The sequence below is a fragment of the Scyliorhinus torazame genome, chromosome 12 (assembly GCF_047496885.1).
Source record: "Scyliorhinus torazame isolate Kashiwa2021f chromosome 12, sScyTor2.1, whole genome shotgun sequence".
In the NCBI taxonomy this organism is placed as follows: domain Eukaryota; kingdom Metazoa; phylum Chordata; class Chondrichthyes; order Carcharhiniformes; family Scyliorhinidae; genus Scyliorhinus; species Scyliorhinus torazame.
The window spans coordinates 119509945-119582033 of NC_092718.1; positions in this window are offsets into that span (position 1 = coordinate 119509945).

A 72089-nucleotide genomic window follows, 5' to 3' on the forward strand; every position below is an offset into this window, starting at 1 on the left:
AGCATCATCGGTTCATTGTTAAATTGGTTTCCTCTGTTGGCTCTGTGTATTTCACAATATTCCAATGACCCAGAACTTGCTTTTCAATTTCACGATAATTGAAGGGTTTCTCATAATGACGCTGTGTTCAATCAGTTGGTTGCCGTGTATGTCAAGGATGCTCAAGAATGTTGAAAGCTTTGCTTTTATGTCTTTATCTGTCTTGAATGCATTTATAAATTGCATACGTGTTACGTTTGCTCCTCTGTGTACCTACAATGAGGCAGCTCTTGTCAGGCATGGCGCTATTACGAAATCTCGGGATTCATATGGTCACTAAGCTTTATGCATGATTCCCCATGTATCTATAATGAAGAACGCATGCCTGTAGCTCTGATGTTCCAACTTACTACTCATGTTTCCCCTTTGACCCAGGAGGGCATTCGGTCTCACAAAGCTTGTCTTTCGGTTCGTGCAAATTAAATGCTTTAATTTTTTTAAACACTCACATGCATGGCGTCAGTGCCTACTGTCTGTCGACTCGTGTCTTTGTCTGCCATCATCAGTACTGTTCTGTATATATAATGAAACAACCTCTATATTGCGTCCATACCAGCTCTGACCTTTACAAATTGTGGCTGAAAGTTTTGCCCGCTTTCCATTTTGCTATGAATATCAACCAGAGACCAACAAAAGGCTATCTAACTTCAAGACGGAATATACGAAAACATAGGACAAATCTTCAAGCCAGGTGGTGCAATTTGTTTTAGAATTGAAGACGATTGTTTTTTTTTTCAGTTAGCAAGTAATGAACACTGGCTGCAATTATTCAGTCTCTCCCAATTTCCAGCAGATATATAAAAAATCGCTTATTTTTTTCCTACCATTGTTGGCCTTTGTAAGGTCTGTTGATCATAAGAGGAGAGGTGTGAACAGCATTCCCAATTTGCAATTTGTTAAGATAAATACACACAGTCCAACAAGAGAACACAACTATATTACAAATTCAACTTCAACCACGGCTCGGAAAGAACCTGACACATTTTCAACAACATGGGGCAAAAGTAAGATCAGATCACTCGATCTCTTTGTATTTGCAACCATTTATTCTGTACGGATGGAGGGGGAACTGTAAAAGACGACAGTGGAAAAAAAAATCCAGATTATTTTGCATTATCTCTACCGTGGATATGCACATTGGAATATCGTCTGGAATTTTCTTGTCGGCAAGACGTACACCCTAGTCCGCGTGTTTTCCTGCAACTCTGGGTGCATTCAGTGGGAAATCCCATTGACTTGCGGCGGAATGGCAGGGGGCGGGATTATCTGTTTCTGAGTCTAAGTGTTGACGCCATTTCAGAATTTGACAGAAAATATGAGGCCACTTATAGACTAATTCCGCTACGATTCAGGGGCTAACACTGGTGCCACGTGGGACGCTATCGATTCCAGGAGAAAAGATGCGGGTTTGGCCCCATGAATATTCCTGGACTCGGCTGTTTAGAACAATCGCTGTCCGCCAACCTTCAGCTTTTCATTTATATTTCAAAATAATATTCGTTAACGTCCTTCACTCTCTCTGAATTTCACACACAAACAAGGAAATGGCCAGTTTATTTCAGTGTTGGTGTTGTGTTCCCGAGGTTGTCCATAGATGTGTGCAGTGTTGTTTTATTTTAGAGGGATTGCTCATTGCACCTTGTCAAAGAAAAACGTCTCACTTCCTTACTTTTTTTTGTTCCGGCTATAATGCAGCATCTTCGCTTGTTGGTGATCAAAGTGTCATGCTGAGATGTGCTTTGACAAGTTAGGGTCAGTTTATTTTTATCTGTGCATTTCTGAGTAGAGTAACAGACAAGAAGCACGTTTCAAGGTTATCACAGCCCAAACCGGAAATGGACCGACAAGTTTCACATTAAGCGCAGGAGACGGAGCACACCTGGCGAACCACATGCATTCGCCTATCTTTCCCCAAAATTGTGTTTCGCTTTTATAGACATAACTGAGCCTGATGCCCAAATCTGAGCAAATGTTGACGCCTACATAAAATCTATTTGCTGGCCTACACCGGGTAATCAATGATCAAAGGATATATATTAGTTCCCCCACACCGTCTGTTTTCAAAGCCAGCGATTTAGTCCGGTGCTAAACATGTGCCTGCATTACGGTATCTCTTGACAGGCTATATCGAAATCTAGGGATTCATATGGTCTCGATGCGTTATGCATGTTGCCCCATGTATCTATAATGAAGAACGAATGCCCGTGGCTCTGATTTTCGAAATCACGGCTCATTCTTTCCCTTTGGCCCAGGAGGACATTCTGTCTCTCAAAGCTTGCCATTCGGTTAGTGCAAATTAAATGCTTTCAAGTATTTAAACCCTCATCATCGTGGCCTCTTTCCATGTTGTCCGCTTTCCATGTTGCTACGAATATCAACCAGCGACCAATAAAAGGGAATCTAACTTCAAGAGGGAACACCCGAAAACATTCGACAAATCTTCAAGCTAATTGGCGCAATTTGGTGTAGAATTTAAGACAATTTTTGGTTTTTCATTGAACAAAGAATGCTCGCTACAATTGTTCAGTCTTTCCCAATTTCCAGCAGCTATGTAAAAGGTCGTTTATTGCTTTCCTACCATCGTTCGCCTTTGTAAGATCTGTTGATCAGAAGAGGAGAGGTGTGAACAATACCCCCAATTTGCATTTTGTTAAGATCAATAAAGTTCAACAAGGCAACAAATCTATATTCAAAATTGAACTTCAACAAAGGCCCGGAAAGAACGACACACATTTTCAAAAACATGGTGCAAAAGTAAGATCAATCCAACTATTTGTATCTGCATCCATTTATTCTGAAATGATAGGGGGGGGGAGGGGGGCCTTTAAATGGCGACGATGGAAAAAGATCCAGACTTTTTGGCATTATCTCTACGCTGGATATACACAGTTGAATATTGTCCGGAATACTCATGTTAGCAAGACGTGCACCCCAGTCGGTGTGTTTTCCTGCAACGCTGGGCCCCTTCTATGGCGAATCCCATTCGGAAGCCGTGGAAAGACAGAGGGTGGGATTCTCCGTTTCTGAGAGTATGTGTTGACGCCAATGTAGAATTCGTGGGCTTTCATGACAGAAAAGATGGTGCGAAACCTATACCAATTGCGCTACTCTTCAGCGGCTAGAACCAGTGCAACGTGGGACGTTACCGCTTCCATGAAAAACGACGCGGGATTCGACTCATGAAAAATCCTGGACTCGGCTGTTTCAAATAATTGGTCAACCTTCAGCTTTTCATTTATATTTAATAAAGAATATTCGTTAACATGCTTCAGTCTCTCTGAATGTCACGGACAGACAAGGAAACAACCAATTTATTTCAGTGTTGACATTGTGAACTGGACGTTGTCCGTAGAAGTGTGCAGCGTTTTTTTTTTCAGAGGGAATGTTGATTGGCGCCTGGTCCAAGAACATCTTCTCACTTCCTTACGTCATTTTGTTCCGGCTATTTGCAGATTGGCGTCACTTCCCGATAAATTTCGATTTATAATAATCTTTATTGTCACAAGTAGGCTTACAATTACACTGCAATGAAGTTACTGTGAAAGGGCCCTAGTCGCCACATTCCAACGCCTATTCGGGTACACGGAGGGTGAATTTAGTATGTACAAATTACCTTAATGCACGTCTTCATGGACGTGTGCGAGGAAACCGGAGCAGACGGACGAAACCCACGCAGACACAGCAATAACTTGCAGACTCCACACAGACAGTATCCCAAACCATGAACCATGGGACTCTGGAGTTCTGAGGCAACAATGCAAAGCACTGTGCTACCGTGCCGCACGGATTTGCTTTGCTAGTTGTAATCTGCCTACATCCACATTTATCATATGCAATGTACACCTGTACGCAGCCATGCGCGGATGATTTCTGAACAGGTTGCACACTTTTATCTGATCATTCGTTACTATTCTAAAGTGCAATCTAAATAATCCCCTTCTAAAGAAAATGTACCCCTAGGGGAACGCGATACGTCCGTGAATAACCTGGTTGAAAAACAATTCCAGCGGTTTCGCCATATCTTGTCTTAAAACAAAGTCAAATCGGTCATGGGAATTTTGGCTGCGAACACATTAACTCGCTGCATGGCCGCAAATCTTGCTACCATGCCTGAACTGCCAGATCAACATCAGTGGCGCAATTTCGAAAAGCTTGAGGCCCAAGCCCTGCAGAATGGAACTTGGCTCAATAAAGCAAAAATTCGGTTTCAATTTATCCTAAAACCTTGATGTCATGTCCTTAATTTATTGCCGAAAATCCAGGGACACTCAATATACAGTTCCCCCTGAATCAACAAGACATTTACATTATTTAATCAATTTTCATTTTTCCTTTCACTAGATCGCCAAATTACATTGGCTTTTCCAACAGCGCGACTCCCTTTAATTTAATTCGGCGGTAGGACGATCGCACAGTGGTTAGCACAGCTGCTTCACAGCTGCAGTGTTCCAGGTTCGATTCCCGGCTTGGGTCACTGTCTGTGCGGAATCTCAACGTTCTCCCTGCGTCTGCATGCGTTACGGCCGGGTGCTCCTGTTTCCTCCCACAGTCTAACTATGCTCAGGTTAGGTGGAGTGGCCATTGTAAATTGCCCATATTGTCCAAAATGTTTGGGTGCGTTTCCTTGGTTACGGGGATAGGATACAGCTGTGGGCTTCGCAAGGGTGCTCTTTCCAAGGGCCGTGTCCTTTACGCAGGAAAGTGCACAATTCAACCTAACCAACACCACCGATCAGCCTGTTCTCCGTTCTCAGCAAAGTGGTGGAAGGGGTCACCAACAGTGTGATCAAACGACACTTACTCAGCAATAACCTGATTACGGACGCTCAGTTTGTGTTCCGCCAGGATTACCCAGCTCCTAATCTTATTGGAGCCATGCTTCAAACAAGGACAAGCCAACTGAATGCGAGATGTGAGGGGCAAGTGACGACACTTGATATCAAGGCAGCATTTGACCGAGTATGGCATGAAGGAGCGTTAGCTAAATTGGAGTCAATGGAAATCAGTGGGGAAACTCTCCACTGCTTGAAGCCATACCTGACATAAAGGTTGTGCTGGTTGGTGGTCAATCATCTCCGCTCCAGACCATCGCTGCAGCAGATTGTCAGGGTAGTGTTCCAAATCCAACCTGCGTAAACTGCTTCGTCAATGATCTACCTTCCATCATAAGGTCAGAAGTGAAGATGTGTGATCATCATTTTACAATGTTAAGAACCATTCGCGACTCGTCAGATCATGAAGCAGTCCATGATCAAATGCAGCAAGACCTGAGCAATATCCAGCCTTTGGCTGGGCAAGTTGCACAGTGATTAGCACTGTTGTTTCACAGTGCAATGTTCCCAGGTTTGCTTTCCGGCTTAGGTCACTGTCTGTGCGGCGTCTGCACGTTCTCCCTATGTCTGCGTGGGTTTCCTTCCGGAACTCCGGTTTCCTCCCACAAGTCTCGATAGACGTGCTTGTTAGGTGAATTGGACATTTTCAATTCTCACTCAGTGTACCCCAACGGGCGCAGTAGTGTGGCGACTAGGGGGTTTTCACATGTACCTTCATCAAGTGTTAATGTAAGCCGATTTGGCACAAGAAGCAAGATTAATATTAAGTGGCAAACTGCATTCGCACCATACAAGTGCAAGGCAATGCCCATATCGTGCACTGGAGGATATAGCCACCACCCCTTTCTAGTCAATGGCTTTCCCATCGCTGAATCCCCCACAAGCAACATCCTTGGGGTTACCATTGATCAGTAATACTATGGCTGCCAGGGCCAGTCAGAGATTAGGAATCCGACGGCGTGCAACACACCTGCTGACCCCCAAAGCCTGTCCACAATCTACAAGGCACACGTCAGGAGTGTATTGGAGTAATATCTACTTACCTGCATGACTGCAGCTCCAGGAAAACTCAAGAAGCACGTGACCATACAGGAAAAAAAACTGCCTGTCTGATTGCTCCATCTTTCACAAACTTTTAAACCCTCCAGCACCTGCGAACTGCGGGAGAAAAGTATGTTATCTACAAGTTGCATTGCAGATATTCACCAAGGTTCTTTTCGAAGCTCTTTCGAAACCCAGGACCACTAACACCTGGAAGGACGAGAGCAGCAGATACCGGGAACATCACCACCTGGAGGCCCCCCTCCAAGGCACTCACCTCCCTGATTTGGAATTATGTCGCCGCTACTTCACTGCCGCTGGGCAGCTTCCTGGAACTCCCTCCCTCCCTCACAGCACAGTGGGTGCACCTGCACCGCAAGGGCGACAGCGGTTAATAAAGGAATAGCACCGCAGCCTTCTTACGGGCAACTACGAATGGGAAATAAATGATGGCCGACGCTGCGACGCCCGCAACAGGTAAATTAATTTAAACAGACGAGGAATCCTGCGGTGAGTGAGTCACCTCTTGAATTGCGAAAGCACGTCCACCTTTTTCAAGACAAAATTCAACAGACTGATTGAATACAACTCATTGACATGAATGACTGCAGTTCCAACACCACATCACTCGGCACCATCCAAGACAAAGCAGCCCGGTTGACTGGCACCCTTTAAGCGCTCCGCATCATCCATCACAAAGCAGCCCCGTTGACCAGCATGCTTTCCATAAGAATTCACTTCCTGCACCATCGACGCACAGTAGCAGGAGTTTGCACTATGTACAAGATTCATTTCTGCAACTCACGTAATCCCACGAGTATGTACAGTCCAAACCCACGACCTCTACCTCCAGAAGCACAAGGACAGCAGATATATGGGAACACCGCCACCAGGACGTTCTTCTTCAAGTCTCTTACAATGCTGACTTGGAAATATACTTACTTCCTTCAGTGTGATTAGATCTAAATCCTGGAACTCTCTCCCCAATAGCTGTGTAAGTGTAAAGTTTATGTATATGCCTCAGTCGCGCATGATTCTATCGTCATAACTGTTCGTAATATGACGGAAATGACTATAAATCATGAAATATTTAAAATCGATCAAATTCGTCGCGCTTGATTGATCCAACTGTCGCAGCATGTGGTTTGAAAACGTATTTCTGCATTCTGGGTCGTTCGTCAAAGTGTCTGTGTGCACAGGTAATATCGAGCCTCAACTGTGCTGACTACACCATGAAATGCATGGCGATGTTCCAACGCTTTCAGATAGTACCGATAATACAATGCACCATTCATTACAGTTAGCTAACCGCTGTGGCAAAATCCAAATATACGCCCACCTATCAACATTATATGCACTTTTCAGGCAACTGGATTATGCGAGATACAATATGGCAACTTCACGCCACTGCATGGAGTGATACCAACACTGTAGCGTAATTTTTCTTCTCTGACGGGGATAACATATTTATGATTCATCAGGAAGACAAAGAGCGTAGTATAAAAGCTTTTGCCAGCTCACGTATGTCTCAACGCAGTGAAAAGAGGCGTGGCTTTCATATTTTGATTATTTCATGCATTTCACTCTTTGAAAAGGACATTGACATAATCGCAGATCTATTATTTGTCTTGGTCAATCTGGATGCGTCTTCCTTGGATCGGATACAATTTAACATTTTCTTTGTAAGCCATGGATTGACCATTTACCCATTTTGCTTTTGTGCCAGAGAGGAATGAACAGTTGCTGCAGTTCCCCCGTGGATTCCTTGAATGTTAGTCATTGCCTATCCACTGCCATCCCTTTAAGTCACTCTCCCCAATCTATCAATCCCAACTCACGCACCATATATTTATAGTTCCCTTTATTAAGTTCCACCATCCTTGCCTGTGAATCAACTACTTCACTCTCCATCTTGATAAAAAAAAATATCATAATAACCTTTTATTGTCACAGTTATGTAGTTACTGTGAAAAGCCTCTGGTCGCCACACATACCGGCGCCTGCTCGTGTAAGCTGGTACGGGAATTAAACCGGTGCTGTTGGCCTTATGCTGCATCACAAACCAGCTGGCAACCCACTGAGCTAAACCAGCCACAATGTTATCTTGTTGTGGTCGATGATTCTCGACTTGCCAGGATGATTGCAGCTCCAACAACACTGAAGAGGAAGAGAGCATCCAGAGCAAAGCAGGCCACTTTATTTCTTCTCCTTCCACAAACATCCAAACTACATCACGGGCGAAAAGTAGCAGCCTTGGGTAACATCTGCAAGGTGCACTGTGGTAAATCACCAAGGTTCCTGAGACAGCACCTTCCAAACACACTACCATTTGGAAGGACAATCGCAGCAGATATCAGGGAACCCCACCACCTGGATATTTCTTTGCAAGTCACTCACCGACCTGAAATGGAAGTATATCGCCGTTCCTTTGATGCAGCTGGGACAAATCCTGGAACTCTCTGCAAAACAGCACAGTGGGTATTTTTCCCCGTCAAGGACTGCAGCGGTTCAAGAAGGCAACTCAACACGACCTTCTGTAGAGCAACGAGGGATCGGCAATGAATCCTGGCCTTACCAACGACGCAGACATCCCAGAAATGAATAAAATAATGTGGCCTTCTCTGCCTCATGTTTCCTGCCTTTCTTTCGTTCTCAAACTTTAGAAGACATTAAAGGACGCCATGTATGTTGTGTCAACGGAATAGCATGCCGTACGATATTTATAGCTTATTTGCAGTGATTTCTGCATGCCTATATTTGGAATTGTATAGCTATATTAGCATTGTGTCAATTTTAACATCACCATTTGACAGCTACACCATCTGTGCAAAGTTTTGACCTGACATTTAACAGTTTCTCAAATTTCAGTGGACAATTATTTTGAATTTTTTTTCATCAACATAGCATTATTAACATCAGAGAAGATGATGACAAACGTTTCAACACCATGGTGCCTGCCTTGAAACGTTGGAATACGTTGCAGATGCGCACGGGTTTTTGAGAAATCATAAAGTAATGTTACAATACAAGATCTGAAAGCACGGCCCTCAACATTCTTTAAATAAAATTACAAATCCCTGGCCACAAAATCACAAAATAATGAAAACGATTGTCTTGCTGGATTGGAAAGCGGGATGAAGCGATAGGGATTAGAGTATGCTCATGGGAGAAATCACATGAAATAAGCCACGTTTAGATGGCAGTCAAGGAAATAAAGAGAACATTGTAAATAATTAATGAAAGCATTGAACAGCACTGCGTTGTTTCTACCGTTAAATTAGCAATTGAATTCATGAACTAATGCTCTTGTACTGCCAGCTTATCGCAAATTTACCACTGAATTATTGGTCGTGTTCCTTTTTAGAAGTCTACTCCAATGTTGGAGACCGGTTTACAAGATTACTGTTGCCAGCTTTGCAAACTGAGCTGATTTTTCTTTTCAACTTCGTGATGTTCTATTCGTCCATGCACCAGCTAATCATTGGCGTTTTCCCACCTCATTAAAATCACTTGGAACGCACCGTTATAGTTTTCATATTGGTAATTTGGCAACGCAGCATGGCCCTCAGTTTGTATTGTGCGCAGTTTATCAGTTACATCACCTCGGAGGAACGCTGTGGATTACAGTTTTTTAGGTACATTGCAGGTCGCCATTTCGTGAAGCAATCCAGCATACGTTACTTCCGGTTTGTTCGGCTACTGAATGAAACTTAACCACGATGACTCGGAACTTCTGTCCGCTTTATTTATATATAATATTGGAGTCACCAATTATTTGTTTTTCCAACTAAGGGGCAATATAATGCGGCCAAACTATCTACCCACCATTTCTTTGGGTTGTGGGTGAAACCCACGCAACCACCGGGAAAATGTGCAAACTCCACACAGACAGTGGCCCGGTTCAGGGATCGAATCTGCGTCTTCTGCGCCCTTGGCGGCAGTGATGATAACTTTGCCAGCGTACTGCACCTGGACCTTTTATCCTCGATTACTTTTTTTTTCTTTTTTTATCCTCGATGACATGAAGACAAAGCTCCAGCATTTGAAAAGGAAAAAGGACGAGTACACCTCCAACTTGTTCCTACGTTAAATAGAAGAGGTTAACCACGGAAAGTTTAGGGCCCTTTTAAAACCAAGACGAAAATATCTATATGTAGCTGCATGATATGTCTCGTGTGTTCATGAGTAGTTCTAATCGGTTATCACTCAGGCTATGGCTGGCATGGGTACGGAATTGAGCAAATGGTTGTGTGATAACCTTGAACAGACCGATATCGCAAATGAGGACGTATTAGAGACTTTGACGGGCTTAACAAATAGATAAATTCCCAGGCCCAGATGAATTGCATTCCGGGCTGCTATGGGACGCGAGACAGGAAATTACAGGGACTCTGAAGCATGTTTTTAATTAATTTCTGGCCGGGGTGAAGTGTCATCGGTCTGGAGAATGTTTGTTCCCCAGTTCAAGTAATGTGGTAGAGATAAACCAGGGAATTACAGATATGTTGCTCTCACATCAGTGATAGTGAAACTATTGTTGAAATTCTGAAGGTGAGAATTAATTTCCAGTTGGAAAGTCTTGGGTTGATAAACGAGAGTCACCCTGGCTTTGCCAGGGGGAAGACAGTACTAACAAATTTGACAGAATATTTTGATAAAGTGACCGAATGAGTGAATGACGAACGTTAAGATAATGTCATTTATTTGGAATTCAGCAAAGCAATGGACATGGTCCCACATGTTTGATTGCTTGAGCAGGTTGACAGATAGAGAATTCAATGAAGCCTATTGAGATGGACCCGAAACTGGTTTAGATACAAACCGTAGGTGTGGAAGACTGTTTGAGTAACTGGATGCCGGTGTCTAGCAGTGTACCACAGGGATCAATGCTGAGTGTCCAAATGCTTGTTAGCTATACATAGATTTGATAGACGAGAATGTGGATGGAATGATTAGTACCTTTTTGGAAGACACCGAGATTGGTAGGATGGTTAAACGTGAAGAATTGAGTCGTAGGTTACAGAGTGCTTGGCTTGGCGATGGCTTGGCCAGATGGGCAGAGCAGTGGCAGACCATATTTAACAATGTTTATTGCGAGGTGATGCACTTTGGAACAACACGCACGACAAGGGAGAATGTAATGTATGCAGGGCACTGGGAGGCTCAGAGGAAGAGATGGATCTTGGGTGTTTTGCGTACACATCACTGCAAGCGGCAGAGTAGGTGAATGGGGTTGTTAAGTATGCATGAGGGCCACTTGTCAGTATCAGTGGTGACATCGAATATCACAGCAAGCAGGTTATGATGGAATTGTACAGAATATTAATATGCGTTGTGGCATGAGATCGAGCATCTAATTCTAAAAGGAGAGCCTAGATAGGATTGGGCTACTTTTTTCTTAGAGCAGAGACGTTTGACCAAGAACATGATTGAGGAAATTAAGATTATGAGGTGTTGACAGGGTAAATAGGATGTAACTGATCTCCTCCGTTGAGGGGTCAATCACGAGGGCATAGATTGATTATCTGTTAGTGGCAGGAGGTTCCAAGGGAATTTGGGAACAGCCATTCACTCAGAAATTGGTGAGAATCTGGAGTGCACGGCCTGGGACTGTAATGCAGTGTGGCAACCTCGCAACCATTAAAAAACTCTTGCATAAGCATTTGAAAGAAAACGACACATTCAAGGATAATGGAAAAATTAAACTAAACGGAATTAGTGGAGGGCAATTATTTCCTGTGCAGAATCGGTGGGCCGAGGGCGATAGGCGACTCTATGACTATATGGGTCTTTTTTATGTTGACTGGATTGAAACAATTAAATATTACCACTGTTCCCTCCTCTTTCCAGAGTCCTTTGGATGTGTATTTTTATTGTTCGTCGCCAATACTAGGGGAAGTCGAAAACGAGCCGGACAATATATGGAATACAGAACAAATCAAATGTTTAAAAAATTCCATCACAAGAATGGAAATTCCCTCCCCATGACGAAGTCAATTAGTCGTCAACGACCAGATCCTCCAGTCCTGTAAGTTCCAGAGTTGCTTTGGAAAAAGGAGACGTAGTGGCGTAGATGCGTAGGAGCTGTTTAGCACAGGGCTAAATCGCTGGCTTTGAAAACAGACCAAGGCAGGCCAGCAGCACGGTTCAATTCCCGTGACGGCCTCCCCGTACAGGCGCCGGAATGTGGCGACTGAGGGCTTTTCACAGTAACTTAATTTGAAGCCTCATTGTGACAATAAGCGATTTTCATTTCATTTCATTGTTGCTCGACTAGTAATCCACAGTCCCAGGGTAACGCTTTGGGGACTCGCCACAGCAGATGGTGAAACTTGAATTCAATGAAATATGGAATTAGAAGCCTAATGATGACCATCAAAATACTGTGGTGAAAACTAATCTGGTTCATTAATACCCTTTGGGGAAGGAAATCTGTCGTCCTTATCTGGCCTACATGTGACTCCATCTCGAGTGCCCTCGGGGTTGGGCAATGAATCCTATTTCAGATAGAGATGCACACACACATGTAAGAAGTAAAAAAAAATCTCATAACTGTTTCGAAACATACATTTTACTGTGCAGAAGAAGGCCAATCGGCCAATCGAGCTACAGCGGCCTTTTGAAATAACACCCGACTTAAGCCCACGCGTCCACCCCATCCCCATAACCCTGTAACCCCACCTAACCGTTTGACACTAAATGGCAGTTCCACAGAGACATTCCACCTAAACGGCACATGTTTGGGCTGTGTGAGGAAACCGGAGAACCTGTACGAAACCCACACAGACGCGGGAGAAAGGTTAAACCCCACACAGACAGTCACCAGGGGCCGGAATTCATCCCGGGACCCTGGGGCTGTGAGGCAGCTGTGTTAACCGCCATGCTATACAATTCCGACTTAGATCCCGGACAGTCGTTAGGCGCCACACTTTGACACTCAAAATATCTCTCCAAGTGTCAAACACCATTTCTGCTTTGACATGTCGTAAGGTGACATGTCGTAAGGTCTGTGGAACATTACAGAAACACAGACAATGGTATGACTAAATGCAAATAAAATTGGACAAATGAATATGCTCAGCGATTGTCCTAAACATTGATGATAAGTCGTGACAACTCAAGCAAATGCATTCAAATAAAAAGAAGCTGACTTTTGCACAAAATGCGTTCGTGAGGACCGTTTTATCAGGTTGCGTCACCACATCACGAGCGAGTTGGAAATTCCAAACCAAAGCGACCGAATAATCGAATTTCAGATCTGCAGTTACCCACACGAAAACAAAGTAACAATTCGCAAATTTCACACTGAAATGCAAAAAGCATTGTTTTTTTCGCAGCAACCGTGCCAGCTATGACGTTTGTCATTTCTGTGGGATTAAGAACATAAGAACATAAGAACTAGGAGCAGGAGTAGGCAATCTTACCCCTCGAGCCTGCTCCACCATTCAATGAGATCATGGCTGATCTTTTGTGGACTCAGCTCCACTTTCCGTCCCGAACACCATAACCCTTAATCTCTTTATTCTTCAAAAAACTATCCATCTTTATCTTAAAAACATTTAATGAAGGAGCCTCTACTGCTTCACTGGGCAAGGAATTCCATAGATTCACAACCATTTGGGTGAAGAAGTTCCTCCTAAACTCAGTCCTAAATCTACTTCCCCTTATTTTGAGGCTATGCCCGCTAGTTCTGCTTTCACCCGCCAGTGGAAACAATCTGCCCGCATCTATCCTATCTATTCCCTTCATAATCTTATATGTTTCTATAAGATCCCCCCCTCATCCTTCTAAATTCCAACGAGTACAGTCCCAGTCTACTCAACCTCTCCTCGTAATCCAACCCCTTCAGCTCTGGGATTAACCGAGTGAATCTCCTCTGCACACCCTCCAGTGCCAGTACGGCCTTTCACAAGTAAGGAGACCAAAACTGAACACAATACTCCAGGTGTTGCCTCACTAACACCTTATACAATTGCAGCAGAGCCTCCCTAGTCTTAAACTCCATCCCTCTAGCAATGAAGGACAAAATTCCATTTGCCTTCTTAATCATCTGTTGCACCTGAGAACCAACTTTTTGCGACACATGCACTAGCACACCCAGGTCTCTCTGCACAGCAGCATGTTTTAACATTTCATCATTTAAATAATAATCCCTTTTGCTGTTATTCCTTCCAAAATGGATAACCTCACATTTGTCAACATTGTATTCCATCTGCCAGACCCTAGCCCATTCACTTAGCCTATCCAAATCCCTCTGCAGACTTCCAGTCTCCTCTGCACTTTTAGCTTTACCACTTATCTTCGTGTCGTCTGCAAATTTGGACACATTGCTCTTGGTCCCCAACTCCAAATCATCTATGTAAATTGTGAACAGTTGTGGGCCCAACACTGATCCCTGAGGGACACCACTAGCTACTGATTGCCAACCAGAGAAACACCCATTAATCCCCACTCTTTGCTTTCTATTAATTAACCAATCCTCTATCCATGCTACGACTTTCCCCTTAATGCCATGCATCTTTATCTGATGCAACAACCTTTTGTGTGGCACCTTGTCAAAGGCTTTCTGGAAATCCAGATATACCACATCCATTGGCTCCCCGTTATCTACCGCACCGTTAATGTCCTCAAAAAATTCCACTAAATTAGTTAGGCACGACCTGCCCTTTATGAACCCATGCTGCGTCTGTCTAATGGGACAATTTCCATCCAGATGCCTCGCTATTTCTTCCTTGATGATAGATTCCAGCAGCTTCCCTACTACCGAAGTTAAGCTCACTGGCCTATAATTACCCGCTTTCTACCGACCTCCTTTTTTAAACAGTGGTGTCACGTTTGCTAATTTCCAATCGGCCGGGACCACCCCAGAGTCTAGTGAATTTTGGTAAATTATCACTAGTGCATTTGCAATTTCCCTAGCCATCTCTTTTAGCACTCTGGGATGCATTCCATCACGTCCAGGAGACTTGTCTACCTTTAGCCCCATTAGCATGCCCATCACTACCTCCTTGGTGATAACAATCCTCTCAAGGTCCTCACCTGTCATTGCCTCATTCCCATCAGTCACTGGCATGTTATTTGTGTCTTCCACTGTGAAGACCGACCCAAAAAACCTGTTCAGTTCCTCAGCCATTTCCTCATCTCCCTTTACTAAATCTCTCTTCTCATCCTCTAAAGTACCAATATTTACCTTAGCCAGTCTTTTTTATTTTATGTATTTGTAGAAACTTTTACTATCTGTTTTTATATTCTGAGCAAGTTTACTCTCATAATCTATCTTACTCTTCGTTATAGCTTTTTTAGTAGCTTTCTGTAGCCCCCTAAAGATTTCCCAGTCCTCTAGTCCCCCACTGATCTTTGCTACTTGGTATGTTTTTTCCTTCAATTTGATACTCTCCCTTATTTCCTTCATATCCACGGTCGATTTTCCCTCTTTTTACCGCCCTTCCTTTTTGTTGATATAAACCTTTGCTGAGCACTGTGAAAAATCACTTGGCAGGTTCTCCACTGTTTCTCAACTGTTTCACTATAAAGCATTAGCTCCCAATCTACCTTAGCTAGTTCTTCTCTCATCCCATTGTGATCTCCTTTGTTTAAGCACAAAACACTAGTGCTTTATTTTACCTTCTCACCCTCCATCTATATTTCAAATTCCACCATATTGTGATCGCTCCTTCCGAGAGGATCCCTAACTATGAGATCCTGAATCAATCCTGTCTCATTACACAGGATCAGATCTAGGACTGCTTGTTCCCTCGTAGGTTCCATTACATTCTGTTCTGGGAAAGATCGCGGCTACATTCTATAAACTTCTCCTCAAGGCTGCCTTGACCAACCTTGTTAAACCAATCAACATGTAGATTAAAATCCGCCATGATAACTGCTGTACCATTTCTACATGCATCTGTTATTTCTTTGTTTATTGCCTGCCCCACCATAATGTTACTATTTGGTGGCCTACAGATTACTCCTATCAGTGACTTTTTCGCCTTACTATTCCTGATTTCCATCCAAATGGATTCAACCCTATCCTCCATAGCACCGATGTCATGCCTTACTGTTGCCCGGATGTCATCCTTAAATAACAGAGCTACACCACATCCCTTACCATCCACTATGTCCTTCCGAAAGGTTTGATACCCTGGGATATTTAACTCCCAGTCGTGGCCGTCCTTTAACCATGTTTCAGTAATGGCCACTAAATCATAGTCATTCACGATGATTTGTGCCATCAACTCATTTACCTTATTCCGAATACTACGAGCATTCAGGTAAAGTACACTTATGTTGGCTTTTTTACCTCTGTTCTGAATCTTAACACCTCGATCAGTAACCTCTCCTAAGTTATATTTCCTCTTAACCTTTCTCCTAATTTTCCTTGTCGTCGAACCCATATCTCCGTCTAACAACCTGCCGCGTCGCTTACCATGAATGTTTTCACTTCCCGTATTATTTATTTTAGTATTCCTGGTCCTATTCACTGAGCTCCCCTCAGTCACTGTACCTTGTACTGACGTCCTTTTTGATTTTTGACTATGGCTTCTCTGCCTTACACTTTCCCCCTTACTGCCTTTTATTCCTGTCCCTGTTTTACTACCTTCCAGCTTCCTGCATCGGTTCCCATCCCCCTGCCACATTAGTTTAAACTCTCCCCAACAGCTCTAGCAAACTCCCCCCCCCCCCCCCCTAGGACATCGGTTCCAGTTCTGCCCAGGTGCAGACCGTCCGGTTTGTACTGGTCCCACTTCCCCCAGAACCGGTCCCAATGTCCCAGGAATCTGAATCCCCCCCTGTTGCACCATCTCTCGAGCCACGTATTCATCCTCTCTATCCTGACATTCCTACTCTGACTAGCTCGTGGCACTGGTCGCAATCCTGAGATTACTACCTTTGAGGTCCTACTTTTTAGTTTAACTCCTAGCTCCCTAAATGCAGCTTGTCGGACCTCGTCCCGTTTTCCCGTTTTTTACCTATATCGTTGGTGCCTATGTGCACCACGCCAGCTGGCTGTTCCCCCCCCCCCCCCAGAATGTCCTACAGCCGCTCCGAAACATCCTTGACCCTTGCACCAGGGAGGCAACATACCATCCTGGAGTCTCGATTGTGGCCGCAGAACCGCCTGTCTATTCCCCTTACAATTGAGTCCCCTATCACTATAGCCCTGCCATTCTTCTTCCTGCCCAGCTGCGCAACAGAGCCAGCCACGGTGCCATGAATCTGGCTGCTGCTGTCTTCCCCTGGTGAGCCATCTCCCTCAACAGTATCCAAAGCCGTATATCTGTTTTGCAGGGAGGTGACCGCAGAGGACACCTGCACTGCCTTCCTACTCTTCCTCTGCCTTTTGGTCACCCATTTACTATCTCCCTCAGTACCTTTCTCCTATGGTGTGACCAATTCGCTAAACGTGCTATCCACGACGTCCTCAGCATCGCGGACGCTCCAAAGTGCGTCCATCCGCAGCTCCAGAGCCGTCAACCGGTCTAACAGGAGCTGCAACTGGACACACTTCTTGGACGTGAAGGAGCCAGGGACAGTGGACGTGTCCCTGAGCTCCTACATCGCACACGAGGAGCATGACACGGGTCTGAGATCTCCTGCCATGTCTTAAACCTTCAGTTAACTTCAACAATTTCAATTCCCCCCCCCCAAAAAAAAAAATTTAAATGAATAAATAAACAACGAAGAGAAAAATAAATAAATATACCAATGAAAATAAACAGAAAAACAGAAACACTACTTACCAGTCACAAAAAGCACTTCCTCCCCACCCAGCTTCGAAGTCCCACCTCGATTCAAATTCCCAAATTCACTCTTTGCTGTCTCACTCCTGGCTGTCTTCTCTGTGGCTCACTGGGAGAACTCACTGGGAGTGAGTTTATAAGTGGCTCTTTTTAAACTGTCCTGAATTGACTCCCCTCCCCCACCTGCTTTTAGATCAAAGTAGATTAAAGTGACTGACACTTAACTGCCAACCAGTTATGTGAGTGGGTGGGGCAGCCCTTGTTAACCTTCACTGCACAATACTAGCTTAATTTAAATTAATTTAAACTCCGGAAATTTAAAAGGAGCTGCCTTCCTGATTCAATTCAATTCCCACCTCGATTCAAATTCCCACTCACTCTTTGCTGTCTCACTCCTGGCTGTCTTCTCTCTGGCTCAATGGGAGAACTCACTGGGAGTGAGTTTACAAGTGGCTCATTTTAAACTGTCCTGAATTGACTCCCCTCCCCCCCCCCCACCTGCTTTGAGATCAAAGTAGATTAAAGTGACTGGCACATAACTGCCAAACAGTTCTGTGAGTGGGTGGGGCAGCCCTTGTTGAACTACACTGCACAATACTAGCTTAATTTAAATTAATGTAAACGCCTGAAATTTAAAAGGAACTGCCTTACTGATTCAATTCAATTCCCACCACGATTCAAGTTCCCAAACTCACTCTTTGCTGTCTCACTCCTGGCTGTCTTCGCTCTGGCTCTATGGCTCTCTGGCTCACTGGTAGAACTCACCAGAAGTCCAGATAGGTCTTCGGCCAATATCTCGAGCTCCTCAGAAACCGCGTTAGGGAACTGGAGCTGGAGCTGGATGTACTTCGATTCATATGGGAGGTAGAGGTGGTCATAGATCGAAGCTTCAGGGATGTAGTTACTCCGAAGAATAAAGATAGATGGGTGACGGTGAGAGGGGCTGGGAGGAAGCAGTCAGTACAGGGATCCCCTGTGGTCGTTCCCCTTATTAACAAGTATACCGCTTTGGATACTGTTGGGGGGGGGAGGGGATGTCCAGGGGTAAACCATGTTGTACAGGTCTCTGGCACAGAGTCTGTCCCTGTTGCTCAGAAGGGAAGGGTGGGAGAGGAGTCGAGCATTAGTCATTGGAGACTCCATAGTTTGGGGGATAGATAGGAGATTCTGTGGGATCGAGAGAGACTCGCGGTTGGTGTCTTGCCGCCAGGTGCCAGGGTGCGTGATGTCTCGGATCGTATTTTAGGGAACCTTAAGGGGGAGGGGGAGCAGCCGAAAGTCGTGGTCCATATAGGTACCAACGACATAGGTAGGAAAAGGGATAGGGTGTAAGGCAGGCATTCAGGGAGTTAGGGTGGAAACTTAGATCTAGGACAAACGGAGTTATTATCTCAGGGTTGTTTCCCGTTCCACGTGGTAGCGAGACGAGGAATAGGGACAGAGAGGAGTTGAACACGTGGCTACAGGGATGATGCAGGAGTGAGGGTTTCAGAATTCTGGATAATTTGTACTCATTTTGAGGTCGGTGGGACCTCTACAAACGGGATGGTCTACACCTGGACCAGAGGGGTAACAATATCCGGGGGGGGGGTAAATTTGCTAATGCTCTTCGGGAGGGTTTAAACTAATTCATCTGGGGTTGGGAACCTGAATTGTAGCTCCAGTATACAGGAGGTTGAGAATAGTGAGGACATGAGTAAGGTTTTAAAGTTGCAGGAGTGCACCAGTAGGCAGGAAGGTGATTTAAAGTGTGTCTTCTTCAATACCAAGAGCATCGGGAATAAGGTGGGCGAACGTGAGGCATGGGTTGGTAACTGGGACTTCGATGTTGTGGCCATTTCGGAACATAGAACATAGAACATTACAGCGCAGTACAGTCCCTTTGCAATCCTTTCCTCTACATCTCTGGAACTTTTCGGAGGCCTAGAGAAAACCCCTAACGGGGTGACCACTCCTGTCCTGTTTCTAACCTCAGCCCATACTACCTCTGTAGACGAGTCCTCATCAAACGTCCTTTCTGCCACCGTAATACTGTCCTTGACTAACAATGCAACCCTCCACCCTCTTTTTCCACCTTCACGGAGCTTACTGAAATATCTAATCCCCGGCACCTGCAACAACCGTTTCTGTCCCTGCTCTATCCATGACTCCGAAAGTTCTTTGAGCAGGTGACCAAACAGGTGGATAAGGGCAAAGCAGTTGATGTGGTGTATATGGATTTCAGCAAAACGTTAGATAAGGTTCCCCACGGTAGGCTACTGCAAAAAATACGGAAGCATGGAATTCAGGGACATTTAGCAGTTTGGATCAGAAATTGGCTAGCTGGAAGAAGACAAAAGGTGGTGGTTGATGGGAAATGTTCAGACTGAAGTCCAGTTACGAGTGGTGTACCACAAGGATCTGTTTTGGGGCCACTGCTGTTTGTCATTTTTATAAATGACCTGGAGGAGGGCGTAGAAGGATGGGTCAGTAAATTTGCAGATGACACTAAAGTCGGAGGAGTTGTGGACAGTGCGGAAGGATGTTACAAATTTCAGAGTGACACAGATAAGCTGCAGCGCTGGGATGAGAGGTGGCAAATGGAATTTAATGCAGAAAAGTGTGAGGTGATTCATTTTGGAAGGAAAACTAGGAAGACAGAGTACTGGGCTAATGGTAAGATTCTTGGCAGTGTGGAAGAGCAGAGAGCTCTCAGTATCCATGTACATAGATCCCTGAGAGTTGCCACCCAGGTTGAGAGGGTTGTTCAGAAGGCGTACGGGGTGTTAGCTTTTATTGGTAGAGGGATTGAGTTTCGGAGCCATGAGGTCATGTTGCAGCTGTCCAAAACTCTGGTGCGGCCGTATTTGGTGTATTGCGTGCAATTCTGGTCGCCGCATTATAGGAAGGATGTGGAACCATTGGAAAGGGTGCTGATGAGATTTACCAGAATGTTGCCTGGTATGGAGGGAAGATCTCATGATGAAAGGCTGAGGGACTTGAGTGTGTTTTCGTTAGAGAGAGAAGAAGGTTCAGAGGTGACTTAATTGAGGCATACAAGATGATCAGAGGATTGGATAGGGTGGACAGTGAGAGCCTTTTTCATCGGATGGTGATGTCTAGCAGGAGGGTATATAGCTTTAAATTGAGGGGAGATAGAAATAAGACAGATGTCAGAGGTAGGTTCTTTACTCAGATGTAGTAACGGCGTGAAATGCCTTGCCTGCAGCAGTAGTGGACTCGCAAACACTAAGGACATTCAAATGGTCATTGGACAGACATATGGACGATAAGGGAATAGTGTATATGGGCTTTAGGGTTTTCACAGGTCGGCGCAACATCGAGGGCCGAAGGGCCTGTACTGCGCTGTAATGTTCCGTGTTCTATGTTCTGATATTCCGTTCCTTATTCCGAACTGAACTATCTGATAACGAGAAAAAACCAATAACATACACATGTGAATCCAAAACATCGTCCATCTCTTGTCTGGTTCTTTAGAGGTACATCTCGAGTATTTCATGTCATACAGAAGACAGTGAAAAACAAACGAATGTTTCATGATATGTGAACTTCAAATAGTGGTATTTAATAACTGCAATACTTTGGGGAGAAGATATGTCCCTTTTTCGAAAATGTTTTAATTGAATTTTCATATTTTACATCCTACAATTCATAGTTTACAAATTACAAAACCGCATCAGAAAACACACAATGTTAAAATAAACCAAATGATTTCACTGCAACTGTGGCCGTGACCCATTTTAGTCGGCATAAACAGTTTACAATCCACAATATGCAGCCCTTGATTAAAGCGAAACGCTGGAGTGCTATTGATATTGTCATATTTCTGACCTTTCGCCAATCATCAAAGACAAAATGTGTTCTGGAAATTCTTTTGACAGTTTAACACGCCTCTATGTAATTATAAGCTGGGTTGTCAATCATAGATCCACGTCAATTTGCCCAAGCTGGTATAAAACTGTTTGGCATTTTGATTAACATGACAGGAAATGATCTGTTCAATGACCTAGATATGAAAATAAACTGGAGCTGATTTGAAAGGGGATTTCTTATATTTGCGAATGGTAAGTCAGCATACCAGCAATATTAGCTGTATTATATTATATTTGAAACCTTAAACAAGGGAGCTGAATCTGAGTCACCGGGTACCTCAGAGACTGTTGAGTGGGTCAGAAATGCTGGCATTTTCTGAACAATATCGTGAAATTGGAAACAAGCATAACAATCTGAAAACCAGGTTGTGTTGAAACGAGAGTCAATATACGGAACGAAGCAAGGGCCAGAAGAAAGGCGTTTTTAGGCCAATACTGGCTTCGGTATGTTCGGCAGTTATGCAGTTCTCCCAGATTTCATTCTATTTTACCCGCAGACTGCTGCCTGCCCTTTCAAATATGCGTCAGATTATACGCTCCGCCTCCTTTAAAAATGAAGATCCAACTATAGTTCTTTTGCCTTGATCACAATACATTAAAAACCCTCGTTTTACAAAATCTGGTCGTCCGGCAGAGAAACCGGTAGTATCGAGGAAGCATGGGCTTCAGAATGATTTTCGCAGGCTAGGAGAGTGGGCGGTGAAGTAGCAGATGAAGTACAATGTGGAAAAGTGTGAGGTTATGGTCTTTGGAAGGCGGAATGGAGGCATACCTTGTTTTCGAAATGGGGAAATGCTAACCAAATCAGAAGGACAAAGAGAGTTGGGAGTTCTTTTTCACGATTTACTTGAGGTTAATGTACAGGTTCAATTGGCAATTAGGAAGGTAAATGCCATGAAAGCATTCATGTTAAGAGAGCACGAATACAAAATCAGGGATGTACTTCTGAGGGTGTTCAAAGCACTGGTCAGACCCCATTTTATAGTGTTGTGAATAGTTTGGGTTCCCGCATCTAAGGAAGGATCTGACGGCTTTGGAAAGGGTTCAGTAGAGGTTCACAAGAATGAACTCTGGAACGAAGAGCTTGTCGTATGAAGAGCGGCTGAGGACTCTGGGTCAATCCGCATTGAAGTTTCGAAAGATAAGGGGGATCTTATTGTAACTTGGAGCATACTGCGAGGACTGGTCAGAGTGGGCGTGGAGAGTATGTTTGCACTTGTAGCAAAATCTAGAACCAGAGTGCACAATCTCAGACTAAAGGGACAATCCTCCCAAACAGAAATTATGAGGAACTTATTTTGCCACAAGGTGTGAATCTATGGAACTCTTTGCCACAGAAGGCTGTGGAGGCCAAATCAGTGAGTGTTTTTAAGGCAGAGATAGATCGGTTATTGATTAATAAGGGGATCAGGGACTATGGGGAGTTTGCAGGAAAATGGGGATCAAATAAATATCAGCCATGATTCATGATTGACTGGTGGAGCAGACTCGATGGGCCGTGGTGCCTATTTCTGCCCCTTTGTCTTCTGGTTTTATGGTCTTATGGTCTTATGGACTGAAGGTTTTATAGTCCTCGATATCATTAAGGCTTTTCTCATAGATTAGTAAACTGTTCAAAATGAAAGCACTTCATCTGCATACCAACAACGCGAATTTGATTAACTCAAAATACCGATTTGGTTTCTTGCATGTAAATGGGGTTATCATATAATCATAGATTTAAAAAAAAATAAACTTAGAGTACTCAATTCATTTTTTCAATTAAGGGGCAATTGAGAGTGGCTTATCCACCTACCCTGCACATCTTTGGGTTGTGGGGTCGAAACCCACGCAAACACGGGGAGAATGTGCAAACTTCACACGGACAGTGACCCAGATCCGTGATCGAACCTGGGACCTCGGCGATAAACATAGAATTTACAGTGCAGAAGCAGTTCATTCGTCCCGTCGAGTCTGCAGCGTCACTTGGAAATAGTAATTCACTCTAACCCAGCACCCACATTCAACATTTTTTGGACACTCAGGGCAATTTTCGCATGACCACTCCACCTAACCTGCACATCTTTGGACTTTGAAAGGAACCCGGAACTCCCGGAGTAAACCCACACAGACACAGGGAGAATGCGCAGAGTCCGCACTGACAGGGACCCAAGCCAGGAATCGAACATGGGACCCTGAACCTGTGCGGAAACTGTGCTAACTACTGTGCAGCCCATTGTATTTCTGTTTTCAGTTTTGATGGCGTCCCATCGTGAATGAGACCTCTAATGTTGTTCGAATCGTATTTGGATGATGACAGAGCACGTGCAATCAATACAACTTGACAATGCAGTGGCAATATGCCTTATTATTCGTTCATTAGTTTGCTTTATTGGGAAATTAGCTAAAGGTGTATGGAAGTGCCTTAGATTTACAATTTCCTTGCAGGTGGAAGTGCGCTGTTCGGTGTCCCACACGTTCCATATTTGCAATCATTTTGCGATTATTTTCGCCCTCACTGGACCAAAATCCCGGAGGTTCATTGGTCACATCATCTTCAATGTACTTGGGCTACATCTGATGAAGAGGGTACACAAATTGACGGATCACATCAATCCAGAAAGCAATTTCTGATGTCCAATAAATGTAGGCCAATCAAGCGAGGCTAAAGCTAGTGATATTATTTAAAATGTAATTGAAAGCGTGATTCATACCTCTCATCTAATGCGTTTGACTGTCAATGCTGTCCAATCCAGTCTTTGTCTTCGTCTTCAAATGAATCGTTTGCTCCCAGTGTCGCTCGCTATTTATTTTTATCCTTCAAATCCCTTGTTTCGAAGAGGACGTGCATTCTGTTGCACATTGATATTTAAATGACCAATTACAGCTCAGTGAATGGGTATTAGATTAAATGAAGGAAAAATGAGGACGTATATGATTAGCTCAGAAATAATGAACCGGCAGCAACAGACGCTTAGAAGCCCCCCAGTATTGCTGGGGCATTAGCGGAGACGTCATAAAGACAGAATCCTGTGTGCAGAAACAGTAGGGCAGTAATAGCTGAGGTCCTCAACTCACTAATACCCATTAGAATACGAAAGATGTGACGGGCACGCAAGTTGCTAAAATCTTGATATGCATTCAACCGATTTTCTTCTGCCAGCACGTAACAAACCAAGCCTATCAAGAAAGGGAACAGTTCTTTGCTTTGACGCAAGGAATAAAACGGGGAATATAAGGAAGTAATTTCCAGGGATCCATTTGGAGGTGAGTAGATTGACTATTATTCAAGAAAATGCAACGATTACACAGGGATAATGCTAAATCTTTGGAGCAAGACAAGTGTTCACAATTGTGGGAAATAAGTAGCAATGGTTGAATCGATACAGCTAATAGAAGGAATGATTGTGTCAAGGCAGTAGGAGCTAATTGCAGGCGCAGAATTTACATATGCTGCCACAAAGAACCATTCTTTTACAGGCATACAGAAAGCCCACAGGACTTCCAGAAGCATAGAACAAAGATCAACTAAAAACACAGCACAGGAATAGGCCCTTCGGCCTTCCAAGCCTGCGCCGACCACGCTGCCCGTCTGAACTCAAACGTTCTACATTTCCGGGGTCTGTATCCCTCTATTTCCATCATATTCATGCATTTGTCAAGATGCCCCTTATACTTCACTGTCGCCCATTCTGCCACCACCTCCTCCGACAGCGAGTTCCAGGCACCCACTGTCCTCTGTGGAAACAACTTGCCTCGTAATCTCCTCTAAACCTTTCCGCTCGCACTTTAAACCTATATCCCCCAGTAACTGCCTGCTCTACCCTGAGAAAAGTGTCTGACTATCCACCCTGTCTACGCCCCTCTTCATTCAGTGGACATCTATCAGGTCGCCCCTCAACCTTCGTCGTTCCAGTGATAACAAACCGAATTTATTCAACCTCTCCTCATAGCTAATGCCCTCCATACCAGGCAACATCCTGGTAAACCTCTTCTGCAGCCTCTCTAAAGCCTCCACATCCGTCTGGTAGTGGGGCGACCAGTATTGAACACTACACTCCAAATGTAGCCTAACTAAGGTTACATACAGCTGCAACATGACTTGCCAATTTTTATACTCATTGCCCCGGCCAATAAAGGCACGCTTGCCGTAAGCCTTCTTGACTACCCTCTCCACCTGTGTGGCTCATTTCAGTGACCTGTGGACCTGGACATCTAGATATCCCTGACTGTCAGTACTCTTGAGGGTTCTACCATTCACACTATATTCCCTATCTGTATTCAAACTTCCAAAATGCATTACTCACATTTATCCGGATTAAACTCCAACTGCCATCTCTCCGCCCAAGTCTCCAAACGATCTAAACCCTGCTGTATCCTTTGACTGTCTTCATCGCTATCCCCAATTCCACCAACCTTTGTGTCATCCGCAAACTTGCTAATCAGACCAGTTACATTTTCGTCCAAATCATTTATATACACTACGAACAGCAAAGGTCCCAGCACTGCTCCCTGCGGGACACAACTAGTAACTGCCCTCCAATCAGAAAACCCCCTTCTATTGCTGCTGTCTGACTTCTATCACCTACCCAGTTCTGTATCCATCTTACCAGCTCACCTTTCATCCCGTGTGACTTCACCTTTTGTGCCAGTCTGCCATGGTTGACCTTGTCAAAGGCCTCACTGAAGTCCATGTAGACAACATCCTCTGCCCTGCCTGCATCAACCATTTTTGTGACCTCCTCGAAAAACTCTATCAAGTTAGTGAGAAACGGCCTCCCCCTCTTAAAATCGTGCTGGCTCTCGCTAATACGTCCACTCGTTTCCAAATGGGTGTAGATTCTGCCTCGAAGAATTATTCTCTCCAGTGATTTCCCTACTACTGACGTAAAGCTCATCATCCTGTAGTTCCCTGGATTATCCTTGCTACTCTTCTTATACAAAGGAAATACATTGGCTATTCTCGAGTCCTCCGGAAGTTCACCTGAAGTCAGTGAGGATCCAAACATTTATGTCATGGAAACCAAGTCAAAGCAGAAAATTAAAGGTAATGTGAATAACAAAAAAAAGTAATACTTAGAAATCTCCGAGAAATACATGCAATGCAGGGGCGAAGAGCAAATGTAGATTAGGAATGCAACTTTAGGATAGAAAATTATCTCGAGTTGACATGTAAGAAAATCCAGAGATATTTTAAACGTACTGGAATAGGTAATAATGTGTTGTTTATCAATAAAACCTGACATATGTATCAAGATGCAGTGAAAAGTATTAATCTGTGTACAGACCTGACAGATCACTCTATTCATATACACATAAATGCAAAATATAAAAATAATTACATCTGGAAAAAAAGAAGAATGCAGAGAAAGATAAATTCAACACACAGACGGATAATTCAAGAGTCCAGTAGCAACATAAGACAAAAACTGTGCTGGGACCTGTTAGATCGAGTTCTCAACATTTTGTATCTTCTGCCCGATGGAAGAAGTTGGAAACAAACAATAACAAGGATCAAAAGGGAATTTCATTATATTGACCACTTTCCCAAGACAGCAAGAAGTAAACACAGAGTCAACAAATGGAAGAATGTCTTGCTTGATTGACTGAACTGCGTTGACACTGTCTGTAATTTCTTACGATTTTTTGCTGAACACTTGCCACACCAAGCTGTGATGCAGCCAAATTTAATGCTTTGCGTGGTGCATCTATAACAATTGGTAAAAGTCACAGTGGAAATACCGATTTCGTTAATTTCCTGAGTATTTGAAGGCGATGTTGCGCTTTCTTAATCGTAACATTGACATGGGTGGACCTGGACAAATTGTTCATAATATTCACACCGAGGAACTTGAAGCTATCAACCATCTCCACCTCGACATCATTGATGTAGACAGGGCAATGTACTACAGCAGGCTTCCGAAAGTCGAAGACAAGCTCCTTTACGTTTCTGACATTGAGGGAGACATGGCTGCGCACCATGCTGGCAAGTTCTCTATCTCTCCCCTGTATTCGGACTTGTCATTTACAATCCAATGTGTTTCACGAGAATAGTAGAGGTCAATTAAGGCAAATGAAAGGCCTACCAGGGCAGTATATGCAAACTGTTCCATGTATGCAGAATGTGTGGGCATGCAGTTTCAATGCGTATTTTCCTATGATATCACTCTGCAGTGTGATTGGCTGATATTATCTTAAAATAAGAAGGGTGCGAATGGTTCGTTACAATAAGCTTATTTACATGGGAACTATGGGATAGACATACATCTTATAATGGTCGTTATGTAATGGAGTTTATCGAAAGATTTTAAAGGACGCCAACTTGGTAATTGCAAGTGCTCTGAGGATCCTTCCCAAGCATCAATAAATGCACAGGGGGGAACACAAGGTGTTGCACATTATTTCAACAGGATGTGGGGGATACGCCAGAAATGTGCACGTGTTAGTTTCACTTCAGTAGTGAGTAGGTTGTTGGAATACAATCCGAGAGATGTGATAAATTTTCATTAAAAAAGATAATGATTCATTCAGGACAGTTAATATGGATTTCTGTGAGGTAGATCTCGGCAGCAAAAACTTCAATTATTTTTTTGAAATAGAGATAATGGGAATTAATGAGGGTCGTGAAATCTACAATGCCTACATATATTTCAGTAAGGCCTTTGACAAGCCCCCACACGGCAAACTGGTCAGAAATGTGAGAGGAGCTGCTGTGGTGCATAGGTAGGTAGCAGGTTGGATCCCAAATTGTTTTAATGACGGTAAGAGTACAAAAAACCCTTTTTTTGCGAATGGACAATAGTTTGGAGTCGCTTTCGTAATGGTTCAGTGTTGGGGCCTTTGCTGCTTTTGGTACACTTTATTATTAATGGTTAAATGTTGGTGCCATATTGGGAAATTTGAAAGTGTCTCAATTTTGGGGTGGAGTTGCTGAAAAGAGGATAGCTGACGACCCTGAATTATATCAATGTTTAGCGTGTTTATTTTAGGTAAGTGGCAATGGAAATGGAATACGGAAAGGAATGAAGTAATAACCTAACGGAAGGGCAAGCAAATCAATGCGCTACTCAATAAACAGGAAAGTATTCAGATGCGCTGGGGAAGTGAGAGACGTGCACTGCATGTCCACAAATCCTTGATGATGGAAGGACAGGTGGACAGAGTAGTCAAGACAGCATATTGAGTGCTTTATTTTATTGGGATCTAGATTGGATACAACTGTGTATTGTCGGAATTGAAAAGATGACTCGTTAGGCCACAGGTGGAGCCTTCTATATACTCTGGTTACCGAACTTTAGGAATGACATATTTGATTTGCGGAGAAGGGAGGGGATACCTATGTGAATGTCCCCAGGGCTTGAGAGCTGGATATATGAGGGGACGGTTTGTTGGAGTGTGTAGCTTAATTTTGAAAATAGGAGTCGTAGCAGTTGTGTGGATGGAGTGTGCACATTCCTGCGGGGCCTACAGATTGTCAACAGAAAATAATTGTTTGGCCTAATGGATGGGTATGTTTAAATGGGCAAAGAATGGACGTGATGGATAGAAGGATTACCAGAGGATTGTGAATTCTGGAATTTACTTCCGCAGATTGTGCTCGAGGTCAGAACGCTCAACTCATTTCAAAGTGACCTGGATCTCAGTCCGAAATTCAGACTGAAACAGAGTTCCGGCAAGTGGAATGCAACTCAATTGCTTGTTTCTCTCTCTCTCGCCCTCTTTGGTTCAGTAAGACACGAAGGATTGCATCGCCTACTTCTGCACTGAATCTTCTCTGTGGAATTGTGGTTCTACCTACCCTTCTCAGAGATCTGGGAAAGCCATGAGCTGTGAGTGAGATCTTTCTCGATCGCGGAAAGCAGACAATGCTGCAGTCTTGCTTGGAATGACCCTATGTCCCGAAACATCCAACTCCTTTCTGCTGGCATTGCGGTCAGCAAGCCGTCAATTGTGAAAACGGGATGGCAATTAATTTGGGGTAACGCAACTCATGCTAAATGCCGGATCCAAATTGCAATATGTGTCATATCAACTTGTTGAACACGGTAATGATCACTTAGGTACTGCTACCAAACCACGAACTGGGAGGCACTATATTGTACTTTGCTGTCAAACTGAAATCACCGCATATATGCAATTGCTGACGTTGCAATTTGAACTCTGGTTAAAAACGCCCTGTGTCTGTGTATGAAGTTAATGCCCTCAGCCATTGGCTGTCACGGGAAAGCAGCACGATATATTCTACATGCAATTAAAGAGTACACGTGGTCGACAGTGTCAAGAAAATCCTCGAAAAGTGATTACAGAGGAAGCTTGGGAATCTGAGCTATACTTGTAATGTTCCGTCCCATGTAAATAAAATGTTACACCTTCACGTAATTGATGCACATCGATTTGAGCAGATGCTGGTTACCTCTTGCTTCAAAAGTAGCAACGTGAATAACATTGATTTCGATGGTTATTTATCACTTCTTTGCAAACTTTCCAGCAGGTCCTTGAGGCATTCTCAAGTTGGCATCATCCAGAACAGGGCTTGAACTGTTGTTGCTCGTGCTAATTCGAACAACACTCCAGTCTTCCTGCCAAGTAGCCTAATAGCCGGAAGACCGTTTTCTCTATACCATGGCAAGTAGAAACGTGGATCAAGTTCTTGTCGAAACTTGACAGAGAAAAGATGCATCTTTTGTTCCCATTGCTAGTGTTTTTGTTACCAGTGCTCTTCAATAGGAAACTGTAAGATATATGTTGTGACGTTACTGCCAACCTGAATTTGCTTGCTGCGTATATTTACTGCGACGCAAATTGGAAATCAGATTAGAAAGTGACAGAGATACCAGGGTTCAATAGTGAACTACCTGATAAGTATCAATACGTAACGGTGAGTTCCGGTGTCCTACAGAGAACTATCGATATGTTTGGTAATATCGTCAAGGATTTTTCTATTGAAATTCCATTGACGGCTATGGAGTTAGTGATCATACATTTAGTGGCTACTGCTCAAGGCGGATTTATGCGGTGCGTCCCCAATGTATGGTTTTAATTTTTAGGGGAAAAGTTGAGTCAGTGCCCAGGTCAGGCAATACTTCTCGGTTTTGGAAAGTGGAGAGATCAGCGGATCAGAAGGCCCATGATACAGAGAGAAGAACTGGAGCAAGGCGGCTTTTGTGTCCGTCACGGTTGAAGATAGCGGAAGATAAGCGGGATGCGGTAAATGCCTCGTAGTCGAGGAAACAGACGCAAGCTGGTGGAGGTTTTCAACAACAAGAAGAAAGAGGCTTTGGAGAATTAGTCCAATATCAAAGCTGCGATTGAGAGAGTGGAGCAGAGGCAGCAAGGTCACGATCTGTTGATCGAGAACGTGGGGAGGCGATGGGGGAAAATGCGGACAGTCTGGCCTCGCTGCAGACGAAGCAGGGCTGGCAGTGAACGGTCAGAAGAGGCTAAGGGATGAAGTGTCGATCCGCGACAGGAGGCAGCATTTGCGGACCGTCGGAATACATAAGCGCAAAGAGGGAGCGGTTACTGCCAGGCGTGTGGTCAGCATGCTGAAGCGCATTTTGTTTTCAACACATTTCAGAGTCCCAATTGTTTTGTTTCCTATGAAGCGGCAATTTAATGCAACCAGTCTATCTAATCTGCACATCAGTCGATTGTGGGGGTCTAATCCACGCAGACACGGGGAGAATTTGGAAACTCCACTCGTCCAGTTACTCGGGGGCGCGATCGAACATGGGTCCTCAGCTCAGTAGGCTGCAGTGATGACCACTGCGCCGCCCCGCGCCACCCATATGGAGTGATTAATTGCGGAGGAGGACTTTAAATGGTCCCTAGAGGGAAATAGTGTGCATAGGGCGCTGAGGATGAGCCAACATTTGGGGGTGCCACCGAGGGCGATAGCACTAAGGCTGCATCGATTTGTGGCCAAGGATAAAATCCTGAAACAGGCCAGGAAGACCAGAAACGCACATGGGAATGGAACGAACTGCTTGTCTATAGGACCTGACTGTGCAGCTGGAGAAGCACAGCGCCGAATGCAACTGGATAAAAGCTGTTCTCTCTCTGAAGGGGGTCAAATTCAGGGTTTGCAGCCTGCACATTTGTGCGTGACACATCAGAAGCAGGAGTGTTATAGTCACATACCAGAGTAGGCGATGAACTTCATGAGGGACCATGGACTGGAGGAAGTGTGAGACAATGAAAGTCGGAGAGGAGATTTGTGTTCGTTGTAATGACAATGGATGGGAAACTTCATGTGGAGTTCGGCGGGAATGCGGCGACGGTGTGTCTGCCTCTAGTTTACTTTTGCTTGTTGCTGGTTAGGTGGAGTAGGGGCGACAGGATTGGAGGGATTCGGGGAAGTCCGAGGACTTAGGCAAGAGCCACCATGTCAGCTGGGCGAGATAGCTAACGGGAGTAAAGTGGGAGTTGCAAGGCGTGGGGGGCGGTGAGGGGGGGGGGGCGTTTCTCGTTCTTTGTTTGAGGGAGGACGGAGTGGGACATTTGCTGGCATTGCTGTGGTTGCGGTGGTGAAGTTAGGCAGGGACATATTGTGAAGGGCAACCGAGGGCGGGCCTACATGTGTGCGTGACGTGAGCTGAAACCAGGCTCAAAAAGGAATATGGCTGATCGGTACGGAAGACCGATATTCCCCCGACCTGTCTTGCTCCGCTGACCATTCAATGTCTGAAAGGCTGATTAAACGAAAGGCATGTTCACGCAATTGATAGTTCTTTGTTTCGCAGGTGTTGCACCTGCAGTTGGAGGGTCAGAAGATGCTGAGAGGGACACGTGTCCCATTGGGGCTGGACATGAACATGAGGCGGTGGCGGTGTTGTTTAATACAGAGGCGGTTTTAAGGGGGAGAGTAGTGTGGCCTATCTGGACTGTGGGTACCTGATTGTCAATGGGATGTCGGAGGTGATGCTGGTAGTCCTGTAACACGTTAGTGCCCTGAATTGGGATGCCATGACCGTTATGATGCGGGTTCTTTGAGACATTGAAAACAGCGCGATAGGTGAGTGAGCTGGGATAGTGAAAACAGCACGAGAGTTGAGTGAGCCGCGACATTGAAAACAGCGCGAGAGGTGAGTGAGCCGGAACAGTGAAAACAGCGCGAGAGGTGAGTGAGCCAGGACAATGAAAACAGCGCGAGAGGTGAGTGAGCTGGGACAGTGAAAACAGCGCGAGAGTTGAGTGAGCCGGGACATTGAAAACACCGCGAGAGGTGAATGAGCCGGAACAGTGAAAACAGCGCGAGAGGTGAGTGAGCCAGGACAATGAAAACAGCGTGAGAGGTGAGTGAGCCGGAACAGTGAAAACAGCGCGAGAGGTGAGTGAGCCGGGAAATGAAAACAGCGCGAGAGGTGAGTGAGCCGGGACAGTGAAAATAGCGCGAGCGGAGCGTGAGCCGTGACAGTGAAAACAGCGCGAGTGGAGAGTGAGCCGGGACATTGAAAAGAGCACGGGAGCTGAGTGAGCCGGGACAGTGAAAACAGCGCGGGAGCTTAGAGAGACGGTTCATTGAAAACAGCGCGGGAGCTGAGTGAGGCGGGGCATTGAAAACGGCGCGGGAGGTGAGTGAGCCAGGACATTGAAAACAGCGCGAGAGGAGAGTGAGCCGGGACATTGAAAACAGCGATTGAGGTGAGTGAATCGGGACAGTGAAAACAGCGCGAGAGGTGAGTGAGTCGGGACATTGAAAACAGCGCGAGAGGTGAGTGAGCCGGGACATTCAAAACAGCGCGGGAGGTGAGTGAGCCGGGACAGTGAAAACAGCGCAGGAGGTGAGTGAGCCGGGACAGTGAAAACAGCGCGGGAGCTGAGTGAGCCGGGACATAGAAAAACGGGCGAGAGGTGAGTGAGCCGGGATATTGAAAACAGCGCGGGAGGTGAGTGAGACGGGACTGTGAAAACAGCGCTAGAGGTGTGTGAGCCGGGAAATTAAAAACAGTGCGAGAGGTGAGTGAGCCGGGACAGTGAAAACAGCGCGAGAGGTGAGTGAGCCGGGACAGTGAAAACAGCGCGGGAGTTGAGTGAGCCGGGTAAGTGAAAATAGCGCGAGAGGTGAGTGAGCCGGGACGGTGAAAACAGCGCGAGAGGTGAGTGACCCGGGACAATCAAAACAGCGCGAGCGGAGCGTGAGCCGGGACATTAAACAGAGCGCGGGAGCTGAGTGAGCCGGGACATTGAAAACAGCGCGAGAGGTGAATGAGCCGGAACATTGAAAACAGTGCAGGAGGTGAGTGAATCGGGACAGTGAAAACAGCGCGAGAGGTGAGTGAGCCGGGACATTGAAAGCAGCGCGAGAGGTGAGTGAGCCGGGACAGTGAAAACAGCGCGGGAGGTGAGTGAGCCGGGAAATTGAAAACAGGGCGAGAGGCGAGTGAGCCGTGACATTGAAAGCAGCGCGACAGGCAAGAGTGCCGGGGCAGTGAAAACAGCGCGGGAGCTGAGTGAGCCGGGACAGTGAAAATAGCGCGAGAGGTGAATGAGCCGGGACATAGAAAAACGCGCGAGAGGTGAGTGAGCCTGGACATTGAAAACAGCGCGTGAGGTGATTGAGCCGGGACATTGAAAACAGCGCGGGAGCTCAGAGAGCCGGGACATTGAAAACAGCGCGGGAGCTGAGTGAGCCGGGGCATTGAAAACAGCCCGGGAGGTGAGTGAGCCGGGACATTAAAAACAGCGCGAGAGGTGAGTGAGCCGGGACATTGAAAACAGCGATTCAGGTGAGTGAATCGGGACCGTGAAAACAGCGCGAGAGGTGAGTGAGCCGGGACATTGAAAACAGCACGGGAGGTGAGTGAGCTGGGACAGTGAAAACAGCGCGGGAGCTGAGTGAGCCGGGACATAGAAAAACGCGCGGGAGGTGAGTGAGCCGGGACATTAAAAACAGCGCGGGAGGTGAGTGAGCCGGGACTGTGAATACAGCGCGAGAGTTGAGTGAGCCGGGACATAGAAAAACGCGCGGGAGGTGTGTGAGCCGGGACATTAAAAACAGCGCGGGAGGTGAGTGAGCCGGGACTGTGAATACAGCGCGAGAGGTGAGTCAGCCGGGACAGTGAAAACAGCGCGAGAGGTGAGTGAGCCGGGACAGTGAAAACAGCGCTGGAGTTGAGTGACCCGGGACATTGAAAACAGCGCGGGAGGTGAGTGAGCCGGGACTGTGAAAACAGCGCCAGAGGTGAGTGACCCGGGACATTGAAAACAGCGCGAGCGGAGCGTGAGGCGGGACAATAAACAGAGCGCCGGTGTACATGTCGATCCGCGACAGGAGGCAGCATTTGCGGACCGTCGGGAAACATGAGTGCAAAGAGGGAGCGGTTACTGCCAGGCGTGTGGTCAGCATGCTGAAGCGCATTTTGTTTTCAACACATTTCAGAGTCCCAATTGTTTTGTTTCCTATTAAGCGGCAATTTAATGCAACCAGTCTACCTAATCTGCACATCAGTGGATTGTGGGGGTCTAATCCACGCAGACACGGGGAGAATTTGGAAACTCCACTCGTCCAGTTACTCGGGGGCGCGATCGAACGTGGGTCCTCAGCTCCGTAGGCTGCAGTGATGACCACTGCGCCACCCCGTGCCGCCCATATGGAGTGATTAATTGCGGAGGAGGACTTTAAACGGTCCCTCGAGGGAAATACTGTGCATAGGGCGCTGAGGATGAGCCAACATTTGGGGGTGCCACCGAGGGCGATAGCACTAAGGCTGCATCGATTTGTGGCCAAGGATAAAATCCTGAAACAGGCCAGGAAGACCAGAAACGCACATGGGAATGGAACGAACTGCTTGTCTACCAGGACCTGACTGTGCAGCTGGAGAAGCACAACGCCGAATGCAACTGGATAAAATCTGTTCTCTCTCTGAAGGGGGTCAAATTCAGGGTTTGCAGCCTGCACATTTGTGCGTGACACATCAGAAGCAGGAGTTTTATATTCACATACCAGAGTAGGCGATGAACGTCATGAGGGACCATGGACTGGAGGAAGTGTGAGACAATGAAAGTCGGAGAGGAGATTTGTGTTCTTTGTAATGACAATGGGTGGGAAACTTCATGTGGGGTTCGGCGGGAGTGCGGCGACAGTGTGTCTGCCTCTAGTTTACGTTTGTTTGTTATTGGTTAGGTGGAGTAGGGGCGACTGGATTGGAGGGGTTCGGGGAAGTCCGAGGACTTAGGCAAGATCCACCATGTCATCTGGGCGAGATAGCTAACGGGAGTAAAGTGGGAGTTGCAAGGCGTGGGGGCGGTGAGGGGGGGGGGGGGGGGGCGTTTCTAGTTCTTTGTTTGAGGGAGGACGGAGTGGGACATTTGCTGGCATTGCTGTGGTTGCGGTGGCGAAGTTAGGCAGGGACATATTGTGAAGGGCAACCGAGGGCGGGCCTACATGTGTGCGTGACGTGAGCTGAAACCAGGCTCAAAAAGGAATATGGCTGATCGGTACGGAAGGCCGATAGTCCCCCGACCTGTCTTGCTCCGCTGACCATTCAATGTCTGAAAGGCTGATTAAACGAAAGGTATGTTCACGCAATTGATAGTTCTTTGTTTCGCAGGTGTTGCACCTGCAGTTGGAGAGTCAGAAGATGCTGAGAGAGACACGTGTCCCATTGGGGCTGGACATGAACATGAGGCGGTGGCGGTGTTGTTTAATACAGGGGCGGTTTTAAGGCGGAGAGTAGTGTGGCCTACCTGGACTGTGGGTACCTGATTGTCAATGGGCTTTAGGAGGTGATGCTGGTAGTCCTGTAACACGTTAGTGCCCTGAATTGGGATGCCATGACCGTTATGATGCGGGTTCTTTGAGACATTGAAAACAGCGCGAGAGGTGAGTGAGCCGGAACAGTGAAAACAGCGCGAGAGTTGTGTGAGCCGGGACATTGAAAACAGCGCGAGAGGTGAGTGAGCCGGAACAGTGAAAACAGCGCGAGAGATGAACGAGCCGGGACAGTGAAAATAGCGCGAGCTGAGCCTGAGCCGTGACAGTGAAAACAGCGTGAGTGGAGAGTGAGCCGGGACATTGAAAAGAGCACAGGAGCTGAGTGAGCCGGGACAGTGAAAACAGCGCGGGAGCTCAGAGAGCCGGGACATTGAAAATAGCGCGGGAGCTGAGTGAGCCGGGGCATTCAAAACAGCGCGGGAGGTGAGTGAGCCGGGACATTGAAAACAGCGCGATAGGAGAGTGAGCCGGGACATTGAAAACAGCGATTGAGGTGAGTGAATCGGGACAGTGAAAACAGCGCGAGAGGTGAGTGACCCGGGACATTGAAAACAGCGCGCGAGGTGAGTGAGCCGGGACATTCGAAACAGCGTGGGACGTGAGTGAGCCGGGACAGTGAAAACAGCGCGGGAGGTGAGTGAGCCGGTACAGTGAAAACAGCGCGAGAGCTGAGTGAGCCGGGACATAGAAAAACGCGCCGAGAGGTGAGTGAGCCGGGACATTGAAAACAGCGCGGGAGGTGAGTGAGCCGGGACTGTGAATACAGCGCGAGAGGTGAGTATGCTGGGACAGTGAAAACAGCGCGAGAGGTGAGTGAGCCGGGACCGTGAAAACAGCGCTGGAGTTGAGTGACCGGGGACATTGAAAACAGCGCGGGAGGTGAGTGAGCCGGGACTGTGAAAACAGCGCCTGAGGTGAGTGACCCGGGACATTGAAAACAGTGCGAGCGGAGCGTGAGGCGGGACAATAAACAGAGCGCGGGAGTACATGTCGATCCGCGACAGGAGGCAGCATTTGCGGACCGTCGGGATACATGAGTGCAAAGAGGGAGCGGTTACTGCCAGGCGTGTGGTCAGCATGCTGAAGCGCATTTTGTTTTCAACACATTTCAGAGTCCCAATTGTTTTGTTTCCTATCAAGCGGCAATTTAATGCAACCAGTCTATCTAATCTGCACATCAGTGGATTGTGGGGGTCTAGAACAAAGAACAAAAAGAACAAAGAAATGTACAGCACAGGAACAGGCCCTTCGGCCCTCCAAGCCCGTGCCGACCATACTGCCCGACCAAACTACAATCTTCTACACTTCCTGGGTCCGTATCCTTCTATTCCCATCCTATTCATATATTTGTCAAGATGCCCCTTAAATGTCCCTATCGTCCCTGCCTCCACTACCTCCTCCGGTAGTGAGTTCCAGGCACCCACTACCCTCTGCGTAAAAAACTTGCCTCGTACATCTACTCTAAACTTTGCCCCTCTCACCTTAAACCTATGCCCCCTAGTAATTGACCCCTCTACCCTGGGGAAAAGCCTCTGACTATCCACTCTGTCTATGCCCCTCATAATTTTGTATACCTCTATCAGGTCGCCCCTCAACCTCCTTCGTTCCAGTGAGAACAAACCGAGTTTATTCAATCGCTCCTCATAGCTTATGCCCTCCATACCAGGCAACATTCTGGTGAATCTCTTCTGCACCCTCTCTAAAGCCTCCACATCCTTCTGGTAGTGTGGCGACCAGAATTGAACACTATACTCCAAGTGTGGCCTAACTAAGGTTCTATACAGCTGCAACATGACTTGCCAATTCTTATACTGAATGCCCTGGCCAATGAAGGCAAGCATGCCGTATGCCTTATTGACTACCTTCTCCACCTGTGTAGCCCCTTTCAGTGATCTGTGGACCTGTACTCCTAGATCTCTTTGACTTTCAATACTCTTGAGGGTTCTACCATTCACTGTATATTCCCTACCTGCATTAGCCCTTCCAAAATGCATTACCTCACATTTGTCCAGGTTAAACTCCATCTGCCATCTCTCCGCCCAAGTCTCCAGACAATCTAAATCCTGCTGTATCCTCAGACAGTCCTCATCGCTATCCGCAATTCCACCAACCTTTGTGTCATCTGCAAACTTACTAATCAGACCAGTTACATTTTCCTCCAAATCATTTATATATACTACAAAGAGCCAAGGTCCCAGCACTGATCCCTGTGGAACACCACTGGTCACAGCCCTCCAATTAGAAAAGCATCCCTCCATTGCTACCCTCTGCCTTCTATGGCCTAGCCAGTTCTGTATCCACCTTGCCAGTTCACCCCTGATCCCGTGTGACTTCACCTTTTGTACTAGTCTACCATGAGGGACCTTGTCAAAGGCCTTACTGAAGTCCATATAGACAACATCTACTGCCCTACCTGCATCAATCATCTTAGTGACCTCCTCGAAAAACTCTATCAAGTTAGTGAGACACGACCTCCCCTTCACAAAACCGTGCTGCCTCTCACTAATACGTCCATTTGCTTCCAAATGGGAGTAGATCCTGTCTCGAAGAATTCTCTCCAGTAATTTCCCTACCACTGAAGTAAGGCTCACCGGCCTGTAGTTCCCGGGATTATCCCTGCCACCCTTCTTAAACAGAAGAACAACATTGGCTATTCTCCAGTCCTCCGGGACATCCCCTGAAGACAGCGAGGATCCAAAGATTTCTGTCAAGGCCTCAGCAATTTCCTCTCCAGCCTCCTTCAGTATTCTGGGGTAGATCCCATCCGGCCCTGGGGACTTATCTACCTTAATATTTTTTAAGACACCCAACACCTCGTCTTTTTGGATCACAATGTGACCCAGGCTATCTACACCCCCTTCTCCAGACTCAACATCTAACAATTCTTTCTCTTTGGTGAATACTGATGCAAAGTATTCATTTAGTACCTCGCCCATTTCCTCTGGCTCCACACATAGATTCCCTTGCCTATCCTTCAGTGGGCCAACCCTTTCCCTGGCTACCCTCTTGCTTTTTATGTAAGTGTAAAAAGCCTTGGGATTTTCCTTAACCCTATTTGCCAATGACTTTTCATGACCCCTTCTAGCCCTCCTGACTCCTTGCTTAAGTTCCTTCCTACTTTCCTTATATGCCACACAGGCTTCGTCTGTTCCCAGCCTTTTAGCCCTGACAAATACCTCCTTTTTCTTTTTGACGAGGCGTACAATATCACTCGTCATCCAAGGTTCCCGAAAATTGCCGTATTTATCTTTCTTCCTCACAGGAACATGCCTGTCCTGTATTCCTTTCAACTGACACTTGAAAGCCTCCCACATATCAGGTGTTGATTTGCCCTCAAACATCCGCCCCCAATCTATGTTCTTCAGTTCCCGCCTAATATTGTTATAATTAGCCTTCCCCCAATTTAGCACATTCATCCTCGGAACAATCTTATCCTTGTCCACCAGTACTTTAAAACTTACTGAATTGCACCAGTACTTTAAAACTTACTGAATTAATCCACGCAGACACGGGGAGAATTTGGAAACTCCACTCGTCCAGTTACTCGGGGGCGCGATCGAACGTGGGTCCTCAGCTCCGTAGGCTGCAGTGATGACCACTGCGCCACCCCGTGCCGCCCATATGGAGTGGTTAATTGCGGAGGAGGACTTTAAACGGTCCCTCGAGGGAAGTACTGTGCATAGGGCGCTGAGGATGAGCCAACATTTGGGGGTGCCACCGAGGGCGATAGCACTAAGGCTGCATCGATTTGTGGCCAAGGATAAAATCCTGAAACAGGCCAGGAAGACCAGAAACGCACATGGGAATGGAACGAACTGCGTGTCTACCAGGACCCGACTGTGCAGCTGGAGAAGCACAGCGCCGAATGCAACTGGATAAAAGCTGTTCTCTCTCTGAAGGGGGTCAAATTCAGTGTTTGCAGCCTGCACATTTGTGCGTGACACATCAGAAGCAGGAGTTTTATATTCACATACCAGAGTAGGCGATGAACGTCATGAGGGACCATGGACTGGAGGAAGTGTGAGACAATGAAAGTCGGAGAGGAGATTTGTGTTCTTTGTAATGACAATGGGTGGGAAACTTCATGTGGGGTTCGGCGGGAGTGCGGCGACGGTGTGTCTGCCTCTAGTTTACGTTTGTTTGTTGCTGGTTAGGTGGAGTAGGGGCGACAGGATTGGAGGGGTTCGGGGAAGTCCGAGGACTTAGGCAAGATCCACCATGTCATCTGGGCGAGATAGCTAACGGGAGTAAAGTGGGAGTTGCAAGGCGTGGGGGCGGTGAGGGGGGGGGGGGAGCGTTTCTAGTTCTTTGTTTGAGGGAGGACGGAGTGGGACATTTGCTGGCATTGCTGTGGTTGCGGTGGCGAAGTTAGGCAGGGACATATTGTGAAGGGCAACCGAGGGTAGGCCTACATGTGTGCGTGACGTGAGCTGAAACCAGGCTCAAAAAGGAATGTGGCTGATCGGTACGGAAGGCAGTTAGTCCCCCGACCTGTCTTGCTCCGCTGACCATTCAATGTCTGAAAGGCTGATTAAACGAAAGGTATGTTCACGCAATTGATAGTTCTTTGTTTCGCAGGTGTTGCACCTGCAGTTGGAGAGTCAGAAGATGCTGAGAGAGACACGTGTCCCATTGGGGCTGGACATGAACATGAGGCGGTGGCGGTGTTGTTTAATACAGGGGCGGTTTTAAGGCGGAGAGTAGTGTGTCCTATCTGGACTGTGCGTACCTGATTGTCAATCGGATGTAGGAGGTGATGCTGGTAGTCCTGTAACACGTTAGTGCCCTGAATTGGGATGCCATGACCGTTATGATGCGGGTTCTTTGAGACATTGAAAACAGCGCGATAGGTGAGTGAGCTGGGATAGTGAAAACAGCACGAGAGTTGAGTGAGCCACGACATTGAAAACATCGCGAGAGGTGAGTGAGCCGGAACAGTGAAAACAGCACGAGAGGTGAGTGAGCCGGGACAATGAAAACAGCGCGAAAGGTGAGTGAGCCGGAACAGTGAAAACAGCGCGAGAGGTGAACGAGCCGGGACAGTGAAAATAGCGCGAGCTGAGCCGGAGCCTTGACAGTGAAAACAGCGTGAGTGGAGAGTGAGCCGGGGCATTGAAAAGAGCACAGGAGCTGAGTGAGCCGGGACAGTGAAAACAGCGCGGGAGCTCAGAGAGCCGGGACATTGAAAACAGCGCGGGAGCTGAGAGAGCCGGGGCATTCAAAACAGCGCGGGAGGTGAGTGAGCCGGGACATTGAAAACAGCGCGATAGGAGAGTGAGCCGGGACATTGAAAACAGCGATTGAGGTGAGTGAATCGGGACAGTGAAAACAGCGCGAGAGGTGAGTGACCCGGGACATTGAAAACAGCGCGCGAGGTGAGTGAGCCGGGACATTCAAAACAGCGTGGGAGGTGAGTGAGCCGGGACAGTGAAAACAGCGCGGGAGGTGAGTGAGCCGGGACTAGAAAACAGCGCGAGAGCTGAGTGAGCCGGGACAGTGAAAACAGCGCAGGAGTTGAGAGAGCCGGGAAAGTGAAAACAGCGCGAGAGGTGAGTGAGCCGGGACTGTGAAAACAGCGCGAGAGGTGAGTGACCCGGGACATTGAAAACAGCGCGAGCGGAGCGTGAGCCGGGACATTAAACAGAGCGCGGAAGCTGAGTGAGCCGGGACATTGAAAACAGCGCGGGAGCTGAGTGAGCCGGCACATTGAAAACAGCGCGAGAGGTGAATGAGCCGGGACATTGGAAACAGCGCAGGAGGTGAGTGAATCGGGACAGTGACAACAGCGCGAGAGGTGAGTGAGCCAGGACATTGAAAACAGCGCGAGAGGTGAGTGAGCCGGGACAATGAAAACAGCGCGAGAGGTGAATGAGCCGGGACAGTGAAAATAGCGGGAGCTGAGCGTGAGCCGTGACAGTGAAAACAGCGTGAGTGGAGAGTGAGCCGGGACATTGAAAAGAGCACGGGAGCTGAGTGAGCCGGGACAGTGAAAACAGCGCGGGAGCTCAGAGAGCCGGGACATTGAAAACAGCGCGGGAGCTGAGTGAGCCGGGGCATTCAAAACAGCGCGGGAGGTGAGTGAGCCGGGACATTGAAAACAGCGCGAGAGGAGAGTGAGCCGGGACATTGAAAACAGCGATTGAGGTGAGTGAATCGGGACAGTGAAAACAGCGCGAGAGGTGAGTGAGCCGGGACATTGAAAACAGCGCGAGAGGTTAGTGAGCCGGGACATTCAAAACAGCGTGGGAGGTGAGTGAGCCGGGAAAATGAAAACAGCGCGGGAGGTGAGTGAGCCCGGACAGTGAAAACAGCGCGGGAGCTGAGTGAGCCGGGACATAGAAAAACGCGCGAGAGGTGAGTGAGCCGGGACATTGAAAACAGCGCGGGAGGTGAGTAAGCCGGGACTGTGAAAACAGCGCGAGAGGTGAGTGAGCCGGGACATTAAAAACAGCGCGAGAGCTGAGTGAGCCGGGACAGTGAAAACAGCGAGAGAGGTGAGTGAGCCGGGACAGTGAAAACAGCGCAGGCGTTGAGTGAGCCGGGAAAGTGAAAACAGCGCGAGAGGTGAGTGAGCCGGGACTCTGAAAACAGCGCGAGAGGTGAGTGACCCGGGACATTGAAAACAGCGAGAGCGGAGCGTGAGCCGGGACATTAAACAGAGCGCGGAAGCTGAGTGAGCCGGAACATTGAAAACAGCTCGAGAGGTGAGTGAGCCGGGACAGTGAAAACAGCGTGGGAGGAGAGTGAGCCGGGACAGTGAAAACAGCGCGGGAGCTGAGTGAGCCGGGACAGTGAAGACAGCGCGGGAGGTGAGTGAGCCGGGAAATTGAAAACAGCGCGCGAGGCGAGTGAGCCGTTACATTGAAAGCAGAGCGAGAGGCAAGAGTGCTGGGACAGTGAAAACAGCGCGGGAGCTGAGTGAGCCAGGACATTGAAAACAGCGCGAGAGGTGAGTGAGCCGGGACAATGAAAACAGCGCGAGAGGTGAATGAGCCGGGACATTGAAAACAGCGCGAGAGGTGAGTGAGCCGGGACAATGAAAACAGCGCGAGAGGTGAATGAGCCGGGACAGTGAAAATAGCGGGAGCTGAGCGTGAGCCGTGACAGTGAAAACAGCGTGAGTGGAGAGTGAGCCGGGACATTGAAAAGAGCACGGGAGCTGAGTGAGCCGGGACAGTGAAAACAGCGCGGGAGCTCAGAGAGCCGGGACATTGAAAACAGCGCGGGAGCTGAGTGAGCCGGGGCATTCAAAACAGCGCGGGAGGTGAGTGACCCGGGACATTGAAAACAGCGCGAGAGGAGAGTGAGCCGGGACATTGAAAACAGCGATTGAGGTGAGTGAATCGGGACAGTGAAAACAGCGCGAGAGGTGAGTGAGCCGGGACATTGAAAACAGCGCGAGAGGTGAGTGAGCCGGGACATTCAAAACAGCGTGGGAGGTGAGTGAGCCGGGAAAGTGAAAACAGCGCGGGAGGTGAGTGAGCCCGGACAGTGAAAACAGCGCGGGAGCTGAGTGAGCCGGGACATAGAAAAACGCGCGAGAGGTGAGTGAGCCGGGACATTGAAAACAGCGCGGGAGGTGAGTAAGCCGGGACTGTGAAAACAGCGCGAGAGGTGAGTGAGCCGGGACATTAAAAACAGCGCGAGAGCTGAGTGAGCCGGGACAGTGAAAACAGCGAGAGAGGTGAGTGAGCCGGGACAGTGAAAACAGCGCAGGCGTTGAGTGAGCCGGGAAAGTGAAAACAGCGCGAGAGGTGAGTGAGCCGGGACTCTGAAAACAGCGCGAGAGGTGAGTGACCCGGGACATTGAAAACAGCGAGAGCGGAGCGTGAGCCGGGACATTAAACAGAGCGCGGAAGCTGAGTGAGCCGGAACATTGAAAACAGCTCGAGAGGTGAGTGAGCCGGGACAGTGAAAACAGCGTGGGAGGAGAGTGAGCCGGGACAGTGAAAACAGCGCGGGAGCTGAGTGAGCCGGGACAGTGAAGACAGCGCGGGAGGTGAGTGAGCCGGGAAATTGAAAACAGCGCGCGAGGCGAGTGAGCCGTTACATTGAAAGCAGCGCGAGAGGCAAGAGTGCTGGGACAGTGAAAACAGCGCGGGAGCTGAGTGAGCCGGGACAGTGAAAATAGCGCGAGAGGTGAGTGAGCCGGGACATAGAAAAACGCGCGAGAAGTGAGTGAGCCTGGACATTGAAAACAGCGCGTGAGGTGAGTGAGCCGGGACATTGAAAACATCGCTTGTGCTCAGAGAGCCGGGACATTGAAAACAGCGCGGGAGCTGAGTGAGCCGGGGCATTGAAAAAAGTGCGAGCGGTGAGTGAGCCGGGACACTGAAAACAGCGATTGAGGTGATTGAATCGGGACAGTGAAAACAGCGCGAGAGGTGAGAGTGTCGGGACATTGAAAACAGCGCGAGAGGTGAGTGAGCCGGGACATTCAAAACAGTGCGGGAAGTGAGTGTGCCGCGACAGTGCAAACCGCGCGGGAGTTGAGTGAGCTGGGACAGTGTAAACAGCGCGGGAGCTGAGTGAGCCGGGACATAGAAACACGCGCGAGAGGTGAATGAGCCGGGACATTGAAAACAGCGCGGGAGGTGAGTGAGCCGGGACTGTGAAAACAGCGCGAGACGTGATTGAGCCGGGACATTAAAAACAGCGCGAGAGGGGAGTGAGCCGGGATTGTGAAAACAGCGCGAGAGGTGAGTGAACCGGGACAGTGAAAACAGCGCGGGAGTTGAGTGAGCCAGGAAAGTGAAAATAGCGCGAGTAGTGAGTGACCCGGGACATTAAAAACAGCGGGAGCGGAGCGTGAGCCGGGATATTAAACAGAGAGCGGGAGCTGAGTGAGTCGGGACATTGAAAACAGCGCGGGAGCTGAGTGAGCCGGGACATTGAAAACAGCGCGAGAGGTGAATGAGCCGGGACATTGAAAACAGAGCAGGAGGTGAGTGAGCCGGGACATTGAAAACAGCGCGAGAGGTGAGTGAGCCGGGACAGTGAAAACAGCGCGGGAGGTGAGTGAGCCGGGAAATTGAAAACAGCGCGAGAGGCGACTGAGCCGTGACATTGAAAGCAGCACGAGAGGCAAGAGAGCCGGGACAGTGAAAATAGCGCGAAAGGTGAGTGAGCCTGGACATTGAAAACAGCGCGGGAGGCGAGTGAGCCGGGACATTGAAAACAGCGCGAGAGGTGAGTGAGCCGGGACATTTAAAACAGCGCGGGAGGTGAGTGAGCCGGTACTTTAAAAACAGCGCGAGAAGTGAGTGAGCCGGGACAGTGAAAACAGCGCCAGAGGTGAGTGAGCCGGGACAATGAAAACAGCGCGGGAGTTGAGTGACCCGGGACATTGAATACAGCGCGAGCGGAGCGTGAGCCGGGACATTGAACAGAGCGCGGGAGCTGAGTGAGCCGGGACATTGAAAACAGCGCGGGAGCTGAGTGAGCCGGGACATTGAAAACAGCGCGAGAGGTGAGTGAGCCGGGACATTGAAAACAGCGCAGGAGGTGAGTGAATCGGTACAGTGAAAACAGCGCGAGAGTGAGGGAGCCGGAACAGTGAAAACAGCACGAGAGGTGAGTGAGCCGGGACAATGAAAACAGCGCGAGAGGTGAGTGAGCTGGGACAGTGAAAACAGCGCGAGAGTTGTGTGAGCCGGGACAGTGAAAATAGCGCGAGCTGAGCCTGAGCCGTGACAAGCTGGGACATTGAAAAGAGAACAGGAGCTGAGTGAGCCGGGAGAGTGAAAACAGCGCGGGAGCTCAGAGAGTCGGGACATTGAAAACAGCGCGGGAGCTGGGTGAGCCGGGGTATTCAAAACAGCGCGGGAGCTGAGTGAGCCGGGACATTGAAAACAGCGCGAGAGGTGAATGAGCCGGGACATTGAAAACAGCGCAGGAGGTGAGTGAGCCGGGACATTGAAAACAGCGCGAGAGGTGAGTGAGCCGCGACAGTGAAAACTGCGCGAGAGGTGAGTGAGCCAGGACAGTGAAAACAGCGCGGGAGCTGAGTGAGCCGGGACAGGGAAAACAGCGCGGGATGTGAGTGAGCCGGGAAATTGAAAACAGCGCGAGAGGCGACTGAGCCGTGACATTGAAAGCAGCGCGAGAGGCAAGAGAGCCGGGACAGTGAAAATAGCGCGAAAGTTGAGTGAGCCTGGACATTGAAAACAGCGCGAGAGGTGAGTGAGCCGGGACATTGAAAACAGCGCGAGAGGTGAGTGAGCCGGGACATTTAAAACAGCGCGGGAGCTGAGTGTGCCGGGACTTTAAAAACAGCGCGAGAAGTGAGTGAGCCGAGACAGTGAAAACAGCGCCAGAGCTGAGTGAGCCGGGACATTGAAAACAGCGCGGGAGCTGAGTGAGCCGGGACATTGAAAACAGCGTGAGATGAGAGTGAGCCGGGACATTGAAAAAAGCGCGAGAGGTGAGTGAGCCGGGACATTGAAAACAGCGCAGGAGGTGAGTGAATCGGTACAGTGAAAACAGCGCGAGAGTGAGTGAGCCGGAACAGTGAAAACAGCACGAGAGGTGAGTGAGCCGGGACAATGAAAACAGCGCGAGGTGAGTGAGCTGGGACAGTGAAAACAGCGCGAGAGTTGTGTGAGCCGGGATATTGAAAACAGCGCGAGAGGTGAGAGAGCCGGAACGGTGAAAACAGCGCGAGAGGTGAATGAGCCGGGACAGTGAAAATAGCGCGAGCTGAGCCTCAGCCGTGACAGTGAAAACAGCGTGAGTGGAGAGTGAGCCGTGACATTGGAAAGAGCACAAGAGCTGAGTGAGCCGGGACAGTGAAAACAGCGCGCGAGCTCAGAGAGCCGGGACATTGAAAACAGCGCGGGAGCTGTGTGAGCCGGGGCATCCAAAACAGCGCGGGAGGTGAGTGAGCCGGGACATTGAAAACAGCGCGATAGGAGAGTGAGCCGGGACATTGAAAACAGCGATTGAGGTGAGTGAATCGGGACAGTAAAAACAGCGCGAGAGGTGAGTGACCCGGGACATTGAAAACAGCGCGCGAGGTGAGTGACCCGGGACATTCAAAACAGCGTGGGAGGTGAGTGAGCCGGGACAGTGAAAATAGCGCGAGCTGAGCCTCAGCCGTGACAGTGAAAACAGCGTGAGTGGAGAGTGAGCCGGGACATTGGAAAGAGCACAAGAGCTGAGTGAGCCGGGACATTGAAAACAGCGCGAGAGGTGAGTGAGCCGGGAGAGTGAAAACAGCGTGGGAGGAGAGTGAGCCGGGACAGTGAAAACAGCGCGGGAGCTGAGTGAGCCGGGACAGTGAAGACAGCGCGGGAGGTGAGTGAGCCGGGAAATTGAAAACAGCGCGCGAAGCGAGTGAGCCGTTACATTGAAAGCAGCGCGAGAGGCAAGAGTGCTGGGACAGTGAAAACAGCGCGGGAGCTGAGTGAGCCGGGACAGTAAAAATAGCGCGAGAGGTGAGTGTGCCGGGACATAGAAAAACGCGCGGGAAGTGAGTGAGCCTGGACATTGAAAACAGCGCGTGAGGTGAGTGAGCCGGGACATTGAAAACATCGCTTGTGCTCAGAGAGCCGGGACATTGAAAACAGCGCGGGAGCTGAGTGAGCTGGGGCATTGAAAAAAGTGCGAGCGGTGAGTGAGCCGGGACACTGAAAACAGCGATTGAGGTGATTGAATCGGGACAGTGAAAACAGCGCGAGAGGTGAGAGAGTCGGGACATTGAAAACAGCGCGAGAGTTTAGTGAGCCGGGACATTCAAAACAGTGCGGGAAGTGAGTGTGCCGCGACAGTGCAAACCGCGCGGGAGTTGAGTGAGCTGGGACAGTGTAAACAGCGCGGGAGCTGAGTGAGCCGGGACATAGAAACACGCGCGAGAGGTGAATGAGCCGGGACATTGAAAACAGCGCGGGAGGTGAGTGAGCCGGGACTGTGAAAACAGCGCGAGACGTGAGTGAGCCGGGACATTAAAAACAGCGCGAGAGGGGAGTGAGCCGGGATTGTGAAAACAGCGCGAGTGGTGAGTGAACCGGGACAGTGAAAACAGCGCGGGAGTTGAGTGAGCCAGGAAAGTGAAAATAGCGCGAGAGGTGAGTGACCCGGGACATTAGAAACAGCGGGAGCGGAGCGTGAGCCGGGACATTAAACAGAGCGCGGGAGCTGAGTGAGTCGGGACATTGAAAACAGCGAGGGAGCTGAGTGAGCCGGGACATTGAAAACAGCGCGAGAGGTGAATGAGCCGGGACACTGAAAACAGCGCAGGAGGTGAGTGAGCCGGGACATTGAAAACAGCGCGAGAGGTGAGTGAGCCGGGACAGTGAAAACAGCGCGGGAGCTGAGTGAGCCGGGACAGTGAAAATAGCGCGGGAGGTGAGTGAGCCGGGAAATTGAAAACAGCGCGGGAGGCGAGTGAGCCGGGACATTGAAAACAGCGCGAGAGGTGAGTGAGCCGGGACATTTAAAACAGCGCGGGAGGTGAGTGAGCCGGTACTTTAAAAACAGCGCGAGAAGTGAGTAAGCCGGGACAGTGAAAACAGCGCCAGAGGTGAGTGAGCCGGGACAATGAAAACAGCGCGGGAGTTGAGTGACCCGGGACATTGAATACAGCGCGAGCGGAGCGTGAGCCGGGACATTGAACAGAGCGCGGGAGCTGAGTGAGCCGGGACATTGAAAACAGCGCGGGAGCTGAGTGAGCCGGGACATTGAAAACAGCGCGAGATGAGAGTGAGCCGGGACATTGACAACAGCGCGAGAGGTGAGTGAGCCGGGACATTGAAAACAGCGCAGGAGGTGAGTGAATCGGTACAGTGAAAACAGCGCGAGAGTGAGTGAGCCGGAACAGTGAAAACAGCACGAGAGGTGAGTGAGCCGGGACAATGAAAACAGCGCGAGAGGTGAGTGAGCTGGGACAGTGAAAACAGCGCGAGAGTTGTGTGAGCCGGGACATTGAAAACAGCGCGAGAGGTGAGTGAGCCGGAACGGTGAAAACAGCGCGAGAGGTGAATGAGCCGGGACAGTGAAAATAGCGCGAGCTGAGCCTGAGCCGTGACAAGCCGGGACATTGAAAAGAGCACAGGAGCTGAGTGAGCCGGGACAGTGAAAACAGCGCGAGAGCTCAGAGAGTCGGGACATTGAAAACAGAGCGGGAGCTGGGTGAGCCGGGGCATTCAAAACAGCGCGGGAGCTGAGTGAGCCGGGACATTGAAAACAGCGCGAGAGGTGAATGAGCCGGGACATTGAAAACAGCGCAGGAGGTGAGTGAGCCGCGACAGTGAAAACTGCGCGAGAGGGGAGTGAGCCAGGACAGTGAAAACAGCGCGGGAGCTGAGTGAGCCGGGACAGGGAAAACAGCGCGGGAGGTGAGTGAGCCGGGAAATTGAAAACAGCGCGAGAGGCGACTGAGCCGTGGCATTGAAAGCAGCGCGAGAGGCAAGAGAGCCGGGACAGTGAAAACAGCGCGAGAGGTGAGTGAGCCAGGACATTTAAAACAGCGCGGGAGCTGAGTGTGCCTGGACTTTAAAAACAGCGCGAGAAGTGAGTGAGCCGAGACAGTGAAAACAGCGCCAGAGCTGAGTGAGCCGGGACATTGAAAACAGCGCGGGAGCTGAGTGAGCCGGGTCATTGAAAACAGCGTGAGATGAGAGTGAGCCGGGACATTGAAAACAGCGCGAGAGGTGAGTGAGCCGGGACATTGAAAACAGCGCAGGAGGTGAGTGAATCGGTACAGTGAAAACAGCGCGAGAGTGAGTGAGCCGGAACAGTGAAAACAGCACGAGAGGAGAGTGAGCCGGGACAATGAAAACAGCGCGAGGTGAGTGAGCTGGGACAGTGAAAACAGCGCGAGAGTTGTGTGAGCCGGGATATTGAAAACAGCGCGAGAGGTGAGTGAGCCGGAACGGTGAAAACAGCGCGAGAGGTGAATGAGCCGGGACAGTGAAAATAGCGCGAGCTGAGCCTCAGCCGTGACAGTGAAAACAGCGTGAGTGGAGAGTGAGCCGGGACATTGGATAGAGCACAAGAGCTGAGTGAGCCGGGACAGTGAAAACAGCGCGCGAGCTCAGAGAGCCGGGACATTGAAAACAGCGCGGGAGCTGAGTGAGCCGGGGCATCCAAAACAGCGCGGGAGGTGAGTGAGCCGGGACATTGAAAACAGCGCGATAGGAGAGTGAGCCGGGACATTGAAAACAGCGATTGAGGTGAGTGAATCGGGACAGTAAAAACAGCGCGAGAGGTGAGTGACCCGGGACATTGAAAACAGCGCGCGAGGTGAGTGAGCCGGGACATTCAAAACAGCGTGGGAGGTGAGTGAGCCGGGACAGTGAAAACAGCGCGGGAGGTGAGTGGGCCGGGACAGTGAAAACAGCGCGAGAGCTGAGTGAGGCGGGACATAGAAAAACGCACGAGAGGTGAGTGAGCAGGGACAGTGAAAACAGCGTGGGAGGAGAGTGAGCCGGGACAGTGAAAACAGCGCGGGAGCTGAGTGAGCCGGGACAGTGAAGACAGCGCGGGAGGTGAGTGAGCCGGGAAATTGAAAACAGCGCGCGAGGCGAGTGAGCCGTAACATTGAAAGCAGCGCGAGAGGCAAGAGTGCTTGGACAGTGAAAACAGCGCGGGAGCTGAGTGAGCCGGGACAGTGAAAATAGCGCGAGAGGTGAGTGAGCCGGGACATAGAAAAACGCGCGAGAAGTGAGTGAGCCTGGACATTGAAAACAGCGCGTGAGGTGAGTGAGCCGGGACATTGAAAACATCGCTTGTGCTCAGAGAGCCGAGACATTGAAAACAGCGCGGGAGCTGAGTGAGCCGGGGCATTGAAAAAAGCGCGAGAGGTGAGTGAGCCGGGACACTGAAAACAGCGATTCAGGTGAGTGAATCGGGACAGTGAAAACAGCGCGAGAGGTGAGAGAGTCGGGACATTGAAAACAGCGCGAGAGGTGAGTGAACCGGGACATTCAAAAAACGCGGGAAATGAGTGTGCCGCGAGAGTGCAAACCGCGTGGGAGTTGAGTGAGCTGGGACAGTGTAAACAGCGCGGGAGCTGAGTGAGCCGGGACATAGAAAAACGCGCGAGAGGTGAGTGAGCCGGGACATTGAAAACAGCGTGAGAGGGGAGTGAGCCGGGACAGTGAAAACAGCGCGAGAGGTTAGTGAGCCGGGACAGTGAAAACAGCGCGGGAGTTGAGTGAGCCGGGAAAGTGAAAATAGCGCGAGAGGTGAGTGACCCGGGACATTGAAAACAGCGGGAGCGGAGCGTGAGCCGGGACATTAAACAGAGCGCGGGAGCTGAGTGAGTCGGGACATTGAAAACAGCGCGCGAGCTGAGTGAGCCGGGACATTGAAAACAGAGCTAGAGGTGAATGATCCGGGACATTGAAAACAGCGCAGGAGGTGAGTGAGCCGGGACATTGAAAACAGCGCGCGAGGTGAGTGAGCCGGGACATTCAAAACAGCGTGGGAGGTGAGTGAGCCGGGACAGTGAAAACAGCGCGGGAGGTGAGTGGGCCGGGACAGTGAAAACAGCGCGAGAGCTGAGTGAGGCGGGACATAGAAAAACGCACGAGAGGTGAGTGAGCAGGGACAGTGAAAACAGCGTGGGAGGAGAGTGAGCCGGGACAGTGAAAACAGCGCGGGAGCTGAGTGAGCCGGGACAGTGAAGACAGCGCGGGAGGTGAGTGAGCCGGGAAATTGAAAACAGCGCGCGAGGCGAGTGAGCCGTAACATTGAAAGCAGCGCGAGAGGCAAGAGTGCTTGGACAGTGAAAACAGCGCGGGAGCTGAGTGAGCCGGGACAGTGAAAACAGCGCGAGAGGCGACTGAGCCGTGACATTGAAAGCAGCGCGACAGGCAAGAGAGCCGGGACAGTGAAAATAGCGCGAAAGGTGAGTGAGCCTGGACATTGAAAACAGCGCGGGAGGTGAGTGAGCCCGGACATTGAAAACATCGCGAGTGGTGAGTGAGCCGGAACATTTAAAACAGCGCGTGAGGTGAGTGAGCCGGGACTTTAAAAACAGCGCGACAAGTGAGTGAGCCGGGACAGTGAAAACAGCGCCAGTGGTGAGTGAGCCGGGACAATGAAAACAGCGCGGGAGTTGAGTGACCCGGGACATTGAATACAGCGCGAGCGGAGCGTGAGCCGGGACATTGAACAGAGCGCGGGAGCTGAGTGAGCCGGGACATTGAAAACAGCGCGGGAGCTGAGTGAGCCGGGACATTGAAAACAGCGCGAGATGAGAGTGAGCCGGGACATTGAAAACAGCGCGAGAGTGAGTGAGCCGGGAGATTGAAAACAGCGCGAGAGGTGAGTTAGCCCGGTCATTGAAAACAGCGCGGGAGGTGAGTGAGCCGGGACAGTGAAAATAGCGCAGGAGGTGAGTGAGCCGGGACAGTGAAAACATCGCGGAAGTTGAGTATGCCGGGACAGTGAAAACAGCGCGGGAGGTGAGTGAGCCGGGAAATTGTAAACAGCGCGAGAGGTGACTGAGCCGGGACATTGAAAGCAGCGCGAGAGGCAAGTGAGCCGGGACAGTGAAAACAGCGCGGGAGTAGAATGAGCCGTGACAGTGAAAACAGCGCGGGAGATGAGTGAGCCGGGACATTGAAAACAGCGCGGGAGGTGAGTGGGCCGGGACATTGAAAACAGCGCGAGAGGTGAGTGAGCCGGGACAGTGAAAGCAGCGCGGATGGTGAGTGAGCCGGGAAAGTGAAAACAGCGCGAGATGTGAGTGACCCGGGATGGTGAAAACAGAGCGAGAGGTGAGTGACCCGGGCCATTGAATACAGCGTGAGCGGAGAATGAGTCGGGACATTGAACAGTGCGCGGGAGCTGTGTGAGCCGGGACATTGAAAACAGCGTGGGATGTGAGTGAGCCGGGACATTGAAAACAGCGCGAGAGATGAGTGAGCCGGGACAGTGAAAATAGCGCGAGAGGTGAGTGAGCCGGGACATAGAAAAACGCGCGAGAAGTGAGTGAGCCTGGACATTGAAAACAGTGCGTGAGGTGAGTGAGCCGGGACATTGAAAACATCGCTTGTGCTCAGAGAGCGGGGACATTGAAAACAGCGCGGGAGCTGAGTGAGCCGGGGCATTGAAAAAGGCGCGAGAGGTGAGTGAGCCGGGACACTGAAAACAGCGATTGAGGTGAGTGAATCGGGACAGTGAAAACAGCGCGAGAGGTGAGAGAGTCGGGACATTGAAAACAGCGCGAGAGGTGAGTGAGCCGGGACATTCAAAACAGCGCGGGAAGTGAGTGTGCCGCGAGAGTGCAATCCGCGTGGGAGTTGAGTGAGCTGGGACAGTGTAAACAGCGCGGGAGCTGAGTGAGCCGGGACATAGAAAAACGCGCGAGAGGTGAGTGAGCCGGGACATTGAAAACAGCGCGGGAGGTGAGTGAGCCGGGACTGTGAAAACAGCGCGAGACGTGAGTGAGCCGGGACCTTAAAAACAGCGCGAGAGGGGAGTGAGCCGGGACAGTGAAAACAGCGCGCGAGGTGAGTGAGCCGGGACAGTGAAAACAGCGCGGGAGTTGAGTGAGCCGGGAAAGTGAAAATAGAGCGAGAGGTGAGTGACCCGGGACATTGAAAACAGCGGAAGCGGAGCGTGAGCCGGGACATTAATCAGAGCGCGGGAACTGAGTGAGTCGGGACATTGAAAACAGCGCTAGAGGTGAGTGAGCCGGGAGAGTGAAAACAGCGCGAGAGGTGAGTGAGCCAGGACAGTGAAAACAGCGCGGGAGCTGAGTGAGCCGGGACAGTGAAAACAGCGCGGGAGGTGAGTGAGCCGGGAAATTGAAAACAGCGCTAGAGGCGACTGAGCCGTGACATTGAACGCAGCGCGAGAGGCAAGAGAGCCGGGACAGTGAAAATAGCGCGAAAGGTGAGTGAGCCTGGACATTGAAAACAACGCGGGAGGTGAGTGAGCCGGGACATTGAAAACATCGCGAGAGGTGAGTGAGCCGGGACATTTAAAACAGCGCGTGAGGTGAGTGAGCCGGGACAGTGAAAACAGCGCCAGTGATGAGTGAGCCGGGACAATGAAAACAGCGCGGGAGTTGAGTGACGCGGGACATTGAATACAGCGCGAGCGGAGCGTGAGCGGGGACATTGAACAGAGCGCGGGAGCTGAGTGAGCCGGGCCATTGAAAACAGCGCGGGAGCTGAGTGAGCCAGGACATTGAAAACAGCGCGAGATGAGAGTAAGCCGGGACATTGAAAACAGCGCGAGAGTGAGTGAGCCGGGACATTGAAAACAGCGCGAGAGGTGAGTTAGCCCGGTCATTGAAAACAGCGCGGGAGGTGAGTGAGCCGGGACAGTGAAAAGGGCACAGGAGGTGAGTGAGCCGGGACAGTGAAAACATCGCGGAAGTTGAGTAAGCAGGGACAGTGAAAACAGCGCGGGAGGTGAGTGAGCCGGGAAATTGAAAACAGCGCGAGAGGTGACTGAGCCGGGACATTGAAAGCAGCGCGAGAGGCAAGTGAGCCGGGACATTGAAAACAGCGCGGGAGTAGAATGAGCCGTGACAGTGAAAACAGCGCGGGAGATGAGTGAGCCGGGACATTGAAAACAGCGCGGGAGGTGAGTGGGCCAGGACATTGAAAACAGCGCGAGAGGTGAGTGAGCCCAGACAGTGAAAGCAGCGCGGATGGTGAGTGAGCCGGGAAAGTGAAAACAGCGCGAGATGTGAGTGAGCCGGGATGGTGAAAACAGAGCGAGAGGTGAGAGAGCTGGGCCATTGAATACAGCGTGAGCGGAGAGTGAGTCGGGACATTGAACAGTGCGCGGGAGCTGTGTGAGCCGGGACATTGAAAACAGCGCGGGAGCTGAGTGAGCCGGGACATTGAAAACAGCGTGGGATGTGAGTGAGCCGGGACATTGAAAACAGCGCGAGAGGTGAGTGAGCTGGGACATTGAAAACAGCGCAGGAGGTGATTGAATCGGGACAGTGAAAACAGCGCGAGAGGTGAGTGTGCCGGGACATTGAAAACAGCGCGAGAGGTGAGTGAGCCCAGTCATTGCCAACCGCGCGGGAGGTGAATGAGCCGGGACAGTGAATACAGCGCGGGAGGTGAGTGAGCCGGGACAGTGAAAACATCGCGGGAGTTGAGTGAGCCGGGACATTGAAAACAGCGCGAGAGGTGAGTGAGCCGTGACAGTGAAAATAGCGCGAGAGGTGAGTGAGCCGGGACATAGAAAAACGCGCGAGAAGTGAGTGAGCCTGGACATTGAAAACAGCGCGTGAGGTGAGTGAGCCGGGACATTGAAAACATCGCTTGTGCTCAGAGAGCCGGGACATTGAAAACAGCGCGGGAGCTGAGTGAGCCGGGGCATTGAAAAAGGCGCGAGAGGTGAGTGAGCCGGGACACTGAAAACAGCGATTGAGGTGAGTGAATCGGGACAGTGAAAATAGCGCGAGAGGTGAGAGAGTCGGGACATTGAAAACAGCGCGAGAGGTGAGTGAGCCGGGACATTCAAAACAGCGCGGGAAGTGAGTGTGCCGCGAGAGTGCAATCCGCGTGGGAGTTGAGTGAGCTGGGACAGAGTAAACCGCGCGAGAGGTGAGTGAGCCGGGACTTGAAAACAGCGCGGGAGGTGAGTGAGCCGGGACTGTGAAAACAGCGCGAGACGTGAGTGAGCCGGGACCTTAAAAACAGCGCAAGAGGGGAGTGAGCCGGGACAGTGAAAACAGCGCGCGAGGTGAGTGAGCCGGGACAGTGAAAACAGCGCGGGAGTTGAGTGAGCCGGGAAAGTGAAAATAGCGCGAGAGGTGAGTGACCCGGGACATTGAAAACAGCGGGAGCGGAGCGTGAGCCGGGACATTAAACAGAGCGCGGGAGCTGAGTGAGCCGGGACATTGAAAACAGCGCTAGAGGTGAATGAGCCGGGACATTGAAAACAGCGCAGGAGGTGAGTGAACCGGGACATTGAAAACAGCGCGAGAGGTGAGTGAGCCGGGAGAGTGAAAACAGCGCGAGAGGTGAGTGAGCCAGGACAGTGAAAACAGCGCGGGAGCTAAATGAGCCGAGACAGTGAAAACAGCGCGGGAGGTGAGTGAGCCGGGAAATTGAAAACAGCGCGAGAGGCGACTGAGCCGTGACATTGAACGCAGCGCGAGAGGCAAGAGAGCCGGGACAGTGAAAATAGCGCGAAAGGTGAGTGAGCCGGGACATTTAAAACAGCGCGTGAGGTGAGTGAGCCGGGACTTTAAAAACAGCGCGAGAAGTGAGTGAGCCGGGACAGTGAAAACAGCGCGGGAGCTGAGTGAGCCGGGACATAGAAAAACGCGCGAGAGGTGAGTGAGCCGGGACATTGATAACAGCGCGAGAGGGGAGTGAGCCGGAACAGTGAAAACAGCGCGAGAGGTGAGTGAGCCGGGACAGTGAAAACAGCGCGGGAGTTGAGTGAGCCAGGAAAGTGAAAATAGCGCGAGAGGTAAGTGACCCGGGACATTGAAAACAGCGGGAGCGGCGCGTGAGCCGGGACATTAAACAGAGCGCGGGAGCTGAGTGAGTCGGGACATTGAAAACAGCGCGGGAGATGAGTGAGCCGGGACATTGAAAACAGCACGAGAGGTGAGTGAGCCGGGACATTGAAAACAGCGCGAGAGGTGAGTGAGCCGGGAGAGTGAAAACAGCGCGAGAGGTGAGTGAGCCAGGACAGTGAAAACAGCTCGGGAGCTGAGTGAGCCGGGACAGTGAAAACAGCGCTAGAGGCGACTGAGCCGTGACATTAAAAGCAGCGCGACAGGCAAGAGAGCCGGGACAGTGAAAATAGCGCGAAAGGTGAGTGAGCCGGGACATTGAAAACAGCGCGAGAGGTGAGTGAGCCGGGACCTTAAAAACAGCGCAAGAGGGGAGTGAGCCGGGACAGTGAAAACAGCGCGCGAGGTGAGTGAGCCGGGACAGTGAAAACAGCGCGGGAGTTGAGTGAGCCGGGAAAGTGAAAATAGCGCGAGAGGTGAGTGACCCGGGACATTGAAAACAGCGGGAGCGGAGCGTGAGCCGGGACATTAAACAGAGCGCGGGAGCTGAGTGAGCCGGGACATTGAAAACAGCGCTAGAGGTGAATGAGCCGGGACATTGAAAACAGCGCAGGAGGTGAGTGAACCGGGACATTGAAAACAGCGCGAGAGGTGAGTGAGCCGGGAGAGTGAAAACAGCGCGAGAGGTGAGTGAGCCAGGACAGTGAAAACAGCGCGGGAGCTAAATGAGCCGAGACAGTGAAAACAGCGCGGGAGGTGAGTGAGCCGGGAAATTGAAAACAGCGCGAGAGGCGACTGAGCCGTGACATTGAACGCAGCGCGAGAGGCAAGAGAGCCGGGACAGTGAAAATAGCGCGAAAGGTGAGTGAGCCGGGACATTTAAAACAGCGCGTGAGGTGAGTGAGCCGGGACTTTAAAAACAGCGCGAGAAGTGAGTGAGCCGGGACAGTGAAAACAGCGCGGGAGCTGAGTGAGCCGGGACATAGAAAAACGCGCGAGAGGTGAGTGAGCCGGGACATTGATAACAGCGCGAGAGGGGAGTGAGCCGGAACAGTGAAAACAGCGCGAGAGGTGAGTGAGCCGGGACAGTGAAAACAGCGCGGGAGTTGAGTGAGCCAGGAAAGTGAAAATAGCGCGAGAGGTGAGTGACCCGGGACATTGAAAACAGCGGGAGCGGCGCGTGAGCCGGGACATTAAACAGAGCGCGGGAGCTGAGTGAGTCGGGACATTGAAAACAGCGCGGGAGATGAGTGAGCCGGGACATTGAAAACAGCACGAGAGGTGAGTGAGCCGGGACATTGAAAACAGCGCGAGAGGTGAGTGAGCCGGGAGAGTGAAAACAGCGCGAGAGGTGAGTGAGCCAGGACAGTGAAAACAGCTCGGGAGCTGAGTGAGCCGGGACAGTGAAAACAGCGCTAGAGGCGACTGAGCCGTGACATTAAAAGCAGCGCGACAGGCAAGAGAGCCGGGACAGTGAAAATAGCGCGAAAGGTGAGTGAGCCTGGACATTGAAAACAGCGCGGGAGGTGAGTGAGCCGGGACATTGAAAACATCGCGAGAGGTGAGTGAGCCGGGACATTTAAAACAGCGCGTGAGGTGAGTGAGCCGGGACTTTAAAAACAGCGCGACAAGTGAGTGAGCCGGGACAGTGAAAACAGCGCCAGTGGTGAGTGAGCCGGGACAATGAAAACAGCGCGGGAGTTGAGTGACCCGGGACATTGAATACAGCGCGAGCGGAGCGTGAGCCGGGACATTGAACAGAGCGCGGGAGCTGAGTGAGCCGGGACATTGAAAACAGCGCGGGAGCTGAGTGAGCCGGGACATTGAAAACAGCGCGAGATGAGAGTGAGCCGGGACATTGAAAGCAGCGCGAGAGTGAGTGAGCCGGGACATTGAAAACAGCGCGAGAGGTGAGTTAGCCCGGTCGTTGAAAACAGCGCGGGAGGTGAGTGAGCCGGGAAATTGTAAACAGCGCGAGAGGTGACTGAGCTGGGACATTGAAAGCAGCGCGAGAGGCAAGTGAGCCGGGACAGTGAAAACAGCGCGGGAGTAGAATGAGCCGTGACAGTGAAAACAGCGCGGGAGATGAGTGAGCCGGGACATTGAAAACAGCGCGGGAGGTGAGTGGGCCGGGACATTGAAAACAGCGCGAGAGGTGAGTGAGCCGGGACAGTGAAAGCAGCGCGGATGGTGAGTGAGCCGGGAAAGTGAAAACAGCGCGAGATGTGAGTGAGCCGGGATGGTGAAAACAGAGCGAGAGGTGAGTGACCCGGGCCATTGAATACAGCGTGAGCGGAGAGTGAGTCGGGACATTGAACAGTGCGCGGGAGCTGTGTGAGCCGGGACATTGAAAACAGCGTGGGAGCTGAGTGAGCCGGGACATTGAAAACAGCGTGGGATGTGAGTGAGCCGGGACATTGAAAACAGCGCGAGAGATGAGTGAGCCGGGACAGTGAAAATAGCGCGAGAGGTGTGTGAGCCGGGACATAGAAAAACGCGCGAGAAGTGAGTGAGCCTGGACATTGAAAACAGCGCGTGAGGTGAGTGAGCCGGGACATTGAAAACATCGCTTGTGCTCAGAGAGCCGGGACATTGAAAACAGCGCGGGAGCTGAGTGAGCCGGGGCATTGAAAAAGGCGCGAGAGGTGAGTGAGCCGGGACACTGAAAACAGCGATTGAGGTGAGTGAATCCGGACAGTGAAAACAGCGCGAGAGGTGAGAGAGTCGGGACATTGAAAACAGCGCGAGAGGTGAGTGAGCCGGGACATTCAAAACAGCGCGGGAAGTGAGTGTGCCGCGAGAGTGCAATCCGCGTGGGAGTTGAGTGAGCTGGGACAGTGTAAACAGCGCGGGAGCTGAGTGAGCCGAGACATAGAAAAACGCGCGAGAGGTGAGTGAGCCGGGACATTGAAAACAGCGCGGGAGGTGAGTGAGCCGGGACTGTGAAAACAGCGCGAGACGTGAGTGAGCCGGGACCTTAAAAACAGCGCGAGAGGGGAGTGAGCCGGGACAGTGAAAACAGCGCGCGAGGTGAGTGAGCCGGGACAGTGAAAACAGCGTGGGAGTTGAGTGAGCCGGGAAAGTGAAAATAGCGCGAGAGGTGAGTGACCCGGCCATTGAAAACAGCGGAAGCGGAGCGTGAGCCGGGACATTAATCAGAGCGCGGGAACTGAGTGAGTCGGGACATTGAAAACAGCGCGGAAGCTGAGTGAGCCGGGACATTGAAAACAGCGCTAGAGGTGAGTGAGCCGGGAGAGTGAAAACAGCGCGAGAGGTGAGTGAGCCAGGACAGTGAAAACAGCGCGGGAGCTGAGTGAGCCGGGACAGTGAAAACAGCGCGGGAGGTGAGTGAGCCGGGAAATTGAAAACAGCGCTAGAGGCGACTGAGCCGTGACAATGAACGCAGCGCGAGAGGCAAGAGAGCCGGGACAGTGAAAATAGCGCGAAAGGTGAGTGAGCCTGGACATTGAAAACAACGCGGGAGGTGAGTGAGCCGGGACATTGAAAACATCGCGAGAGGTGAGTGAGCCGGGACATTTAAAACAGCGCGTGAGGTGAGTGAGCCGGGACTTTAAAAACAGCGCGAGAAGTGAGTGAGCCGGGACAGTGAAAACAGCGCCAGTGGTGAGTGAGCCGGGACAATGAAAACAGCGCGGGAGTTGAGTGACCCGGGACATTGAATACAGCGCGAGCGGAGCGTGAGCGGGGACATTGAACAGAGCGCGGGAGCTGAGTGAGCCGGGCCATTGAAAACAGCGCGGGAGCTGAGTGAGCCAGGACATTGAAAACAGCGCGAGATGAGAGTAAGCCGGGACATTGAAAACAGCGCGAGAGTGAGTGAGCCGGGACATTGAAAACAGCGCGAGAGGTGAGTTAGCCCGGTCATTGAAAACAGCGCGGGAGGTGAGTGAGCCGGGACAGTGAAAACGGCGCAGGAGGTGAGTGAGCCGGGACAGTGAAAACATCGCGGAAGTTGAGTAAGCAGGGACAGTGAAAACAGCGCGGGAGGTGAGTGAGCCGGGAAATTGAAAACAGCGCGAGAGGTGACTGAGCCGGGACATTGAAAGCAGCGCGAGAGGCAAGTGAGCCGGGACAGTGAAAACAGCGCGGGAGTAGAATGAGCCGTGACAGTGAAAACAGCGCGTGAGATGAGTGAGCCGGGATATTGAAAACAGCGCGGGAGGTGAGTGGGCCGGGACATTGAAAACAGCGCGAGAGGTGAGTGAGCCGGGACAGTGAAAGCAGCGCGGATGGTGAGTGAGCCGGGAAAGTGAAAACAGCGCGAGATGTGAGTGAGCCGGGATGGTGAAAACAGAGCGAGAGGTGAGAGAGCCGGGCCATTGAATACAGCGTGAGCGGAGAGTCAGTCGGGACATTGAACAGTGCGCGGGAGCTGTGTGAGCCGGGACATTGAAAACAGCGCGGGAGCTGAGTGCGCCGGGACATTGAAAACAGCGTGGGATGTGAGTGAGCCGGGACATTGAAAACAACGCGAGAGGTGAGTGAGCTGGGACATTGAAAACAGCGCAGGAGGTGATTGAATCGGGACAGTGAAAACAGCGCGAGAGGTGAGTGTGCCGGGACATTGAAAACAGCGCGAGAGGTGAGTGAGCCCGGTCATTGCAAACCGCGCGGGAGGTGAATGAGCCGGGACAGTGAATACAGCGCGGGAGGTGAGTGAGCCGGGACAGTGAAAACATCGCGGGAGTTGAGTGAACCGGGACAGTGAAATCAGCGCGGGAGTTGAGTGAGCCGGGAAATTGAAAACAGCTTGAGAAGTGAGTGAGCCGAGACATTGAAAGCAGCGCGAGAGGCAAGTGAGCCGGGACAGTGAAAACAGCGCAGAGCGATCCGGGGCAGTGGAAATAGCGCGAGAGGTGAGTGAGCCGGGACACAGAAAAAAAGCGCGTGAGGTGAGTGAGTCTGGACATTGAAAACAGCGCGTGAGGTGAGTGAGCATGGACATTGAAAACAGCGCGAGAGGTGAGTGAGCCGGGACAGTGAAAACAGCGCGGGAGGTGCGTGAGCCAGGACAGTGAAAACGGCGGGAGAGGTGAGTTAGTCGGGACAGTGAAAGCAGCGGGAGCGGAGAGTGAGCAGTGACAGTGAAAACAGCGCGTGTGGAGAGTGAGCCGGGACATTGAAAACAGCGCGGGATGTGAGTGAACCGGGACAATGAAAACAGCGCGGGATGTGAGTGAGCCGGGACATTGAAAACAGCGCGAGAGGTGAGTGATCCACGACATTGAAAACAGCGCGAGAGGTGAGTGATCCACGACATTGAAAACAGGGCAGGAGGTGAGTGAATCGGGACAATGAAAGCAGCGCGTGGGGTGAGTGAGCCGGGACATTGAAAACAGCGCGAGAGGTGAGTGAGCCCGGTCATTGAAAACAGCGCGGGAGGTGAGTGAGCCGTGACAGTGAATACAGCGCGGGAGGTGAGTGAGCCGGGACAGTGAAAACATCGCGGGGGTTGAGTGAGCCGGGAAATTGAAAATAGCGCGAGAGGTGAGTGAGCCGGGACACAGAAACAAACGCGTGAGGTGAGTGAGTCTGGACATTGAAAACAGCGCGAGAGGTGAGTGAGCCGGGACAGTGAAAACAGCGCGAGAGGTGAGTGAGCCGGGACAGTGAAAACAGCGACAGAGGTGCGGGAGCCAGGGCTGTGAAAATAGCGGGAGAGGTGAGTTAGTCGGGACAGTGAAAACAGCGTGAGCGGAGAGTGAGCAAAGACAGTGAAAACAGCGCGTGTGGAGAGTGAGCCGGGACATTAAACAGAGCGCGGGAGCTGAATGAGCCGGGACAGTTAAAACTGCGCGAGAGGTGACTGAGCCGGGTCATTGAAAACAGCGCGAGAGTTGAGTGAGCCGGGACAGTGAAAACAGCGCGGGAGGTGAGTGAGCCGGGACAGTGAAAACAGTGCGGGAGCTGAGTGAGCCGTGACAGTGAAAACAGCGCGGAAGCTGAGTGAGCCAGGACAGTGAAAATAGCGCGAGAGGTGAGTGAGCCGGGACATAGTAAAACGCGCGAGAGGTGCGTGAGCCTGGACATTGAAAACAGCGCGGGATGTGAGTGAGCCGGGCAATTGAAAACAGCGCGAGAGGTGAGTGAGCCGGGACATTGAAAACAGCGCGAGAGGTGAGTGAGCCCGGTCATTGAAAACAGCGCGGGTGGTGAGTGAGCCGTGACAGTGAATACAGCGCGGGAGGTGAGTGAGCCGGGACATTCAAAACAGCGCGGGAAGTGAGTGTGCCGCGAGAGTGCAATCCGCGTGGGAGTTGAGTGAGCTGGGACAGTGTAAACAGCGCGGGAGCTGAGTGAGCCGGGACATAGAAAAACGCGCGAGAGGTGAGTGAGCCGGGACATTGAAAACAGCGCGGGAGGTGAGTGAGCCGGGACTGTGAAAACAGCGCGAGACGTGAGTGAGCCGGGACCTTAAAAACAGCGCGAGAGGGGAGTGAGCCGGGACAGTGAAAACAGCGCGCGAGGTGAGTGAGCCGGGACAGTGAAAACAGCGCGGGAGTTGAGTGAGCCGGGAAAGTGAAAATAGAGCGAGAGGTGAGTGACCCGGGACATTGAAAACAGCGGAAGCGGAGCGTGAGCCGGGACATTAATCAGAGCGCGGGAACTGAGTGAGTCGGGACATTGAAAACAGCGCTAGAGGTGAGTGAGCCGGGAGAGTGAAAACAGCGCGAGAGGTGAGTGAGCCAGGACAGTGAAAACAGCGCGGGAGCTGAGTGAGCCGGGACAGTGAAAACAGCGCGGGAGGTGAGTGAGCCGGGAAATTGAAAACAGCGCTAGAGGCGACTGAGCCGTGACATTGAACGCAGCGCGAGAGGCAAGAGAGCCGGGACAGTGAAAATAGCGCGAAAGGTGAGTGAGCCTGGACATTGAAAACAACGCGGGAGGTGAGTGAGCCGGGACATTGAAAACATCGCGAGAGGTGAGTGAGCCGGGACATTTAAAACAGCGCGTGAGGTGAGTGAGCCGGGACAGTGAAAACAGCGCCAGTGATGAGTGAGCCGGGACAATGAAAACAGCGCGGGAGTTGAGTGACGCGGGACATTGAATACAGCGCGAGCGGAGCGTGAGCGGGGACATTGAACAGAGCGCGGGAGCTGAGTGAGCCGGGCCATTGAAAACAGCGCGGGAGCTGAGTGAGCCAGGACATTGAAAACAGCGCGAGATGAGAGTAAGCCGGGACATTGAAAACAGCGCGAGAGTGAGTGAGCCGGGACATTGAAAACAGCGCGAGAGGTGAGTTAGCCCGGTCATTGAAAACAGCGCGGGAGGTGAGTGAGCCGGGACAGTGAAAAGGGCACAGGAGGTGAGTGAGCCGGGACAGTGAAAACATCGCGGAAGTTGAGTAAGCAGGGACAGTGAAAACAGCGCGGGAGGTGAGTGAGCCGGGAAATTGAAAACAGCGCGAGAGGTGACTGAGCCGGGACATTGAAAGCAGCGCGAGAGGCAAGTGAGCCGGGACATTGAAAACAGCGCGGGAGTAGAATGAGCCGTGACAGTGAAAACAGCGCGGGAGATGAGTGAGCCGGGACATTGAAAACAGCGCGGGAGGTGAGTGGGCCAGGACATTGAAAACAGCGCGAGAGGTGAGTGAGCCCAGACAGTGAAAGCAGCGCGGATGGTGAGTGAGCCGGGAAAGTGAAAACAGCGCGAGATGTGAGTGAGCCGGGATGGTGAAAACAGAGCGAGAGGTGAGAGAGCTGGGCCATTGAATACAGCGTGAGCGGAGAGTGAGTCGGGACATTGAACAGTGCGCGGGAGCTGTGTGAGCCGGGACATTGAAAACAGCGCGGGAGCTGAGTGAGCCGGGACATTGAAAACAGCGTGGGATGTGAGTGAGCCGGGACATTGAAAACAGCGCGAGAGGTGAGTGAGCTGGGACATTGAAAACAGCGCAGGAGGTGATTGAATCGGGACAGTGAAAACAGCGCGAGAGGTGAGTGTGCCGGGACATTGAAAACAGCGCGAGAGGTGAGTGAGCCCAGTCATTGCCAACCGCGCGGGAGGTGAATGAGCCGGGACAGTGAATACAGCGCGGGAGGTGAGTGAGCCGGGACAGTGAAAACATCGCGGGAGTTGAGTGAGCCGGGACATTGAAAACAGCGCGAGAGGTGAGTGAGCCGTGACAGTGAAAATAGCGCGAGAGGTGAGTGAGCCGGGACATAGAAAAACGCGCGAGAAGTGAGTGAGCCTGGACATTGAAAACAGCGCGAGAGGTGAGTGAGCCGGGACACAGAAACAAACGCGTGAGGTGAGTGAGTCTGGACATTGAAAACAGCGCGAGAGGTGAGTGAGCCGGGACAGTGAAAACAGCGCGAGAGGTGAGTGAGCCGGGACAGTGAAAACAGCGACAGAGGTGCGGGAGCCAGGGCTGTGAAAATAGCGGGAGAGGTGAGTTAGTCGGGACAGTGAAAACAGCGTGAGCGGAGAGTGAGCAAAGACAGTGAAAACAGCGCGTGTGGAGAGTGAGCCGGGACATTAAACAGAGCGCGGGAGCTGAATGAGCCGGGACAGTTAAAACTGCGCGAGAGGTGACTGAGCCGGGTCATTGAAAACAGCGCGAGAGTTGAGTGAGCCGGGACAGTGAAAACAGCGCGGGAGGTGAGTGAGCCGGGACAGTGAAAACAGTGCGGGAGCTGAGTGAGCCGTGACAGTGAAAACAGCGCGGAAGCTGAGTGAGCCAGGACAGTGAAAATAGCGCGAGAGGTGAGTGAGCCGGGACATAGTAAAACGCGCGAGAGGTGCGTGAGCCTGGACATTGAAAACAGCGCGGGATGTGAGTGAGCCGGGCAATTGAAAACAGCGCGAGAGGTGAGTGAGCCGGGACATTGAAAACAGCGCGAGAGGTGAGTGAGCCCGGTCATTGAAAACAGCGCGGGTGGTGAGTGAGCCGTGACAGTGAATACAGCGCGGGAGGTGAGTGAGCCGGGACATTCAAAACAGCGCGGGAAGTGAGTGTGCCGCGAGAGTGCAATCCGCGTGGGAGTTGAGTGAGCTGGGACAGTGTAAACAGCGCGGGAGCTGAGTGAGCCGGGACATAGAAAAACGCGCGAGAGGTGAGTGAGCCGGGACATTGAAAACAGCGCGGGAGGTGAGTGAGCCGGGACTGTGAAAACAGCGCGAGACGTGAGTGAGCCGGGACCTTAAAAACAGCGCGAGAGGGGAGTGAGCCGGGACAGTGAAAACAGCGCGCGAGGTGAGTGAGCCGGGACAGTGAAAACAGCGCGGGAGTTGAGTGAGCCGGGAAAGTGAAAATAGAGCGAGAGGTGAGTGACCCGGGACATTGAAAACAGCGGAAGCGGAGCGTGAGCCGGGACATTAATCAGAGCGCGGGAACTGAGTGAGTCGGGACATTGAAAACAGCGCTAGAGGTGAGTGAGCCGGGAGAGTGAAAACAGCGCGAGAGGTGAGTGAGCCAGGACAGTGAAAACAGCGCGGGAGCTGAGTGAGCCGGGACAGTGAAAACAGCGCGGGAGGTGAGTGAGCCGGGAAATTGAAAACAGCGCTAGAGGCGACTGAGCCGTGACATTGAACGCAGCGCGAGAGGCAAGAGAGCCGGGACAGTGAAAATAGCGCGAAAGGTGAGTGAGCCTGGACATTGAAAACAACGCGGGAGGTGAGTGAGCCGGGACATTGAAAACATCGCGAGAGGTGAGTGAGCCGGGACATTTAAAACAGCGCGTGAGGTGAGTGAGCCGGGACAGTGAAAACAGCGCCAGTGATGAGTGAGCCGGGACAATGAAAACAGCGCGGGAGTTGAGTGACGCGGGACATTGAATACAGCGCGAGCGGAGCGTGAGCGGGGACATTGAACAGAGCGCGGGAGCTGAGTGAGCCGGGCCATTGAAAACAGCGCGGGAGCTGAGTGAGCCAGGACATTGAAAACAGCGCGAGATGAGAGTAAGCCGGGACATTGAAAACAGCGCGAGAGTGAGTGAGCCGGGACATTGAAAACAGCGCGAGAGGTGAGTTAGCCCGGTCATTGAAAACAGCGCGGGAGGTGAGTGAGCCGGGACAGTGAAAAGGGCACAGGAGGTGAGTGAGCCGGGACAGTGAAAACATCGCGGAAGTTGAGTAAGCAGGGACAGTGAAAACAGCGCGGGAGGTGAGTGAGCCGGGAAATTGAAAACAGCGCGAGAGGTGACTGAGCCGGGACATTGAAAGCAGCGCGAGAGGCAAGTGAGCCGGGACATTGAAAACAGCGCGGGAGTAGAATGAGCCGTGACAGTGAAAACAGCGCGGGAGATGAGTGAGCCGGGACATTGAAAACAGCGCGGGAGGTGAGTGGGCCAGGACATTGAAAACAGCGCGAGAGGTGAGTGAGCCCAGACAGTGAAAGCAGCGCGGATGGTGAGTGAGCCGGGAAAGTGAAAACAGCGCGAGATGTGAGTGAGCCGGGATGGTGAAAACAGAGCGAGAGGTGAGAGAGCTGGGCCATTGAATACAGCGTGAGCGGAGAGTGAGTCGGGACATTGAACAGTGCGCGGGAGCTGTGTGAGCCGGGACATTGAAAACAGCGCGGGAGCTGAGTGAGCCGGGACATTGAAAACAGCGTGGGATGTGAGTGAGCCGGGACATTGAAAACAGCGCGAGAGGTGAGTGAGCTGGGACATTGAAAACAGCGCAGGAGGTGATTGAATCGGGACAGTGAAAACAGCGCGAGAGGTGAGTGTGCCGGGACATTGAAAACAGCGCGAGAGGTGAGTGAGCCCAGTCATTGCCAACCGCGCGGGAGGTGAATGAGCCGGGACAGTGAATACAGCGCGGGAGGTGAGTGAGCCGGGACAGTGAAAACATCGCGGGAGTTGAGTGAGCCGGGACATTGAAAACAGCGCGAGAGGTGAGTGAGCCGTGACAGTGAAAATAGCGCGAGAGGTGAGTGAGCCGGGACATAGAAAAACGCGCGAGAAGTGAGTGAGCCTGGACATTGAAAACAGCGCGTGAGGTGAGTGAGCCGGGACATTGAAAACATCGCTTGTGCTCAGAGAGCCGGGACATTGAAAACAGCGCGGGAGCTGAGTGAGCCGGGGCATTGAAAAAGGCGCGAGAGGTGAGTGAGCCGGGACACTGAAAACAGCGATTGAGGTGAGTGAATCGGGACAGTGAAAATAGCGCGAGAGGTGAGAGAGTCGGGACATTGAAAACAGCGCGAGAGGTGAGTGAGCCGGGACATTCAAAACAGCGCGGGAAGTGAGTGTGCCGCGAGAGTGCAATCCGCGTGGGAGTTGAGTGAGCTGGGACAGAGTAAACCGCGCGAGAGGTGAGTGAGCCGGGACTTGAAAACAGCGCGGGAGGTGAGTGAGCCGGGACTGTGAAAACAGCGCGAGACGTGAGTGAGCCGGGACCTTAAAAACAGCGCAAGAGGGGAGTGAGCCGGGACAGTGAAAACAGCGCGCGAGGTGAGTGAGCCGGGACAGTGAAAACAGCGCGGGAGTTGAGTGAGCCGGGAAAGTGAAAATAGCGCGAGAGGTGAGTGACCCGGGACATTGAAAACAGCGGGAGCGGAGCGTGAGCCGGGACATTAAACAGAGCGCGGGAGCTGAGTGAGCCGGGACATTGAAAACAGCGCTAGAGGTGAATGAGCCGGGACATTGAAAACAGCGCAGGAGGTGAGTGAACCGGGACATTGAAAACAGCGCGAGAGGTGAGTGAGCCGGGAGAGTGAAAACAGCGCGAGAGGTGAGTGAGCCAGGACAGTGAAAACAGCGCGGGAGCTAAATGAGCCGAGACAGTGAAAACAGCGCGGGAGGTGAGTGAGCCGGGAAATTGAAAACAGCGCGAGAGGCGACTGAGCCGTGACATTGAACGCAGCGCGAGAGGCAAGAGAGCCGGGACAGTGAAAATAGCGCGAAAGGTGAGTGAGCCGGGACATTTAAAACAGCGCGTGAGGTGAGTGAGCCGGGACTTTAAAAACAGCGCGAGAAGTGAGTGAGCCGGGACAGTGAAAACAGCGCGGGAGCTGAGTGAGCCGGGACATAGAAAAACGCGCGAGAGGTGAGTGAGCCGGGACATTGATAACAGCGCGAGAGGGGAGTGAGCCGGAACAGTGAAAACAGCGCGAGAGGTGAGTGAGCCGGGACAGTGAAAACAGCGCGGGAGTTGAGTGAGCCAGGAAAGTGAAAATAGCGCGAGAGGTGAGTGACCCGGGACATTGAAAACAGCGGGAGCGGCGCGTGAGCCGGGACATTAAACAGAGCGCGGGAGCTGAGTGAGTCGGGACATTGAAAACAGCGCGGGAGATGAGTGAGCCGGGACATTGAAAACAGCACGAGAGGTGAGTGAGCCGGGACATTGAAAACAGCGCGAGAGGTGAGTGAGCCGGGAGAATGAAAACAGCGCGAGAGGTGAGTGAGCCAGGACAGTGAAAACAGCTCGGGAGCTGAGTGAGCCGGGACAGTGAAAACAGCGCTAGAGGCGACTGAGCCGTGACATTAAAAGCAGCGCGACAGGCAAGAGAGCCGGGACAGTGAAAATAGCGCGAAAGGTGAGTGAGCCGGGACATTGAAAACAGCGCGAGAGGTGAGTGAGCCGGGACCTTAAAAACAGCGCAAGAGGGGAGTGAGCCGGGACAGTGAAAACAGCGCGCGAGGTGAGTGAGCCGGGACAGTGAAAACAGCGCGGGAGTTGAGTGAGCCGGGAAAGTGAAAATAGCGCGAGAGGTGAGTGACCCGGGACATTGAAAACAGCGGGAGCGGAGCGTGAGCCGGGACATTAAACAGAGCGCGGGAGCTGAGTGAGCCGGGACATTGAAAACAGCGCTAGAGGTGAATGAGCCGGGACATTGAAAACAGCGCAGGAGGTGAGTGAACCGGGACATTGAAAACAGCGCGAGAGGTGAGTGAGCCGGGAGAGTGAAAACAGCGCGAGAGGTGAGTGAGCCAGGACAGTGAAAACAGCGCGGGAGCTAAATGAGCCGAGACAGTGAAAACAGCGCGGGAGGTGAGTGAGCCGGGAAATTGAAAACAGCGCGAGAGGCGACTGAGCCGTGACATTGAACGCAGCGCGAGAGGCAAGAGAGCCGGGACAGTGAAAATAGCGCGAAAGGTGAGTGAGCCGGGACATTTAAAACAGCGCGTGAGGTGAGTGAGCCGGGACTTTAAAAACAGCGCGAGAAGTGAGTGAGCCGGGACAGTGAAAACAGCGCGGGAGCTGAGTGAGCCGGGACATAGAAAAACGCGCGAGAGGTGAGTGAGCCGGGACATTGATAACAGCGCGAGAGGGGAGTGAGCCGGAACAGTGAAAACAGCGCGAGAGGTGAGTGAGCCGGGACAGTGAAAACAGCGCGGGAGTTGAGTGAGCCAGGAAAGTGAAAATAGCGCGAGAGGTGAGTGACCCGGGACATTGAAAACAGCGGGAGCGGCGCGTGAGCCGGGACATTAAACAGAGCGCGGGAGCTGAGTGAGTCGGGACATTGAAAACAGCGCGGGAGATGAGTGAGCCGGGACATTGAAAACAGCACGAGAGGTGAGTGAGCCGGGACATTGAAAACAGCGCGAGAGGTGAGTGAGCCGGGAGAGTGAAAACAGCGCGAGAGGTGAGTGAGCCAGGACAGTGAAAACAGCTCGGGAGCTGAGTGAGCCGGGACAGTGAAAACAGCGCTAGAGGCGACTGAGCCGTGACATTAAAAGCAGCGCGACAGGCAAGAGAGCCGGGACAGTGAAAATAGCGCGAAAGGTGAGTGAGCCTGGACATTGAAAACAGCGCGGGAGGTGAGTGAGCCGGGACATTGAAAACATCGCGAGAGGTGAGTGAGCCGGGACATTTAAAACAGCGCGTGAGGTGAGTGAGCCGGGACTTTAAAAACAGCGCGACAAGCGAGTGAGCCGGGACAGTGAAAACAGCGCCAGTGGTGAGTGAGCCGGGACAATGAAAACAGCGCGGGAGTTGAGTGACCCGGGACATTGAATACAGCGCGAGCGGAGCGTGAGCCGGGACATTGAACAGAGCGCGGGAGCTGAGTGAGCCGGGACATTGAAAACAGCGCGGGAGCTGAGTGAGCCGGGACATTGAAAACAGCGCGAGATGAGAGTGAGCCGGGACATTGAAAGCAGCGCGAGAGTGAGTGAGCCGGGACATTGAAAACAGCGCGAGAGGTGAGTTAGCCCGGTCGTTGAAAACAGCGCGGGAGGTGAGTGAGCCGGGAAATTGTAAACAGCGCGAGAGGTGACTGAGCCGGGACATTGAAAGCAGCGCGAGAGGCAAGTGAGCCGGGACAGTGAAAACAGCGCGGGAGTAGAATGAGCCGTGACAGTGAAAACAGCGCGGGAGATGAGTGAGCCGTGACATTGAAAACAGCGCGGGAGGTGAGTGGGCCGGGACATTGAAAACAGCGCGAGAGGTGAGTGAGCCGGGACAGTGAAAGCAGCGCGGATGGTGAGTGAGCCGGGAAAGTGAAAACAGCGCGAGATGTGAGTGAGCCGGGATGGTGAAAACAGAGCGAGAGGTGAGTGACCCGGGCCATTGAATACAGCGTGAGCGGAGAGTGAGTCGGGACATTGAACAGTGCGCGGGAGCTGTGTGAGCCGGGACATTGAAAACAGCGTGGGAGCTGAGTGAGCCGGGACATTGAAAACAGCGTGGGATGTGAGTGAGCCGGGACATTGAAAACAGCGCGAGAGATGAGTGAGCCGGGACAGTGAAAATAGCGCGAGAGGTGTGTGAGCCGGGACATAGAAAAACGCGCGAGAAGTGAGTGAGCCTGGACATTGAAAACAGCGCGAGAGGTGAGTGAGCCGGGACATTGAAAACATCGCTTGTGCTCAGAGAGCCGGGACATTGAAAACAGCGCGGGAGCTGAGTGAGCCGGGGCATTGAAAAAGGCGCGAGAGGTGAGTGAGCCGGGACACTGAAAACAGCGATTGAGGTGAGTGAATCCGGACAGTGAAAACAGCGCGAGAGGTGAGAGAGTCGGGACATTGAAAACAGCGCGAGAGGTGAGTGAGCCGGGACATTCAAAACAGCGCGGGAAGTGAGTGTGCCGCGAGAGTGCAATCCGCGTGGGAGTTGAGTGAGCTGGGACAGTGTAAACAGCGCGGGAGCTGAGTGAGCCGAGACATAGAAAAACGCGCGAGAGGTGAGTGAGCCGGGACATTGAAAACAGCGCGGGAGGTGAGTGAGCCGGGACTGTGAAAACAGCGCGAGACGTGAGTGAGCCGGGACCTTAAAAACAGCGCGAGAGGGGAGTGAGCCGGGACAGTGAAAACAGCGCGCGAGGTGAGTGAGCCGGGACAGTGAAAACAGCGTGGGAGTTGAGTGAGCCGGGAAAGTGAAAATAGCGCGAGAGGTGAGTGACCCGGCCATTGAAAACAGCGGAAGCGGAGCGTGAGCCGGGACATTAATCAGAGCGCGGGAACTGAGTGAGTCGGGACATTGAAAACAGCGCGGAAGCTGAGTGAGCCGGGA